This window comes from Micropterus dolomieu, linkage group LG21 (assembly GCF_021292245.1).
Source record: "Micropterus dolomieu isolate WLL.071019.BEF.003 ecotype Adirondacks linkage group LG21, ASM2129224v1, whole genome shotgun sequence".
NCBI lineage: Eukaryota > Metazoa > Chordata > Actinopteri > Centrarchiformes > Centrarchidae > Micropterus > Micropterus dolomieu.
This window is the reverse complement of record NC_060170.1, coordinates 12,422,085-12,494,173: the sequence shown is the minus strand read 5'-3', so window position 1 is coordinate 12,494,173 and position 72,089 is coordinate 12,422,085. Positions and strand designations below refer to the sequence as shown.

Genomic DNA, 72,089 nt, shown 5'->3' with positions numbered 1-72,089 from the left:
CCTGTAAATCTCTGGAGAGAAAGTTGAAAATAAATCAGTGGCCTTATCCCTTCTCAGAGTCTACTTTATGCCTCAGTAGGTCTACTTCCAATACTTGACTCTTCTAAAGTCAGCTTCAGTGTGCAGCACAGTGACTTTAATGTGAAATAAATTGTACTAAAAATTACACCCTTTTTACATTAAATCAGCGAGTATATGTGGACTTAAAACTATATATAGCTGCATCTTACTCCTTATCTTAAAGCAACAACAACGTGTTAATTTCCTCTATCAAGGGTCTAATGAGGGTCATCAGCTTTTTGTCTGTCCTGGTTGGTCAATAGTGTAGACTCACTGTAACAATTCAGGTAAAAAGGGCCAAAAAAGTGATTTAACTGAGGAAAAGAATCTGCCTAATAATTATGCACACCTTGATAAAGGATGTTGATCACCTTAGCCCACACCCTCCCTCACAAGTCAAGAGGAAAGGCATGTACATGACATTGTATATATATTATATATATATGCCTGTAACAGCGAGGTTGTCAGTAACATTAGCTGGGGCAACTTTCCAGGTTGTCTTAGTAGCATCCTTTGGACTTCTCCACTAGTAGATTTACAAGTTATGCGGAGATTGTTTATACTCTTCCTCAGGAAAGTATCAAAAAACAGGCAGGTATGTAATAATTTTCTTACACTTGATCCTATGAACCATTAACAACTCATATATAAATGGTTTAAATTAATACTTAATTTATTAATAGTGAACCGATCATGTATAAAGTATGAAAATACAATTATTAAGCACATCATAGATTAGCTTATTAATAAAGAATACAACATGCATAACTTTGTTTATAAATGACTTACTAACATAAGAACAATGTTATAAATAATGAATTAAAAATGTACAAATCCTTAACAACTGCTTTGTCGTGTGTAGATATTACAGAATAAAACATTTATATCTGTGTTTATGAATGACTTACTAATGTGTATTAATGTTTGAACAATGCTTTATAAATGAAGAGTTCTGTATTTACTAATACTTAACTAATGCTTCATAGTGTGTAGTTATTATAAAGTGCTGCCGAAAATGTTTTATTCATCATTTTGTGAGTCCATTTTAACTTTTGCAATGATCTGCTGGTTTGGCCATGTTTATCAAGTTGGAGCCACTCAGAGGGCAAAGGCCATTCTGGCGGACCTTCATGCTGAGTTTCGGCTTCTGCCATCAGGGAGGAGATACACTTTCCCTAGGAGGGCCAAATCAAATAGTTATCTGAGATCATTTGTTCCATGTTGGGTTTTTAAACAAACTGCAGGCCTAGTTGCTGTTGTACAGATACTTTAATACAGGAATGACACAGTACTCTATATCTCATGGTAACAATACTAAATGTTGACAACATCTATTGTATATGTATTTATGTCTTCTATTTATTTGTTTGTATTATGATGTGTATTACTGTTTGCAAACCAAATTGCCACTTGGGGACAATAAAGGCTATCAAATCAAATCAAATTTAAAAAAGGAATATATACACTTGCATGTTGAATTTAATCTCATGAGACAGCATGCTGATTTGATGAATAAGGTAACATTGATACTTTCAGTCAAATACCACTGAAACAATATCTAAATTGACCAGTTTCATTTCTGGTTGAACAGAAATAAACAACCCCACATCCAAAATGTTTAGTCAACAAAGTGTCAAAGTTTTTACCAGAGCTGCCATAATGCCTTTGTTGTTTCTAATGCTTTTAAGGACCCACATACAGAGATTTGAAAAACAACAGTCAATTGCCCGTGTAAGTCATAAAAATACAAAATGCAGGACTGTTATGCTTGATGCTACACAATCTAAAGTCTAACTCGTACCACAAATTATTATTTAAAGGAAATATATAAATTCTTTTCCCACCCATAGGGACACAATCACAGATAATCTCCCAACGAATCCTCTCTCTGGTACTAATAGTGTGGCATATCGACTTTTCATTCCCCGTCCTGCTGTCTCTGGCTCCAGGCAGATGAGTCACAACAAATCAAACTCCATCAAACGTCAAGCTCATAAATGAATGGAGGTGTCATGAGTCAGATTCTTTAGTAGCAGGAAAGCATTTCCTTTTTCCACCTTTCACACATCTGCACACTCTCTTTTCCACTGGCTCCCTAACTGGCATTCAACAGTTTACTTCAGATCAACAGAGAAACACCGACAGGGGTCATTCAATCATAAGGTGCAAAAAAGTCTGCTCTTCTTTTCTTTGCGAGTACAGATTTGATGGTTTTGGGCAATCCAAAGTGATAGGAGTTTGAACCATGCTGTTGATCAAGTGTAACTGAGTGCCTACAATTGCTTAAATAAATGTCTTCCATGACTTTAGGCATTGTTGACTCTCATTAAGTGTGTTCTTCACTTTCCAGTAAATTTCTCCCTCCTCTCAAACCACTGTCCTTCATTATAAGAAGTTGTTACAATGTCCAAAAGATGTGGCAATTGAGTGTCCACCATCTGAAGGGAGTCACTTTATGCTACCATTTACAGGTCACTTAGCTTGGAACACTGATAACATTATGACCATTGAAACTGAATAAGAAATTAAGAAAAAAAGTCTTTCTCTGGGATGCTGCATCACATAGAGAGACATTTTATAGAGGAGACAGGCCACTCAATTACATCTTCAATACAACTCTATGGGGAAAACCCGTAACGGCAAAGACGGCGGTTATCCCGCTAGAAAGTTATCCCTCCTGCTAGAAAGCCAATCGTTTGCTTTTAACAGCCACAGTGGGAAACATATTTCAGCCAATCATGTGGTTCCACTGACGTCAGGGTCGGTTATACTTCTACTGCGCATGGGTGGTAGTAATGATGCATGCGTCGTAGAAATATAACCTGGAGTCTTCAAGATTTTTCAGTGATTTTTATTACATTTTACTGGTGATTCTATTTATGTAGTTTTTTGTCCAGTAAACCAGTAAAAATGCAGTCATGGCAATCTCTCCATTCATTCAGATAGAAGCCTGGTTTTGTTAGTCTGATATGACTACCCGGAGGCGTTGCCAAGATGGCTGCCGAGTGGCATGACTTGGCTATATGGACTTTGGTAATAGTAATCATGCCATCACCCACACTTATGATGCACCCTGTACACCAATCAGAACTAAGATACATCATCCCTCAAAGTTTCATCTTGATCACTTTGTACAGTAACCAACAAATCATCATACTGATAACAAAATAATTCAATGAGATCAGTTGTCTGCCCATATAGTTAGAGGCAATGCAGTGTCTATTTTCAGGTTTATACTTTGTGTTTCTATCAATTCTTAATTAAAAAAAGCCACTCATATTGTACATTGCTGCAGCACCTCTATTTACCTACTGTCTGAAACCATAGACTTTATAAACAGAAGTGGACATATAGTCACCGTTACGTCGCCCACTGGTTTGTGGCATTGTGCCATTCTGTAGCCTTGAGTTTGGTATTTTGGTCGTCGCCATCTTGATTTTGCAACCAGGCACTGGCAGTGAAGATTTTTGGGAAAAGACGGTGATGCTAGCTAGCTTGGTTAGCAAGTTGCATGTTTAAATCATGTTAAGTGTGTTAATTTTAACCAGGATGTTAATTTTGGCTAGCTAAAAACAGTCAGTTAAAACAAAATGTACTTACTGGAAAAAATGAACAGCTGACTCCTAATAAGCTTTTTCAACTGTGTTGGTTAAATTTAGACTGCCTGTAGCCTTATTGACAGGTCGCCATGGTAGCGACATGTCAATCACAAGCTAGTCCCGCCCTAAAGCATACCCTACTTTATTGTCTATTTTCCTCTAAATGGGGCCATAATTTACTAGATGAACATCATGCTGTGTTGAAGAAGTAACAATTGAGATCATAAACTCATTATGAAAGTGTTTACTGAGGTAATAAACAAAATGAGAAGTAGGGTCATTTTGCCACTTCTTTTTGCAAACAGTGGAGTCACCCCCTGCTGGCTGTTAGAAAGAATGCGGGTTCAAGGCACTTCCGCACAGGGTTGGGAGGGTAAAAAATGTAATCAGTAACGTAATCCATGTACCACAAATTAAAAGTAATGTTACCTGATTACTTTAAGTTACTTTTGGATTACTGTGATACCAAATATGCAAATAAAGACAAGAGAGTTTCAAAGATGCATTATCTGCTCAGTGTATTTTTAGAGAAACATAATAATAAAACATCCCATTCCCATGAAATGAAAATCGATATTTAAATGTTTTTATATGACATGGGGAGCTGCACCCGGCGAGTGAGCAACGAAACTGCGATCAGCAGCCTCCAAGTGAACACAACATGAACAGGACTGAACACAGCCTCATTAGCTGACTCAGCCCTGGGGTGACAAGAGACAAACCGGCAAGAAAACCCGCTTCGTACTGTATTCCCAGTGGTGAGACTGGCCTCCGTCGGTCTCGGAGGCTGTGTGCGGTCCTGGATCCGGCTGCCGTTTTCACTCACAGGGGGCTGGAATCAGTCTGCACAGAGTCGGCATGACAGGGTGGGGCCGTAACCACATTCAACTACTGGCTACAAGCCAATCAGTATCTGCAACAAATCCCTCCCTAGCTTTGTGTTTTTACAGGAAACATACACTTAAATAGCAAATAGCACTCCATTTTCTGTTTCATGGAAACTTTTCGCTTAAAGTAATCCCCATTTTTACAAAATGTACCTATAATCTGATTACATCTTTATTTTCTGTACTGTAACAGAATACAGTTACTTTATTTTTGTATCCTTATTACATAACGCCGTTACATGTAATCCGTTACATGTAATCCGTTACTCCCCAACCCTGCTTCCGCATTAGCTTAACTGTTCAGACTCGGGAGGCTCCTGCATGTCTGAAACGCTCCTTTTCAGCTCCTTTCTCTTTAAAGTGGTCATATTATGCTCATTTTCAGGTCCATAATTTTATTCAGGGGTTGTACCAGAATCTGGATGGACTGGCGACCTGTCTAGGGTGTACCCCGCCCTTCGCTGGATGTAAACTGGGATTGGCTCCAGCCCTCCGCGACCCTGTACGCAGGATAAGCGGTTGACGGTGGATGGATGGATGGTTGTACCAGAATAGCTTAACATGGTTTAATTTTTGTTGAACACTCCATTTTAGCCACCAAGTGAGGCATCTCACTTCTTTAAGCTCTTTGGGAGATGCACATGCGCAGTACCTAGTTAAGGACTACTAGCCAATCAGAAGCAGAGTAGAGAGGTCTTTACAAGCAAGTTGTTTGATCCAAAAAAGATCCCTTTCAGCTGTACACTTTGCAACCTAGACTGGAGACATTTCAAAGTGGTAGGTATTTCATTTGTAACAAATTTATCTTTCATACATAAGGTTTTAACTGGGCACTGTCTCTACATTACAGTGACCAACTTTATGTCCATTGACTGCCTGAAGGGTATGTTCTGTTGCCCAATGTGCAAGACAATGTGATGAAGTGCCCCCTATGGTGTCCTTTCGGTGGAGAAAATATGACAAAGTGCCCTAGGGTTCCCTTCCAGTGAAAATGCCATACAATGCCATTCAGGCTGCTCTATATGCAGGAAAATTAGTTGGCCTCCAGACGCTCCTACGTGCGAGACAAGGTGCACTCATGATGCCTCTATAATTGAATTTGTTTGTTTTTTTCTCCGCTGCACCTCAAACAGCATGGTTCCGCCACTGCTTTGACGACATGTCTATCAGGTAAATTTAGTTATTTATTTAGATGGCTTCAAATGAGGCTTGAGGAGAAACATAGATGCCAGTCATGTTAGCCACAACAGTTTTTTTGTGCTGGTTCTTGCAGCCAACAACAGGGAAATTGACACTCCTTTGTAGGGCAGACAGTGAGCTAGACTATAGGTTTCAGTGGGCAGGATGGTCAGCTAGCTGGAGGACTTTCACTTAGCTGGAGGTGGGTCTGTGTTACATTGTGACATAGATAAGTAACGGGAGGAAAGGCTGGGCTATAAGGTTCTGCAGGAGGTAATTCCAGTTGGGCTTTTTAACTTGATCACTTTTCCACTTTTACATACACAAAAAAATAATATAACACATTAAAGGAAAGGGGAAGGGGGGCACAAGCACAATATTTATCTTTAGGTTTTGGTGATTAAAAGTACTTTAAAGAGGTTAAAGAGAGGATCACCTTCAGGGTTAAACCTTTCTAATACTGACTGTTGGTGGGAGACCAGGATCTCCAGTGTCAAATTGACAAGCTTTTACATACAACCATTAACCACAGTCACCTCCATAAAAGTTTCTGTGGAACAACATTCTACATTCTTCTTTGCTAATGTATCAGGAAAAGACTGAAATATTTAAAAACGAAAATGTAGCTAAATTTTCACACATTTAGGACACATATTGCCGTATTGCACATGTGACACTCTAAATACAGTACTACTGTTGTTCTAAATACAGAGGCCATACTGACCAGTAAGCAAAAACATCAGGCCTGAGATCTGTTATCACAACAGTAAATCAGCTAAATATAGATCAGACGTGTTTGTCTACCTGATAATTTATTAACTGGCTTACAAGCATTTCAAGCATTGAAATCATAATAGAAATTGGGGCATTGAGATTGTGCTCCTTTAAACAGATCCTTCTCTGTGAGTTATTAAACCACAGAGCATTGATCTCTCCTTAGAATATGTGCAGTACTTAGTGCCTAGAGAAAGAAGGGATTGAGTTCTTGACATTATTAACAAATGTGCATTGTGCTCAGAAACTTACTGATAAATTGTTACCTGACAGGTCAGTTCGATCTATTTAAAAAGAAGTGGGCGGCACAGGAAATGTTGTCAGGAAAGCTTGACCCAAATAATAACTGCTTAGAATCAGAGCCAAATAATTCACTCAGTGAAATTAATGTGAAGGGATTTCTCTCAATGACTCTCAGGCAAGTCATAACAACTCACGAAGGTACAAGAAACACATGTCGGCACAGGGACACCAGGATTTATTCAGAGAAATTCTGCAGCTTACAAATGTAACTATGGCTACGTTCACACTGTTGGCCTTAATGCTTAGTTCTGATTTATTGCTAAGATCCGATTTTGGCCCATTTCAGACTTCACTGTGAACTGGCCAACACCTGCATGCGCAAAAGAATAATACGACGTCACACACAGCACACTATCGTACAGAAGTAAGCATGGAGGTTATAGAGGTTAGATCATACTTGCCAACTCTCCAGATCTTCACAGAAGACTCCTGTTTTTCATTTCCCTCTCTCAGTTTCCTCCCGGGGGCACAATTCTTCCGATTTATAAACGTTTAGGTAGGTAGGTTTATTTTGTCACAATATAACAGGTTATATAGTGAAATTGAGTAACTCCCTTCTGCTACAGCAGCAGCAGGGTGAACAGGCTGTGGCTGGGTGGGTACTGTCCTTTAGTATCCCTTGGGCTCTGCGTAGGCACCTCACCTCACCGATATCTCTGATTCTCGGGAGATGGGTACCAATGATTTTCTGAGCCGTTAAAAAAAAAAAAACAGTTTCTGGAACTGTGCAGTGTTTATAAGCTTTACCGCTCTCTTTACTGTTTCTGCCCGGACAAGTAGCATGCACTTGGCGTAGAATTGTGACAACGGCCGCTCTACATTGATGTCAGAGTCACATGAATTGTGACTGTATGGGCTGAGGTCGCATTTCAATAAATCTGACCTGTATCTGGTTTGGACCCCATATGAAAAGCTGTGTTCAGACTGCAGGCCAAAGTGACCCAAATCTGATTCTTTTGCTCATATGTGACTCAACAGTGTGAACAGCCAACGCGGAACCTGATCTTTTCCATTTCGATTTGAGCCACTTTCATATATGCCATTTGAATGTTGTTTTTAATGGTCCAGTCCTGTATTGCCTCAACCATTTTTTTTGATGACAATGTTATTAAAGAGAAATATTAACAAAATTTTTGCCTTCTTGGCACAGTGTTTTGTATTTTCCAGAATTTACAGTGTTTGAAACCACCCTTTCATCTGGCACTGATGTCTCAATTTAAATGTAAATTAACTGCTACCTTAAGCCTTTTAAAGGAAATTTCAAAAATAGTGTTACTGTTTACAACAGCAACAGAATACCATGATCTTGGGACATGTAAGTACAACAGCTAATTGAAACCATGTATCAAAGTGTGACTGAAAGACATTTGTGTTTTACCACACCGTAGCAGAAGAGGATAAATCCCTGGCACAAAGTCAGGGTAATTTGATATAGTTAATAATTACCTCATTATTATTCAACTTTTCTATAATTACTAGCAAAGGGACTGTGCAAGAAAAGAGTCAAAGGTTTTTGGCTATATTTAAGTATTATAGTTGAAGTGATACAGCAGCAATAGAAAAAGCATATTACTATATTTTGCATGTCAGAATGGAAATGACTGGTTCCTTAGCCAAGTAATTCCACTCTCTTAGTGTTCATACTTTATAGTGAGTCACGCTCCCGGTATGCTAATGCTGTACTAAATTTCTTCCACAAACTGCTGGGGGGTTGTGATAAAGAAGCTTGGCTGTAAGAGGGGTGCTTGGGTTTTTCTGGTCTGTTGACTAACCAGAATGTTGTTCTGTTAACTAACCTGAAGTAAATGGCAAGCGTTCTCTCGTTTGCCCTCTTTTGTTGTGCTCTCTCGCTGAGAACAATCCGTTATTATACATGTGTAAAAAAAAAAAAATGCATGCCATGTGCCAAGCTGGAGACTTTCAGAAGCTGGTGTCGTTATATCCCACTTGACCCAACAGGGTCACCTAAATTTGCTGATTGGCATTTAGAAACATTACGATTAAGTATTTTAAAGTCCCATTTGGTCAACAATTAATGATATGGAATATATTTATTTTATATTGGATTTTTTAAGTATATTTTGCTTTTAAAATATGGGCTGAGTATTAGTCCTAATGGGTTACTAAATTACATAGTCAAGAGTTCAAGTAACTCAAATGCTGCTTGGTCAGATTTGTGAAGTTTAAATTCAGGCTTTAGACAGCCCAAGTTTCTTACAGTTGCACGTTGCACTCATCAATATCTTCATATTAACAATGGATAGTGAGTTTTCAAGCATCCTTAGACCCGAAAACAACAGCTTCCTGTGTCATGGCGTTCATGTGTGTGAAAGGGGTAAAGGTAATTAAGAGCTTTAAAACTGCTAATAGCCATACAACAGACATCTGTTTCAAGCGAATAAGCTTGGATAAACCGACCCTGAACACCCTGGCCAGTAGCAGAAAGAAAAAGTCAGGGTTGTTTTTTTTTCACTTGCCCGATCATTTAAATTGTTTTATTTATTAAAACAAATCAACAAGACTAAAGTTCATTGTCTTGTTTAAACTTTATAAATAATAAAGCAAATCAATCAGAACAAGAACAAAGTTAGGCCATTTACACCTGGCATTAAAATGTGATGATTTTAACCTTATTACATTTACATCTGGTATTAATATGCATCTCTGCGTCCACATTAAAATCCAAACGAGATCCAATCTCTGTCCAGCTCAAACACACAAACATCACATTCTCCTCTTGTTTGCTTAGGTCCAAAAACTGACTAACTGTAAACGGTATAATAACTTTCTGAACCATCTCTTCCCACCGTGATTTGTTTTCCTCCATGGATTATACACCCATGCTTTTGTATCTCTTCAGCAGAGCGCCAATGTAAAAGCTCAACCGGCGGAAATGAAATTGAATCCTTTCTGTTTTAGTGGTTTAAACTGAGTTTAACTTAACAGGGCGTGAGTTCACATTGACAAATAAACACCTTCAGTTCACCATTCACTAAAAACACGCTCTTTAAGTGTGTTTGTGCACAACATTGTACTGCCTGTCTGCGCTGTCAAACTTTTGGATTGTATTTGTGGAAGACTGAGACCGGATGAATTGCTGGCTAGCTAAAGTAGCAAAATACTGTCTTGAGTGAGAGATAACTTCAGCTAGGGCTATGCGATGTGACTAAAATCTCATATATAGGTCATTTCATATACCGATAGCAATATGTATCCCAATATAGAACATTTAAATGTACGAATGTACCAAGGCTGTTTCAAGTTGGATATTAGTCTTAAACTCTAGTTAATCTCCATCTTAAAACTGAACAGCCTAAAGTGCTGAATTTGCAACAGAATAAACGATAGAGCATGATTTTAAAAGCTAGATTATCTGTTGTCAAACAATATATATCATCATATCGTACAGCCCTAACCTCAGTTAATTCAACCAGGCTTCTGGGGGGCATGCTGTTTGCAGGTTGCATTGTCTGCTGGCATTACAGGCTCCCACTGCCAGATCCATGCATCGTAAGTTACAACACCTGTGTGGATTCAGTATGGGTGTACAGAGGCTTTCAGCTTTATTATTTATCTATTTTAGAGTGCATGTTGTTTGTACTAGAATGTTTCCAATAGAAGGTATTTCTCTTCCTTTAAACCACACTTTAAACCACCGCAAATTGAGACAGGGAATAAAGAAATTCCAATTTGAAAGTAGGCTATTGATAAATTGCACACTACCTCTTATTTTTATGTTATAAGGTTATCGGTGCATTCCTGCATAAAAAGAAAGTGTTTCTTTTTTCTCCTGACCCTGTCAACAACTCTGATACCAACAGACTTTAAAATATTGCACCTTTTGTATGTAATATTGCTTTTATTTTGAAAAGCACAAATTGAGAAGGAAGCAATAACCTTTGGTTTCTTTTGAGAGGAACGGAAACATGATGGAATGTTGTTGGTTTCTTTGCCCATTCACAAATCAACATGTGACATTTTAGTACATGAAATGAAGAGCTCAGTTTGTTATATATTTAACAGGTCCAACAAAAATAAACACAAATCATAGTGTGACAAATCTCTATGTGGTAAATTCAAAAAATAAAGCACACAATGAAACTACTGTGTCATTATGAATGTGAAGAGAGGGAGCTCACCTCTGCAAGATCTCAACATATCTTGGTACATCAAGTGCTTTCTACCCAGTATTATGACAGATCTTTAATTCAGTCTAAGTAAACTCCTCAGGGCACGTAATGTCAGCATGTTCTGCTGCTATTTTGAGACAAACCCATTTTGACCTTTTTGTTTGCTAACCTCCGACTTTTGTTCTCTCTTCCACTTCACCCCATGGCTCAGTGACAGTTTTGCAGATGTGGGTAGACAGCTCTTTTTGCATTGTAGTTTTCATTCCCCGGAGTTGCAGAAGAAAATACAGCTTCCAACAACAGTCATGAGCAAGATTTGGTGTCCTTTCAAATGTCCTCGGTGACACAATAAAGTACTCTGTGTAGCGGAAGTCACGTTGCTAAATGGCAAACATTTTAGGCTGTGGGATCCACTGTGCTTTAAACTGAAATAACTTTCAAAGCATAAACTTTCTGAAGAGAAAATAAAATCCTAGCCAGTTTTGCCACTGTCAGGACTTTTTAGTGGCAAGCTAAAGGGGCATTATGTAATGTATTACCTTAATGGGCCTCTGTTGGTTACTCACGACAGCACTGACAGGACTGATCGCCTCCCGAGTTATAGTTTCCTGTAATGACACAAACATTAAAGTCACATTTCCTCAACAGATATGCCTAAGCAACTGTGACAAATAAGCAAGCTAATTAGAGGGGAAACCCAACAAAAATGCCTAATCAAGGGATTGTTGTGTATCTCAAAAACACTGCATAATGAAACCGCTTTGCTCTTTGTTGTTTCAGCTTTAAATATGTTGTGACACACCATTAAGTTCTTGGAAATTTTTGTTGAAATGTGTAGGAAGGTTTGGGGTTAGTGAAAAGCCAACAGTGTCAACAAAGTATACATTAAGTAATGGTCAATGATCAACCACCCCATCAAAATCCTGCAGATATAATATAAAGAATCACTAAAAGAATCTATTTTTGGATGACAAACAGGACTTTTCATTGTATTTTGGTCATGGAGAGATAAGCAAGCGGTCAACACAGGACGTTTTATTGCCCCGCATATACCTCAGTGACGTGCAAATGTCACCCTCCATGCTTGGGGGATTGTTTACAAGGCTCATCGTTCAAATATTAAACTGAAAGCTGTTCCTGTACCCTCAACTCTTTTACCTCTGTTCCCCTGCTGAGAGTAGCAGTAGTTTCAGAGAATAGTTCAATGACAAGTAAAAGCTCACAACTTCATGGCACTGCTGTGCTTTAACACTAACTCAGCCTCTGTGGAATCTGAAAGGTTTAGGCAGAGAATAAAATGCTGCACCTGAGCTGCTCTGAAAACAGACAATGATGCAATTTATCCTAACTATTTCAGATCTGCAAAGAGATTAGTATACATTTCCGGGGTGAATATTTATCAAGTACAAACAATGTCTGTTTGTCTTCCTGACCAAGAATATAAGATAGAAGAAGAAAAAAGAAATGTTTGAACACACAGTAATGCCAAAGAAAGACATGATATGTGTGTAATCTGTAATAGAATTTCCCTCTAAGCAGGGAAAGAAGGTATTTGCATTAGGTTTTCATTTTAATTTTGCCTTAAAAAAGAACAAACTAGCGTTACCCAGACCAGAATCTTTTCCTGTGTAAAGGTAAAGTCTGGAAAGCCTCTCTGATGTCGCTGACAACTTAGGAGTAATGAGGAGATTGCTTTTCTCAGCGAAGCACCGCAAATCAAGTAATCAGGGGTCAGTTTCTATCCTTAATCAGCAGTCACTTCTGAGTGCTTGTAATGGACAGCAGCTGGCACTGGCTGAATTCAAATGGTTTGCAGGCCAATTAATCATTCTTCAAGGGGACAATGAAAAGCAAAACAAATTATCACAACCCTCAACAGCTTATACTTGGTTCTAAGGTACATTTCTCTTGCATGACAGAGAAAACACATTTTTTTTTTGTGTTTAGTAGAATACGTATTGCATGAAATGATTATTTATTACTTATATATAGCAAAATTGCAATTCCATGAATGCAACAATAAAGTGAAAGGTTCTGTGTGTAACTTTCAGAAAACCCTAGTTATTATTGACACCACTGGCCATTAACTGAATGCTGGAAAATAAATTACAATGATATTTAGAATAACATTACCATCTACAAAGTTAAATTGTATATAATACTATATTGTATATGTCACCCCTCAGCCAAAGCCATGAAGCAACCAACCCAGCCACGATGCATGTATCTGGCAGTGGGAGCCTGTAATGCCAGCAGACAATGCAACCTGCAAACAGCATGCCCCCCAGAAGCCTGGTTGAATTAACTGAGGTTAGGGCTGTACGATATGATGATATATATTGTTTGACAACAGAAAATCTAGCGTTTAAAATGATGCTCTATCGTTAATTCTGTTGCAAATTCAGCACTTTAGGCTGAGACGATGCAGTTTTAAGTTGGAGATTAACTAGAACTTTAGACTAATATCCAACTTGAAACAGCCTTGGTACGTTCTTACACTTACTAAAATGTTCTATATTGGGATACGTATTGCTATCGGTATATGAAATGACCTATATATGAGATTTTAGTCACATCGCATAGCCCTAGCTGAAGTTATCCACTCAAGACAGTATTTTGCTACTTTAGCTAGCCAGCAATTCATCCGGTCTCAGTCTTCCACAAATACAATCCAAAAGTTTGACAGTGCAGACAGGCAGTACAATGTTGTGCACGAACACGCTTAAAGAGCTCAGTTTAAAGCAAACCAAGCAAATTGGAAACATGCATTCACCCCTCCACAAGTATGGGTCGCAACACTCCAGCAGCATTGTGGCTGTTAGTGCAGACTTCTAGTGTCCACTTGATTGCCTCAAGTGTCGTCAATGAAAGTTACTGTTCAGAAAAAAACATTCTTTGCTAGGACTTAAAAACTCAAAGGTTGTGTACATGTTGAATAAATTTTGACAGTACCTGCAACAGAAGCACACTGCCCCCAAACTGTTGTTGTGTTTTGATTCAAATGTTATAATAAAGTATTTGTTAATGTAGGTCCCCACTGCTCATAGTAAGAAAATAGGTTTTTGGGGCATTTAAGGCAAGGCAACAAAGAAGGCACCTCTGGTTCACCCTGCTAATGAAAGATTGAAAGAAGGGTGTCAACTGGGGATAGCACCGCTACTAAACACACTCCACCAGTCATCCTGTGACACTCCCCTCAGTTGTTTAAGTTGTTTAAGTCCCCAGAATAGTTCACTCTCCATACCTGAATGGAGGCATGTGCCTATTTCCCCTTTGGGATTAGCTCAAGACAGGGGGCTAAAGCTTCCCCAGTTGGATAGTGTTCCCAAACACACACAATCACACAGCACCTGTCACCCCGGACAATGAAACGCCTGCTCCTAACCTTCTTTCTCTTTGGTTTTCTTGGTGGTGAGATGCTCGAATTGTGAAATTGCCTCTTCCTCGGGGAGCTATTCAATCACTCCAGGCTCCAGCCCATAACAAAACCAGCAGTTCACCCAGAGAGAAAACGAATGTGCGATTCCACCTATTTGCCATGGAGGCCAAGGAAAGAAAAATCTCCCTTTCGGAGAGAATGAATGTGCTGCTTCCCGGGTTATGGGTCCTCCAATGAGTTGATTAACTTCACAAGGACAAAATGAAACTTTTTGCTGACCAATTTATGTGATTGGTGGCGAGCCAAATGATGTGTTAGAGGAGTGATGGGTTTGGGGGCACTACTCATCTCTTCAAATGAGACTTGTGAATTAAATCAAATTGAGGACATGCATAGGAATAACTGATTGCCACTTTGGGAGACCATGTACACACACAATTTGACTTAGTGTCTTCATTAGATGGGCTGTCTGAAAAACACAGCTGATTGGCACTGTGTGCTCTTGCATTGTGGCCCTGTCATTAATTATGGATACACTTGCTGGTGATGCCACACCATGTCCAACTGACCAGAGCTTAGATAATGACAACTGAGGTCAAAATATCAAGCCCTACCTGCCCACATTTGTATTCTGGTCACTAACTTGAGGCCAGGCTAATGGACGTATAGAGCTCTGTAATATGTATCCAGCAAGTGGTGTTTGTGTGATAGAGTAATGAACATTTGGAACATTTGAACATGTATGTTATTTACTTTTGTAATTGAACAACTTTTAGATTACAGTTGTTTACATTGGTAGGAAAGAAGGAATTAATTTTATTGAAAATAAAAACAGAATATGTAACCAAAAAGAAATCTTTAGCCTGTCATATGAAAGGCATTCAGAAGGCCTCAATTCAACCAATCCTTCCAGCTATTTCAGAGTGCTAAGCTGAGGCAGATCTCCACCTCTGCTGCCTTATAATTTTACAATCCAATGTGGTCTTTGATTTGGCCTTTGATTAAACATTTGAAAAGTATCACAAGCAATGGTGCTCACAAGAATCACACCTGCTTTTACTTTACTTGACAGAACCCCCCCCTCATGACATTAAAACAGTCAGACACATCACAAAATTAGATTCAAAGGTAAACCATTCTAAATTCCACTTCAATGTTGAATGTTGATTAATCTGGCTTGACCAATGAGCAGCTGTGATCTAAAAAACAAAGTGGATGATGACTCAGAGTCTGGCTGTATCTCGCTGTGCCAGTTAATGGAGAAAGTGCAATTAGTGTGACCCTACATGCAAACTGTGTTGAAGCATTTAGCTCACTGTAGATTGTTTTCTAACTAGTTCTTAGAATTGACACTTAGACAAGCCAATGGTAAAAGATTTCTGGCAAAGAAAATGTATTAAATAGTTTTTTCCCAGTCCTTTGCTGTGTTGTTTTATTTCACACAGGCTTTGTTTAGGCTGGATCATTTACCTTCAGTTTGTGCACTGACATTTACATTATGCACACACTCAACCAATTAATTAACCCTCTTCCTCTTTTTTAAGCATAACCGATACAGTTAGAGAAGTCTTCATCCACCAACACTCTCACCTAGGCTTGATGGCCTCTGCCATTGTCATTGAAACCTGCTCAAACTAAGGGTGATGATAAGACATGCCGCATGGTGGTGATTAGGAGGCTTTGTCATCTATTCAGCTTTCACAGTCCCACCCTTCTTGTCAGTGAGCCACGACCCAGAGGTAGTAAAGAGCATTAAGTCTGCTGCTGGCTGTCTGCCCATGTCTCCTGAGACAGCAGGGAAGTGATGGTTCTCCTGCTTCTCTGGGACTAAAGAGCAAAGTTCCTCCAAAGGCCAGCCCCCTGCCCTGGTCCACTGGGACAATGGGATGACAGTGGCAGCCTGTCACCAGAGAGCAAAATGTCTACCTGAAATGGCAAAATCACTGTCTTCCTGACTGTGTCTTCCATGACTATGGCTACCTCAAAAATAGCTATATTCACTAGCACTGTTTCTGTTCTGCCTGCAGTCCAACATTGGCTCCCATGATGAAGAAGCAGGTCTCTGCTTCTAAAAAGTCCAATATTAAGGAGGGCCCTGTCTTTTTAGTTTCAGCCAGTCCAGTGCGTTAGATATGGCCACATTTGGTGACTTGCCTTACTGCTCATACTAGAAGGTAGATCCAGGAAACTGCCTGAAATTCTGGCTACGTAAAAGCCTTTTGTTATTGATCACCTGCTCCAAGAAGGGTGTTGAAGATACCACCTGGCATTACTTCGTCTATCTCAGGGTCTGTCTTTTTGCACTAGGGAGAGATGTGAAGGGGAAAGAGATGGATGCTTGTGTTTTAAGTGTTCACTACCTGCCTTGTGTGACTTAAACTACACTCCACCTTTGCTCTGCATCAAGAGTGAGTAGGGAGTTTCACATGTCTTTGAGTTCGATATATTCAGGTTACTCTACAAGTTCATAAGTAATTACTGGTTTCAGCTGTGGGTGTATAAGTTCCAAATGTGTTTCCCATGTTTTCATAGTTATATCTTACAATGCGATGGAATGAGAGCAACCTTGTCTCAGTCAGTCAACACCACCTTCAGTTTGTCAGATATGATGGATAAGGTGTGCCCATCAGTCAATCATGCATGTGTTTGGAGTAGGGTATTGCTGACCTATGGCTTAAAGGATGAAGCCTTGCATGTTGTCACCAAAGGTCTATGAACACAGACAGGGCCCTCTCACCTGCTCCCCTGCCATTTTTATAGTTACTGAGGACATGAGAAATACAATACAGTGAAGCTCTTCCAGTATATGGAGCCCAGCCACAATCTCACTTTTTTTAGATGAAGACATATTGTAACATCTTCTTCGTAATGATTTCATAGCTATGGGTCCCTGAAGACAAATATAGCTTTCATTATTACTTATGGCAAAATGATAATAAAAAGTCTTTAAAGGCTAGATGAGCTACAAATGGTATCTGTGATTGTATTTTGACCAGCACTGCTTATCCCCCACCTTTCATTCCTGCCCAGGAGACTGAACAAACACTGATTCTGGCCTCGTGTGACAATGCCAATGACGGGCATTCACACTTGGCCTCAGATGACTCTAATGACCACAACAACTGTCATTATAGCAGCCAGGGGCACTGTGGTATCAGGGGAATCCATCACCCTGATGACGACCCCACAGGTTAAACGTCTTCAAGTATCTTTAATCAAGTCCAGTTGCCTTTGATTTAACCTTCCTTGGAGAATTCACACTACATTAATTCTTTGAGAATATTGTTTGGATGTGATGTCTGTATTTGTGGATTCTTACAGGCCAGCAATCACAGCCAATTAGAGTTTCATTCAGATAAATTAACAACAGTTTCTTCTTAGTACATTACCAGAAAATACCAGTCCAAACCTATACACATATTTCAAATGCCTTGAGTCACCTTAACACATGCATAAACTTTTGGCAACCCTATAAGCTTGCTGTTGTTTCACAGCCCTAGCCTCTCCAAAATGTTTAAATAGGGAGAGGGGAGGGAGAGAGAGAGAAAGGGAGAGAGGACAAACTAATCCGCCTCAGCGACTTTGGGGCAGGCTTGTTTCTCCTTCAGGGGTGGTGAACATGGCTGAGAGCTGCCAGCCTGCATGCACAAAGACAGACTGATCCCACATGAGCAGAAGAGACAAAAATGAGAGGAATAGCAGAGCAGTGATAGTGACAGTGTAGTACAGCACCATGTCAGAAATGAAAGGTCAAATCAGCAGTGTAGGTCTAGTTGTGCAGGCCTAACAGATCTGGCATCAAAATAGGACACTTCATAAAGAATTGTAACAGCTACATGCTAATCTTTTTTTTTTCTCGACAAACTGCATCAAAAGCTGACATAAATACATCATTTTTGAAGTTATTTGAAGTGTAATCACCACAAAACTTAGTATATAAGCTTAATTAGTGTTGACTCCTCGCATCTCATCCATATAAAAGACTGTACACTTTGAGCACAGGGACAAAACTTTTAAAAATCTTCAGTCACTGTTGCTGCTTTGACTTTAATTTGTGCTTATTAGTCTTTTTCTTCACAGTTTTGGTAGATTCTCTTTTGGTTGAGCCTCAAGAGTTTTTCCAGAAAAAAAGACATTTTCCTTGGTGTCCCATGAGTTGTTACTTAGCCACGGGCTGTTAATGAGAATACAGACATCACCGCAACACACTGGCTTTTTCTCAGTTAGACACTGAGACACGACTATTTGATGCAGACCTTATAAGCAGTCTCAAGTGCAACTCACAGAACAGGAGCATTTAACTTGTAAGCAGGAGGTTATGAGAATTTTAGTCTTGAATTTTTTAGGGAAGTTGAAGGACACTGCAGCTAATTAATAAATGGAAACTGTCAATTAGGTGTTTTGCAACTCTTCAGATTTTTAACTTTGTAAACACTAACAAGACCTTCAGTCATGGTTTTGCATAGCTAGAGTCTTTGCGTTTTAGTAACCAATACAATCCTTTTCTTACATCTGTTAATTGTTAATAAATAAATTAAAATTTATCAATGTGCTATTCAAGATTTTAATTTAAGGGCAATCATAATTGGCATCATTGTGATCTAGATGGAACTGGCTTCACCTCTTTCGTCATACTAGATAAAATGGAGCAAATGGGCATGTTTTTTGAGCTCAGCCGTGAAACAAGATCAAAAAACAGGTGCAATCAGATTAGCAACCATCCATACATCCACTCATCATTCAGAACTATCAGGAAATAATTCAACAATTAGCCCTGCCAGAATTTCCAATTAGAGGTGGACTGCAGCAATGATTTTGTTCACAGCTGAACACTCTCTTTATGACCGTCATTATTTTTCACTAGTTATATTATGTTTATTAATCCCAGTGTAATATCTTTTGACATCCTGCTAGGTTCATTCAGTTTGTCCTTACACTAAATTCCATGCAAACATTGTAGGAGATTACATTTATTCCAAATGATTTGCCTAAAACTGATTTGTGTCTTTCTCTTATCTTTCTGTTCACATTTGGCTGCGTTTAGTCTTAGATTGGTTTTGGATACTACACCTTGTTTATCTCCTCATACTGTCTCTGCTTGTGTATGTGTTTTGTGGATAGCTGCATGTGCTTGTGTGTGTTCATTCATGCAGGCACACACATGCCATCTGTTTGGGATAGATATGCCACCTTTTACCGATCCTGTGTATGAACAACCCTCAGTGCTAAATCCAGCTAAGTGCTGTCTGATGTGGACGACTGTGGCTATCTTACCAAACAAAATCCCAATTATCTCATTTCAAAAAGTCAAGCAGATGATAAATCCTTATTTACCATTATGGAATTATAAACTGTGAATCATGAGTATTCACCCTGTCACCAGGGGGAGACAAATAAAAATAACTTGCATCATTGCCCAGATTGGCCAAAATATGAAGTGAAAATATAATGGTTTGCCTTTTCTCTCTCATAAATACTACTGTAGCTTCTTATCAACAGGAAATGTACCTGCTGTGCCATTTGATATACATGTGCTCTGCAAGTTTTTAATTGACTCTGGTTAAGATATCTTTGCAACTCAGCCTCTCCAAACTGCTGCTCATTCTTTGAATTAATATAATCTCAGGTAAAATGAGTTTATGCTTCAGCCCATGGTGTAATCTTCACCTTTGGATGCAATTAAAAAAGGCACCTAATAATATTACAGTGCACCATACATGTCTTTTGTGTGTGTGTGTGTGTGTGTGTGTGTGTGTGTGTGTGTGTGTGTGTGTGTATGTGTATACCACTGTGAATAAGATTAAAGTAATACAAACAGACTTCTCTCTTCAGACAAAGAACTGAGGATTCCTCTGCTCCCCTACTCCCCTCCCTCTCCTCTTTTTCAGCTGCCAGTGTCAACGTTCTGGATCAGTGAACTGGCCAGATGGCTGCAGAACACAGTCCCCTCTCTCTCCGTTCTTTCCTGCCTCCTTCCCTCCACTATCGTTCTTTTTAGGCTCCCCTACCAACACTTTTCCATCTCTTCTCACTCCTCTAGCTGTACTTACATTCTTCTGTCTCTCTAATGGTGCTGTAGCAGAGGATACACTCCTCTCAGTTGCCCAGGGCTCTGCTGTCAAGCACTTCCCAAGCTTAACTTCCCAAGCCTGACGGCTGTATGTCTCCTGCGTCGTCTCCTTGAAAAATGACAGGAGTCTATACCGACAAATTCCTCACTCCCCTGCTCCTCAACCGCCGCCTCATCATGCTTGTCTTGATCTTCCATACACCCAGACACAGATGCCTTAGCATTGTTTAAGACCTTAAATAATGAACCATTATGTTTATATTACCTTAGAAAGAGCCATATTTATCTAGATACACTGCGGGTCCTCTTACATGGACGTCGCCATGTTGCACCGCCTTGATTCTACAGTAGCCAAAATGGACAAAAGTCTCTACAGTCTCTATCGCCTTTCGAATACGTACAAAGAAGAAGAACAAGAACAAGTAACGGTGGTAGTAGTAGTAGTCGTCTGTTTTTTCAGAAGCAAGAAAAGAAGAGAAATTTGGACCAATTGAAGGACCACACGTATTATTTAGCACAAGAGCTGACAGAGCGTGTCGTTCACCTTAGCTTCTCCTGTGTGTTTTGAAGGGGAGAAGTGAGCGATGCATTCATGTGGTTTTGGAATTATCCAAATCTTTCTTTCTCCTTAAATCTTTCTTGCAACAAGAGAAATAGAGTGTACATGTGACATAAAGAAGTATACAGAACTTTGATTTGTGCAAAATCCTGTATTGCATATGCATATTTTGCAGCAAACATGTAATTTGTAATATGGTTATAATGGGTAATTTGCAGTCCATGTAGAGTGAACTAGATGTCTGTGTGTTGTTTATGCACTCTGATAATGCTGATCCAACACATCTTTTTAGCAGCGTCCATGTTGATTCCACATTCACTGAAGTCGGAAGAACGACTTCACAACTCGGGGGAATGGGACCATCCGAGGAGCACATGAATGCACCACCACCCTCACCATTAGATGCCACTAACACTTACACACTGAACCTTTAAGGCTGTTTAGTTCAAGTCGTTTGAGTAGCTGAAAATAAGTTTATTTCAACCTGGGTTTGCATCAAGTATCCACAGGGACCCCGCAGGCCTCTGTCAAGCCTGCTACAGTACTTTGTGGTTTGTTTGAAGAACCATCTAAATAATAAATAATAAATATACCAAGTTTACGTGACCCTGAATTCACTCTGAAAGTCCACTGATACGTCTGTGGCGTGGCTGCTCATCGCGGCCATTCTAGTCAGTGCTTGTGCTCACACCAGAAGCACTGCAGCTCTCCGCTCTGCTCCGTGGAAAATAGGCAGCCAGTCTATTTTTGATGGAAGCCTCGTCAAGCAGCACAGAGCAGATGAATCAGGCAGGAAGTCAAACATAGAAATGGCATAGAGAATCCGGTCGATTTTGAAAATAAAACTCCCTGTGCAGACTCCCAGTCGTGTATCAACAATAAACACAGTTAAAACAGACATAAAAGAAACAGTTTAACAAGACAGCAAAATCAGGTAGACAAAACGCTCTTATTCTGAAATGCTCCCTATTTAGGATACGAAGCCGGTGCAAAGAGTGGAACAAAACCAGGTCGGAGAGGGCTGTGATCGGTAGAAGCACAAGAAAATATAAAGAAACAGGAAGTCACTAACGTGTGGCAGATTAAATGCTCTGCTACTGAAACGCTTCCAGTGTGAGTTGACGCTGGGCACAGGATGGAACAAAAACGCGGTGCACATGCCGCCTGTGTGTCCATAGTAGTCTACGTCCGTCCCTCAGAATTCCAATGATGCATGACAGTGAAGGAAGTTTTGTCAAAATTTGCTATTAAGTTTGCCATTTGTGTGAAATACAAATGTTACTTTATGATTTATGTTTTTTTTTTAAACATGTCTGCTTATGTTAAGAGCTCTAGATCTATGTATGGCACCAATCCGATGGTTAAGGTTAGGTAAAGATCCATGTATTAATTGCGGGTCTGTAATGGGATGCAAACTCTAATTTCCTTGTTACATGTCTATCCACAATGCCAACATCCACACCCTTCCTTTTTTTATTACTGGTTTTATCTCATTTCAAAAAGTCCAGTGGAGGATAAATCCTTATTTACCATTATTGAATAAAAAAACTGTGAATCATGAATATTCAACCAGACACCAGGCAGGAAGAACTAACAATTACTCGTGTCATTGCTCAGATTGACCAAAATATGAAGTGAAGACTTTCTCACAAAGGCTCTCTTAATACTACTGTAGCTCCTTTTCAACAGGAAATCTTTAGAGTTTGGTATCAAGACACGATTCTGAATTTAAACCTTTCAAATCTGGAAGAACCAAATTGCTGCACATTGTTTTCTGAAAATCAGGGCATGGACAAACAGCACATTATATCATTTCATTTGGAGGACTTGTTGGCTCACTCACATGCATATTGTTTACAGTGGTTTGGAAGGGAGCAAGCCTCGGTTTGACTTAAAGAAACAGTAATGAAATGTACTTACTGTGCAAAAATAACATTACAGGGCATATTAATATGATTTAGTTCAGCATTGTATATGAAGGAAGCATTTATGTAGTTATACCACCTCAGCAGCAGTAAAAGCTATATCCTAAAACTCAAGTTATAACAAGTGTAAAATTGCAAATGTTCAACTTGAGCATGACAGAATGGAGATAATTTTAATTAGCCATTTAACTAAAATTAACATAAAAAATAAGTTATTGGAAAATCAAGTGTTTTTGTTTTAAATGTGTAGTTCTTTTTTCCTACTAAAATCATATAATGTCACACTATTCAAATATAAAAAGATTCAACATTAACTTCAATCAGCATTCAATAAAATCCAAACAATAGTTTCTTCTTTCTGTCTGAGAGACATTTTTCTTTGTGCTTTATCTCACAGCACTTTCCCAAACCTTTTCACGTGTCACGTCGTGGTGACTGTCAGGATGTTTTATTAGCCTCGGTCTATGTAAAGCAATAAAAAGCAATTGCATTACGCATTACAAGGGGGGCAATCAATAAATCATAACTGATCATGTGGCGCAAACTGCAGCACAATGAATTCTCACAATCACTCCACACCTAAGCAGCATGATGCAGGTGTTATTTGCTTTTGCCTGCATTTTGGTGTAATTATCTAAATTATTACCCGTGCTCGTTGAAATCCGACCCCTACGTGAGGTCACGGACGAATATGAGAGTAATATTGTGGCGATGGCCCTGAGGGAATTTATTATCATGGACACCAAGCGGGTGGGTGCTACCTAAACAGTCAAATCAATAGTCATCATTTAGTGGAACACATATGTGAAAGGTGAAAATGTAATTTTCTCCTCCATTTAGCTGCTGCGGTCCAAAACCCTTGAGAGTGGCTAGAACACATATAGTACACCCATTAAAGTCATCTGTTCTCATAAACAGTCACAGTTCTTTGAGAATGGTACAAATATGATACTTGTTTGCTTTCTTTTGATCTCCATCTCCTTTCTGCAGTAGAATGGTGACTGAAGGTGATTTTGTGTGCCTCGGTGTGTGTGTGTGTGCCTCGGTGTGTGTGTGTGTGTGTGTGTGTGTGTGTGTGTGTGTGTGTGTGTGTGTGTGTGTGTGTGTGCGCGCACAGTGTATACAGACATTCTCATGTCTTAAAAGGATGTGGGTGTATATGAGAGCCAATTACAGTGTTACAGCTCTGACAATATGACAGCTTTCCCACCATGACATTGCAAGAAAGCCGCTGTTTTCTGAAAACATTTTTATCCAGATCAATACCATTCGAGGTGTAATAGTATATGCCCAGAATAAATGATGGAACATGTGTGTGTAACAATCCAGAGAAGTGTATCCCTGAGGCCTATCTCTCTGGAGCTAATTACTACATAACCATTAGGCACAAGGCATGCTGGCCTTAGCTGGAATTGGACCGCCTTAATTGGTTTATTGCACTTGCAGGTAGAATTGAATGTGGCGGCAAAATCTTGCTGTCAGGTGGAAAAACGGGATCTGAAATGTAAAAGCTAGTGAACAGTTTTGGAGATTTTCAGTCCACCTCAGCCTGACAGATATTCTGTATTATTAATGACTTAAGTTTGGTTGCATAATGTCTTGTGGTACTTGGTGGCTGGCTGGCTTTTTAACAAACACTTACGTTTCAAACAAATCCCTGCCTCGGCACTGAGACTCAGATTAATATAGTGGTACAAAGAGCCAAAGCTGTAATTTATTAAATGGAAGCTAATGGTAGGGGTGTGTTCCCTCCTGACTGGGTCCACACTTAAGTTAAGTGGATAATTTAAACAATTTTCGTAGATAGTTAACACAGTATTGGAAATCCAGGCACTTTTCCTCCAATGACTTTTTACCTTTTCATTATCTATCACAAAATGGTTCCTGACAAAATGACCTTCAGTGCATCCTCTTTCTGGCACCCTGTTTTCCCTGCTCCTGTCTTTTTACTTCTCGGTTGTTCATATCATTCAAAGAACAAACTGGTCTACAATAATATTAAAATATTCTCACCATTCATTCATTTTTCCCCCCAATGTGTACAACTGAAGAGGGCATAGTCACTCTTTTCACAATTGTCAATGTTGTGTCATCAACATCATCACATAAACTCCATAAGAAATAGCTCTACTTCCTCGTATGCACTAGGTTTGTAAGACAGTTCTGCTCTTTCACACCTGAACCAGTTAAGGACTTGATGATGATTGGTTTGGATCAGGTGTGCAACAATTTTAAAATGACAAGATGAGATCCATCCTCTGTGTCTGAATAGAAGTTTGTAACAGTTGATTTATTATTGATAGCAGCTGAAGCAATGACATTCTACACAAAACCAGTTTTAAAAAAATATCCTAAGGAAAGGACCACTGTTTCCAACAACAAATGGAGTGATTTAAGGTTATGTAAATAATATGTAAATGTTCTATTTTTATTACAGTATAAGCTGTTAAATAATCAATCCCTGAGCCTTAACTTCAATTGGCTATTAAGGTATGTACTGCTTCTAACTGAGTAATATCTGGCAAGTTTTTTTAGGTGTGGTTGTCACTGTCACAATGAAATAAACAATGAAAATGAAGGACACACTTATAGCTGAAACATTCACGACGCAGAGCAGTTCAGTGATAAATCAAGTTGAACTTTTTTGGTCCCTATTTTTGTTGCAACTTCTAAGTTGTCAGCTGTTTACTTTTTATTTATTGGTTCATTTATTTTATTCTACACTCCAGTGACTTGGCAGGCCAAAACTGGCAGTGCAGTTCTCAATGTGATAGACTGAAATGTAATGAGGTTGGATATGTGTCTGTAAGAAATGTTGAAAATAACATCAACAGTTCAGCAACTCATTTTACTAATTTTGACAACTAAAATGTATGTATGGTGCTGCAAATTGTCACCAGAAACCAACAGCTCATTTTCAACTGCTTTTACAATGTTTTCTAAAGTGCTACAAATTCATTTCACGTGAATAGCTAAAACCTCTAATATTGGGATATAATCTAATCTCTGCTTTTTTTTACTGAAGTGAAACTTGGACTTAAGACATTTAAATGCCTCTAAGACATATTTTGACATTACTTTGTTGTTTTGTGGTGTTCTTTTCTTATAACTGTGGATTGCTAGACAAATGTATACGACATTATGTTTGTGTAACTGTAGTGCAGAAACATTTTCAAAAGGCTGGAAAGGCTGGCAGGCTATTTTTCTAAATTCACTGTAGTTGGACTGATAATCCTTTGTATAAGACTCAGAGATACTCATTTCGCCCCTCACAGAGGCCACAGTAGACTAGAATACAATGCAGCCACTGAGCATGTTGTGTTAAAGACACAACTCACTTTATCCAACAAGAAAACTACTGACTTGCTTTTTTTCTTGTTCATCTCACTTAAAGAGGTGGTATTATGCTCATTTTCAGGTTCAAAATCTTATTTAGGGGTTGTACCAGAACAGGTTTACATGGTTTAGTTTTCAAAAAATACCATATTTTTTGTCATACTGCACATTGCTGCAGCTCCTCTTTTCACGTGTGTTGAAGGCTTTAGTTATGGAGTGATACATCTCGCCTCTAAATGATCTTTGTTGGGAGTTGCACATGCGCAGTTCCTAGTTCTATCTCACACAGGCTCCGCCCTCTACTAGACTCTATGGGTACTACCTCCTCCATTCACACACACACACGCACTCACCCACTGAAATTTTATCGTGCAATAGGACGTCGCTACTGATACATGCGTGACGTATAAATAGCAGTAGCCCTACTGCCGCAGCATCCTTTTTTCTTCAGCAAAGGGCGAACCGCTCACTGAATTCACCACCTCCACGGATGGAGATGAGACTTTATGCTGCCACAATCCCCTGTCTGGTGTTCAAGACGCCATTGTTTTACATGTGCTTTTTGTGTACACTATGGTAAGGCTTTTGAGAATGTGGAAACCATTTAAGTTTAGTAAAACATGTAAATTACATTCCTCAAAGAGCTAACGTTAACTCCTGGGGTGAGGCTAAGGGTTCGCCCTGCGGCCTTGTGTTCACGAAGCCACTGTTCTAACATTGTGTGTACACTGTGGTGATGCTTGTTAATGTTAAACTGTTTATTAGAAACACATTACATTCTTAAAAGTGCTAATTCCCCACCACCAACCCCATCCTATTGAGCTAGCCGTGTTGACAGCATTCACCGACACTAGGCTAACGGCTTGCCCGGGCGTCCACTTCGCTAGCCTGACCGCCAAGTCCGCTTTCCACGACGTGACAGCCGAGAAACGAGCTGTTCTTACCGTGGAAACTGGGCAATGCAGCAGTCTACTGTAACTCTACATTCCCAGCACACCCACGAGGACTCGCACGGGTACGTTGCTTGCTCACCGCCGGTGAAAGCGTGTTACATAAACAGACACGCCGCCCTGCCGACATCTCTTTCGCTGAGCGGTCACACCGCAGCTAGGCCAGTCCGCTATAGCCGGAGAAAGACAGCCAAAGTCAGGTCTCTCTCGGTATAGCGGGACGAAAGCGATCACTCGCTGCTTCGGTTGGTTTCGTTTCCTCCACGAGCGTCTCGTAGCACCTGTTGCAGCAGGCAAGGCTGTCTACACTGCCGCTGCTTCACATGGAAGCTGTGAGCTTGAGGCTGACGTCAACACTGATGTTTGCTGACAGAGGCTGATGCACACCACACCTCCTCCCTCTGTTATGTGTCCAGCATGCATTTATCTGTGTTTCATGCTTGTGTACACACTGAAAATGCTGTGAATGTTCAACTGATTAAATACAGTACATTCCTAAAGAGCATTCTCCTCCCCACCGAACCCCCTCCATCTTCGGCTCGGTGCGTAACGCTCCGTTACACTCAGTTACGTAACGCTTCAGTCTCCACAAAATGTTCACCGATGCTAAGCTAATGATCCGACCTACGGCCCACACTGCTCTCCTTGCTAAGCTTGAGAGAGACAGTGGGAGGGCCCGGGTCTTTGCTGCGCTAGTAAAATCACTGGGACAGAAGCCCATGTACCATGTCGCTCTCCTGGTGGCATCCGAGCAAGACGTTAGTAGGACCTGGGCTTCCTCCTTACTAGCCGGCTGTCTGGTCCGCGCAACGGGTCGCCTACATCGCCTGGCAGCCGAATGAAGGGCTGCTGCCATGACGGTGACACAATGTAGCAATACGAGCTAACTCTGCGTTCCCCGTGCGCGTGTCCACGGGAACACTGCTAGCTCACTTACAGTGTGTGTGTTCCTAAAACACAAAACCACATATCCCAAACCAAAATCAACATATGCTCAACCGAACCAGCACAGTGTTCAGCTGACTAACTGTGACGTCATGAGTCGAGCTAACGCCAATCTAGGTCAGATATAGCCGGAGAGAGGCAACCAGACAACACATCTCTTCCAGCGGTGCGTCCCGTGGCACTTTATCAGAGTGAACAGCGGCTCCTTCTCCCAGCAGCAGCTTGCTGCAGTGGAGTTGGAGCAGCAAGCTGTGGTGCGTTCAAGGACACCACAGATCAACAGACCGTGGAGTATTCAAGGACACCACAGAGCAGCAAGCTGTGGTGCGTTCAAAGACACCAGGGAGCAATCGGCCTTGGTGTGGTCAGGGACACTATAGCCTGTTCGACGTCGGCCCCCCCTTGGGCTAAACTTCCATTTATGGAAAGTTTGGCGGTGGAGAGTGCCGAAGATGCGTTGTTCACATGTACACATTTTCATGCAGAATGGCGACGCTGCTGCATGCTGACAAGCTGGGTGGACAGCATTCTGAGACGAGGCTACTCTATTCAGTTCTGCTGCATACCACCAGTTTTCCTGGACATAATGGAAGCCAGTCTATCCTCTCAAGAGGAAGTGGACTTCCTGGCCGCTGAGATCCAGCAACTTCTGCTGAAGCAGGCTGTCTTAGGGCATCTCAGCACATGACATTGGGAAGAGGTCTTGCACCATGTACTTTTTAGTCCCCAAAAAAGACGAGAGGCTTCTGAGCCATTCTGGATCTCCGCCACCTGAACCAGCATAATGGACAATAGGGCGTTTCCACAATCTGATGATCAAGAAAATGCTGGAGCCAGTGCAGCCCGGCAACTGGTTCACTGCCATTGACCTGAAAGACTCCTATTTCATGTTGAGGTGACACAGTAACAGGGAATTTCTAGGCTTTTCCTCTCAGGGGGTAGCCTACAAATACATTAGGCTCCCTGTCAACTACTCGCTAGCCCCCCACACACTCAGCAGATGCATCGCACTACAATCGTTGCGCGAGAAGGGCATGAGGGTTCCTTTCTACTTACGACCTCATGGTCATGGAGAGATTGAAGCCTTGAGTGATCTCCACACAGCCCAGTTGATTTTGCACCTCAACAGCCTGGGGTTGCGATAAATTGGAAAGAGAGCTCCCCCCAGCTGCTGCAGCGAGCAGGGTATCTGGGGATTGTGCTCAACTGCACTCCAAGAGCATATCTGTGCGTGTCGCTTGGTGGTCCACAGGCTGCTGCAGTGGAAAAATACTGTAGGCGACAGCTGCGGCAGCGCTGTCAGTGATGCTGCTGTTGGGCCTCAGGGCAGTAGTCCATCAGGTGGTCCCTCTGGGCTTGCTGCACAGGTGACGGCTACAATGTTGGTTTGCCAGCCTGCATCTTCTGAACCTCAAGAGGCAAAGGTGATGCATGCTTGCTGTAAAGCTAAGTGGTTGGGCTTTCAGCGTTGGTGCATTGAAAGGGAGACGGCTCTGCCTACCTGTTCGGTGGGATCCGTTTTCTCTTTCCTGCAAGGTCTGATGGAGAAGGGGCTGTCGCGCTGCAGCTATCTCTCCTATCACCCACTCCCTCGTGATACGCTTTCTGCAGGGTGTGAGAAGACAGTGACCGGTGTTGGGTCTCTCGGCGCCTCAGTAGAAGTTGCTGCTTGTGTTGGTGGCTCTGATATCTGCACCTTATGAGCCCCTGGAGCAGTCCTCATTGAAAATGCTCTCTCTTGAACAGCCCTGCGCCTTGCTCTCACCTCTGCTATGAAGGTGAGTGAGCTGTGTGCCTGTCGGTTCACCCCAGCTGCATGCTGGTTCTTGGTGTCCACAGTGCAGCTGGATTGAGACAACACACCTCCTTTGTTCTTAACAACATAAGGAGCATGTTCAGGTCCAGGACAATAAATCTGGATGCTTTCTACCCCCCTACCCCACTTAGGGTGCAGGGAGGTGAGAGTGCATCTGTTGTGTCCATGTTTGCTAGGCTAACGTCCTATGTAGAGCACACAGCAGCATTCGATGCAGTGGTCAGCTGTTCGTCTGTTTCAGTGATCAGTAGGGACACGCGCGTATCGGTAGCGATGTCCTATTGGTCGGCTACGTGCACGATAAAATTTCAGTGGGTAAGTGCGTGTGTGTGATTGGAGGAGGTAGTACCCATAGAGTCCAGTAGAGGTCGCCGCCTGTGCTTATAGAACTAGGGTTACCATATTAAGGACTACTAGCCAATCAGAAGTAGAGAAGGTGGGTCAGTGAGAAGTGGATAAACACGGCTTCGGTTCAGCTGTATATCCCCTTACCAGCTCAGCAACATGGACAAGAGTTTCAGAGTGGTGAGTTATTAATCTGTAACAAAAGTATCTTTCATCCATAACTTTATGTCCATCAACTGCATGGAGGGTAACTAGTGTTTGGAAGGGAGAGGAGAGGTGCGTGTTGCAGCTCAGTGTTTTTCCACTAGTATTTTTGAGGGCGTGTCAGACTAGCCACTTGGCGAGTGTTATATGAGGCGCATTTAGCTTTCATCCCTATGTCGTCACAAGGATGAAACGGAAGCAGCTGGACTACAAATGAGCTGTTTTCAGGCAGTTCAGAGCAGAGTTTTCTGTGGGAGATGGAAACTCCCTTTGGGCTGGACTTGGCTTTTTCACTTTGCAAACCTATTACATGTACAAAAAAGGTATATAACTCAACAAAGGAGAGGGAAAAAGCCAAAAAGAATAATACCACCTCTTTAACTGTATTTGTACAACCCACAGCTTCATGCAACAAGTTAAAGTTAACTTTCTGGCTCTCTGGAGGTCGCGTGGGAATTATAGGAAATGAGGGAGAAGTGGTTGAGGAAGTTGACAAAGCAGAACGTGAGTGTACCAGAAAGTAAATTACTACACTTAATCACAATATATCTTCTGAAATGCACTGCACAACAGAGATTGATGAAGTGTAACACTCCTGAATCCGATAGCTTTTTCCTGTAATCCAGAAAGTATTCCAAGAAAAAGTTCCAATGTCCAGATACCTTTAACTTACATTGTTTCTATATTGTTTAATCCATTTCACATCACACACACAGGCCTGTCTTATACTCATACTTATAGAACATCTGCATCTCTTTCTCCAGGTAGCCTATGTTTGTACATTATAATGAAGCTAGCTAGAAAGCTGTTGTTACATTGTTACATAATTATTGATTGCTGGAGATAAAGGGAGGTGGGTTTATAGCATGTATAAATGTAGTTTTGTATAAAATCAAAGCAATGAGGAATCATTTTCTAAAATCAATCCATGAATCAAAATTAAACCGATGTGGCAGGGTTGCAATCAAAAAGCAGTGCCAGTGTGGAATAACAGTGACTCATACAGATATGTGGGAAGGGCTCAAAAAGTTTTTTTTAAAATCCACTTGTAACATTCATGAACACCTCTAGAAATACACTGTGTCCTTGTAGAGGATGTAACACAAAGGAGAAAGAAAAAATATAAAACCAGTGTCACTCTGCTTTTGATGGAAAAGCAATCCCTTTGGCTTTTAGGGGCAATTCCAGCTGTATCTGGAATTTCCAAGGACATAGAAGACATGGTCACGCATCATGCTTGTGAATAGACCATTAAGTTGTTGTGCTCAGGGATGATGTCCACAGCAGCACCTGCAGCTCCCCTCTCTTCTAGTGTTTCAAATGAATGTCAAGGCTAACTGGCCTCAATGAATACTCATTGAGGCCAGTTAGCCTTGACATTGAGAGACAGCATTCTGCGGCAAACAGTTTTCCATCAAAAATAGACTTTTCAGAATCAATAAATGTGCTGTAGCACTGTTTGAGTCTTTGATGTGTAAAGATCTTACTCTCTGGCCTTTGCATTCCCACTGTACCTGTGGCTAACAGTGGTAACTTTGTGATATTGTTGTTTTTGTTTTTTTACCTAAATAGGAAGTTAAAAATATGTAGCTAAGAGTTAGGCAGGTCTTGCAAAAGGTAAAATGTAGTTTTGGCTGATGATCCTTTGCTTGAGGTAATACTAGTGCTTGAAGTGGGCCAGCATGCACGGGTAAGCAGTAGCGGCACTTTTTTGTGTACCGGTACTCTTCGTTGCCTTCTCCAAATCATGTTCTCTGGGCACTAGCCTATGTGATGCTCACCTGTTCCCGCTCTGCTTGTCTGCCAATCTCTCATGGCGGAGACAGACAAGGGAGGAGGTCGGGTGCCTTTCATGCAGCTGTGTGCATAAAGTAGCTTGTCAGTGTCAATTTTCGTGAACAGAGCAATCACAGCCCGGCTGCGGCGGGAAATTAATAATAAATTTAAGTGTTTAATGCTCAAATGCTCATCTGGGGAAGGACCCCCAGAACCCCCGCTCATATATTTCTGTCAAAATTGTGTTAAAATATCTTCCGGTCATGCCCCTTATGTCCCCACCACTTTTCAACACAAAGTGACCCCTTTTGAAATGCTGAACTTGGTGTTATGCATGGGAACTACAAACTTCATCTCATTTACAATGTACAATAGTAAAATGACAAATGTACCTTGTATAAATATTAGTGTTGTTTCTGTTTATAGTGTGCATATATGTGTTCTCTACTGTAGCCTGTGTGTGATTTTATTATTGTATTATTATTGTATTGTCAGTAAGCACATTGTGAGCAATGTACAATCCTCGTATGTGTACTCATACCTGGCAAATAAAGCTGAATCTGCTTCTGACATTATATACGTATATAATATCCAAGATGCAGAGAAGTGAATGAATGGAACTGGGCCGGTCTGCGAACAGGCTGAAAAACAAATAAGATGCAAGTGAGGAGGGAGGGCAGATAATGCAAAGGCCTTTAAAATAGCCATCAGAAAATGTGTGACTGGATCCTCCTGAATCTCTTCATAACAACCTTGTTGAAGAGGATAATAAAAACACACAAAAGAAGAAAAAAAAGTCATTGAAAGCAGGAGTCAAACCCTCCATCCTGAATACAAGTCCTGTGCTCTACCAACTGAGCTAACCAGTTACACTGGAAGTATATCTGAACTTTTCCTAAAGAAACCTACCTGCCGACCACTGTATTCAGCTGTGGTTTGTTATCTTGAGATCACAAGAAAATTGTACCGTTATCAGTGAAAAAATATTTGAATGGATGGCCATTTGGGGCTTCCGTAGCCCTGACAAAATGTAGCAAAACATTTATTTCAATGAAAACGGTAGTGCTTTAAATACCCTGTTATGTATGCAAGCACACTGCACTTCATTGCCTTTTAAATATGGCTGTATTTACAAACACATCACTGCTGATAGGGTAACGCCTTTGACACACCCACCAAAAGTTATAGACATTTATTTTACATTAATAACATCATATTGTATTTAATTAAATAATGTCAGTCTGAGACGTGACTCCTGTGTGTCCCAAAAACCTGCATTCTATTGAACGGCCAGCAGGGGGCAGGATTCAGGGCAGGATTATCTGTGATTGACAAGTCGTTACCATGGCGACCTGTCAATCAGGCTAGAGTGACTTAAACCAGTAAATTTAACCAGCGCTGTTGAAAAAAAGTATTAGAAGTTGGCTGTTCACTTTCTCTGCTGAGTACATTTAATTTTTAGACTTTTGTTCGCTAGACAAAATTATCAGCCCTGTTAAAATGACAGTTAAGGCGAATTACAGATGCGCCTAGCTAAGCAAGCGAACTTTTTCAACAAACGGCCGTTAGCTCCACCATCTCATCCAAATATGGTCACTTCCGGGCACTTCCTGGTTGCAAAAACTCGGCCAAACTTGAGACTTCAAAACGGCAGTCCACAAACTAATGACACCAATGACAAAATGTTAGACAGCTGCTTCAGGCTCCGCAGGAGGGGAGGAATCAGAGAGAAATTTAGCGTTTGTTGAAGTAAACCTCCTTCCGAGGAGGTTTGGTTCACATAAGTTGCCGGGGTTACTGATCTAGGGTTTATCTGATCTTGGTTTCTGAAATAGAAAACCCAGAGTTTCCCTCAAAACCTGGCACTGAACATACTCAGAGTTTTCACTTGTCCCGCTTTCTGAAACGGGGCCCTTGTGGATTACTGGAGAATAACAACGATAGGGCCTGGAGAACCAGGAAATTGACTAAAGAGGAGGTGCAGAGAGACACACTGTGACAATTGCTGTATTTCTGCTTGGCAGGTTAGTGTTAATATGTTTCACAGAACCAATAGATCAGTATTGTTTTGTAACATTTGGTAATGTTGTGATGTTTGTAATTTGTGTTGAAGGTAACGTAAAATTGTTTGCCCATAGCTATAGTAGCAAGAGAATTTTCGCTGTCTAGAGTTGGTGTGCTGGCTCTGGGAAACATCTGGTCTTCACTGCATTTTAGCTTTGCAGCAGTAACTGTAATGACAGTTTGCTAACTCATGAGCCAACTAATGTTACATTTGTATCGTTATTCGCTCTATATCATGGTATTTGTCTGTACAATGTCTGCAAGGGGTTCTATAGCCACAAAGACCTAAAATGTTTTCTGGCGCAGTGGGGTTATTTGTATTGATGCATAATTTGGAATGCTATGCTGGGTAAGTAGGTAATCTATGTATGTACTTTTCTAAACAATTAAATCTTGCTAGTTTTTATTCCATTTAGTCTGTGTGCTTGCATGCAGTGAGAGAAACAAGCCATCAGGTCCAAGCCCAAAAGCCTGAGAACAATGAGAGAGTGAGGCCACTTGATGTTTATTGTGCTTTCATAAGCAACCATTTGAAAATTATTGCAACTTGTGACTCCATAGAAGTTACACAAAACCAACTGGCAAACACAAAATGAGAGATGACTAAAAGAATGAATGAAAATTCAAGTAAATAACTAACAAAATGGCTACAGTATAATATTAGTTGACATTTTACATGTTTGTTTTGCTTCAGTTACCCTCACGCTTTGGGTTCTGTCATATTGCTCAGTTGTTAGTGTTGTTGCCTTGGCAATACGTGTCCATGAATTTGGGGGAGAGAGTTTCTGAAGGAGCACTGCTGTTTGGCTATTGAGTTCAAATATCAACAATCTTTCTACAGAATCGCTTCCCCCATCTTTAACCATTGCCAGATCATGAAACTGATTTATTTTTCCAGTGGTTTTAGAAGACACAAACAAGCAATGTGTCGATAGTGGTGTCAGATCAGAAATGCTTATACTGTATGTGTCGTTCAGGAGGGCATGAACAAACTATGTATTTTGTCGTTTAACCTTTATGATTGTGTTTACTCTTCCTGAATTCAGGTCTTACAGATAAGAATTCTTAAGAACGCCTTCACTATTGTTACAATAGTAACAACAGACATACAATAGTATTGTGTGTCTTTTTAAAGTGTGGAAGTGAAGTACTACTGAGTATGTGCTGCTATTTCATAATGAGAAGTGTGACTGTGGGCTCCACTGAGAGATCATTAGAGACTTACTGCTCGGAAGGACACGATCCCTGCTGAATAAGAGAAAGCCCTGTTCAAACCGAAGGGATAACCAGAGGAATGACATCAGCTCTACATAAGAACAGCTGTCTCGCTACCAATCATGGCAGCTATCTTAATTTATCATTTAAGTATCAGATGAACAAGTGGGACAATTGGCTTCTTAAGACAAATCTTAAAACTGATAATCACTGGCGTTGTGCGAAAACCCTGTGTCTCCAGTGCCAGTGTATCAGGATCTGGGAAAAGACTCTTTATTTTTACACTTTGACTGTCTCACTTTTCTGTTTGAGTTCATCCATCATTTTGAAAGGTCTTCATATGACAGCAGCAATATGTTGTTAGGGGTGACAGCTGCCTTAAATGTCCTTTAAACGCCTTTGCGTTCCTTTGGTATATAATACTCATATTTTCTTTGCATTTGCAATTGCATATATTAGTCAAAAGCTCTAAATAGATTTTAGCATTCAGATTGAAGCTTCCTTCTCTATCCTAATGTCATTTATATGACATTTCAGTGGAGTGACAAAGGCCCTTACCTCTTATCAAACACGGTCACAATATGCAGAAGATTTAATGTTTCTCTTGAGGACCTATGGGATTTCAGGGTTAATTGTGAGGATGCATTTCTTTATGAGCATCAGAATGACTAATTTTGATGCTCTTTAAGAAGATTAACTGGCACCAGGACAAGCATTCAGTAAATAGCATGAAACTGCATGGCTACTGAAAGCCCTCACCTCTTTGTGGCAAAAAATTGCAGTATTGAAGGATAATGTCAGCAAAGAAATTAAACACACTTACTTGGAACACTTAAGGATTCATGACAGATGTTGCCCAGCTTCCTCTGTTGGCTGAGAGATTAGATTTATTTGACATGTTCTGCAAAGCTTAGTCACATAGACAGGAACATTAATTTACAAGCACAATCATGTGTAGCACTCCAGTGACAAAGCATTGCTTTTTATTCCTGAAACCTTTCAATTAAAATGTCTCTTTCTCTCCATGAATATTTTTGTTATGCTCTCAGATGAGTAAACCTTGAGAATGAGGCGTATTTTTAAACTCACAAATGTGATCATCAAAAATTCTCTAAACAAAATGTCTTTACTGTTGAAACTGGACATTCGATATGTTTTTCAAATGTGAGCTGTCAAATGTTACCTAAAAATAGAAGCCACTTCAAAGGGAATACAGCCCCCTTTTATGCGGCTTGTGAACCCTGTAAGTTTTGAGGATCAAAGTGCAGACGTGCTGGAAAATAAAAAACGCTCTACTTTCTCTCTTTTTGGTCTGGGAAAACTTTGCCGGGTGAATTTAGGACTCAGTGGCAAGGGGATTGCAATGTCAAGCTGTATTGGCCAAGCAATGCATTATACTGTCGCTTTCCCTCAAAGCCGTGAGTTTGAAATATATAAATGTCACACACTTTTCTCTGAAAGGATTACTGTGGAAGAAATGGATGTTTTCAGACACCAATGACACTTAATCGTTTCTCTGGACAAAAAAGACGCTATTAAAGAAAATATTGCTTCTTTTTTATGGTATTGTCAAACTTTCATTACTCTTTATGTACATTATATGTAGGTTATAAAAATTTGAAGACAGATTATCGCTGCCTATTTTGGCAGGCATGTGATATAAGTAAGAGGCAATGATAGAGAGTTCAAGGGAAGTGTAACCGGCTTTTTTTCCTCTGGATTCCTTGCAAAGCCAAATTGCAGACAGTTTAAACCACTTACTAAACATTTTATAAACCATTTTCCCAAGGCTCTTTCAGTATGTCCCACCATTAGCACAAAATGCTTTTGGTATAAGGGAATCAACTGTGGTGGATAAGTGCTTTACCCTGTCATGATTATCTTTTGTGGGAGCAAGGGAAAAAAGGAAAGGAAAGGCTCCTCTGAGTAATTTAAGGCCCGTGTCCTAGAAGTGTGAGATTGGATATATGATGTCGATTACACAAACTGAGACCCTTTTATGTGACCCTCGTATAGCCAGCGAGACGCCACTTTATCACTGTGCAGCATGCACAGGGCTGGTGGGCACTGCTGGCAAATTTACAGTCGGTGCCAGTTTATGCCTTGCTATTTCATTAAGCTAATATATTCCACCACACCTGTGAGATGAGATGTTGCGAGGAGCTGGCCCTGATGTGCCTCTACACAGACACCCTGACCTGAATCTCTGGTCCACCTCTGTCTGACACATACATTACCCTTCCCTCACTGGTTCAGCCATCATCTCTGCCAGCATATGGCGAGTATGCATCATGTACGAAAAGGTTGTTGGGTGATGCCGATGGTGTTACACTGCAGGGAGACGTTTGGAATCTGCCAGGATTAGCTGTTAATTTATGTTCAGCATTTTGCATTTTCACATGTAAGAATCTGTTGTCATCAACAAGCAGTTATTCCAAATGAGAGTCATTGGCTAGTATCATCTTGCTCAATAGAGTTTCTGAATATAATTTGAATTAGTTATATTCTTGAAAAGCTATTGTACTACAATATTTAGACTCCGGGTGAAATTTTGTCCATCTCAATCCGCCTGCGGATTGCCTCACGGAATTTTTTCACCAATTATTTATGAATCCCGATTCATAATGTATTCTAGGGTGACAGTTCTCAGGTGGATTCCCACAGAGAGATGGATGCACTGGTTTACAAGCTGGTCATTTTCACAAGCAAAGTCCCAGTGCTGGCTTGGACAACTGGAAAGGCAGACGAAACTGGAATTGAGGCTGTGGAAAAGCCTGTGCATGAATCTTGATCTGTTTTATCCTCTGTATTACTGCAGATTATGATATTTCTTGCATAATATCCTCAGAGGTGTAGCATAATATGCAGTAAAAATCTATACGAGCTGATTTAAGATGATACGATTTTGTGTAATTTATGTCAAAGATACTGGGCTCACAAAATAGTTGCTCTTTGGAGCCATTAACAAGCCAGTCCCACAAGTCATCAGCGTCATCTTTTCATATAGGGAGGATGGTCTGGATTTTCTACCGGCCTATTGTGTTTGTGTGTTTGTGTGAGAGATGGGGCTTACTGTAGCTGATATTATGCCTCTTGCAGTGCAACAGAGGCCCATTATACAAGGCGTGTTTGCTGTATGTCTTATGGATTTCTCTTTTCTCTTTATTGCAGGTTTACATGTAACAGAAATGATGCTTCTATGAGAAAAAAACATCTTTGATAACACTGAAATTCAAATCTCCATCTCCCAGCAAAGAGCCTGTATTACTTCAACAGCCTTGGTCTTGACAATACGGCTTTGACAGCTTAGTGCTGTGGGTGGAATTTATAAGATTAATTCCATACACTTACTAATGCAAAAATAGTATAATAACAATGCTTCTTTTTCAAAATAATGCACTTTTAAAAATATGGCTTGTGGACAGCAGATTTCTGAGTATTGACTGTTTGATTGGACTTAAACACAGACTATGTCTATGTGAACACTTGCAGAGTTAAAAGAGCATAGTGGTGTTTTAACCCATTTACTTTTCATTATTACCGACCATTTACCAAGGCATATCATATTTGTTATACTGACAGCCCTTAGTTTCAATTAATTTCATGCAATCATAGATTGCGCTAGGTCTACAGTGAAAGCAGTGTGCATCAGGATGGCTTGTTTTAGAGGAAATATTGGAGAGATTCAGCCATAGCCGACATATTTGAGCCTCAGTCAGATGCAGTCACAGATGAGGAGTCTTTTGCGCACCAAACTTGGTGGACGGCTAACACGATTAGCAGGTGTATCAGAATGGTAAGTGTAGTTGGTGTATTTATTATGTTTATGTTGTTTGTTAGCTTGTAAGTGGCTGACACAGCATTAGCTGTTGTTAAACATACATTAATGTCTGCTACGATGTCACAGTACGTTCACATTGTTACATTATTATTACGTAGTAGTCCAGTTTACATTCAAAAACTAGACATGTTTGCTGTCAAATTGTTCACTACACTAGTCCAAACTTTCGCTCTCTGCACTGTTCTCTGCCGGTAGGATTTGCCACCAGCATTTACCAACATTCTGTTCATGGAAATTCTGGTGACCGATCTCAGGAAAATCAAGATATCTTACACAGCATTTTTTGATGAAGTTTGGCCGAGGAGACAGTGTATCAGCAATACAGAGTTTTAACACAGGGCAGTGCAAAACAAAGTCTGAAGATTGCCTCTTGGTCCACAGTATTTATCCCTCTGCTATTCCAACGAGTCTACCGTGTATCCCCCACAAGACCATTCTTAACGGGAGACGGGAGAAACACTGGAGGCTGGAGGTCACATGCATAACATTCTAAGTGGATGCAGCCAGTCTGTAAACAAGATTCAAGAATTGCCGTTATCTGCTAGCCACGAGCCTGAATAACAGTGCTTCTCTATCCAGGCCAGCTGTCGTCATTCCCTTACTTATCCCTTATTACTGTTATTTATTTTCATGTCATAGGCCAAACTAAATGAACATGAAAACTAAAAGGCATGAAAAGAAATGTGCTAAGATGTTGATGCTGATACAGTAACACTTTAGGGAATCTTTGGCACCAGTTGACCCATTTACACACAGCCAAAGTGGCCCTGTTAAATAGAAATCTAAATGAATCTGATGAAATGGTACAGTAGTTAGCTCAAAGGAGCATGCCTATTTATATCCAGTGTTCGCTCGCTCCAGAAGTCAGCTTTTTGCAACAAGCTTCACTTCTGTACTTGTACTTCAGAGCAGCCTCATCACTTGCGCAGCAATAATTGAAATGCAAAGCCAGACATCCAACATAATCACATACTCCCTGATTTGTTTTTAGATTAAGTTCAAGAGTCATATGGTGTTTGTGCAATGGCATTTTTTTATGATTTCAACACAGTCAAGCTGGTGATTAAGTTTCCTCCGATATTGTGTTGCACAATATGTGTAATATTATGCTTATTGTTTTGACACATTATGTAAAGCCTGCTCTTCTTGTAATGCAGTAGCAAAAGTGGAGAAAAGTGAAAAACAGAACATATGTTTCAGCATGGGTTAATCATTCAAATCAGAGTATATTCATACGCACACTAGTATACACACCGATGGCCCAGTGTTCAGTATCTTGCCCAAGGATCTGGGGATCAAACTACCGATCTTCTGATTAGTGGACAAACACTCTAGTGGACTGACCGCTCTAACTCCTGAGCCACAGCTGCCCAAACCATGGTGTCATCTGGCAAAGTCATATTTCCCATTTCAGTGGAAAAGACCTTCATTCCTTTACATTGCTGGCACCTCATATGAAAACAAGACAAGACCAGAGAGCAAAGTCTTTACGAAATGTTTTGTATGCCCTGACATTTCCAGTGAATAGACTCGCACACAGGCCAGTTGTTTTGAATGCCAGCATATGCCAATTGTATTAGATGGTATAGATAAGTGAACCCAGTCAGCAGTGTTTTATTTGCACATTATTGCCTAGCCAGTGTGAGGTGTGACATATTGAGAAATCAATTGTGTGTACAACCCAAAACAGCTTTCAGGAGGCAGATTACTGGAAAATTGTTGCTGAGTAGTATTCCATTTCTGATCAGGCAGGCTGACAACCACTACCAGCTAAAAGCATAAAACACACTGCTTTCGCGCAAATACCAGTTGCTGTGCATGACCTTTCTTATTGTTAATTGGTTTGTTTCACAATCATTCCAAAGTGCTACAATTAGGGGCATCAAACATTAGTTACATATCGTAACCCCAGATTCTGTGAGTATAGGCGTAGCCCTCTAAGAGCTGTTGCTGTTTTACTGTTAATTTTGTAAGCTATTTTTTTTATTTTGTCCTTCTTTTGATCATATTAAGCCAACCTCATCCTGTTTTTTAGTCAAGTTTTAGTTAGCGAAAAGTCTGATCATTTTAGTACAGTGGTGTGAAAGAGTGTTTGCCCCCTTCCTGATTTCTTATTTTTTGCATGTTTGTCACACTGAAATGTTTCTCATCATCAAACAAATTGAAATATTAGACAAAGATAACGCAGTTTTTAAATGAAGGTTTTTCTTATTAAGGGGGAAAAAATCCAAACCTACATGTCCCTGTGTGAAAAAAGTGACTGCCCCCCTTTTAAAACATAAACCAACTGTGGTTTATCACATCTTTGGAAAGCTGAATTAAATTTCTGTAGCCACACCCAAGCCTGATTACTGCCACACCTGTTCTCAATCAAGAAATCACTTAAATAGGACCTGCCTGACAAAGTGAAGTAGACCAAAAGATCCTCAAAAGCTAGACATCATCCAAAGAAATTCAGGAACAAATGAGAAATTGAGATTTATCGTTCTGGAAAAGTTTATAAAGCCATTTCTAAAGCTTTGGGAGTCCAGTGAACCACAATGAGAGCCATTATTCACAAATGGCGAAAACATGGAACAGTGGTGAACCAAAGAACAGAAGGCTTCACTTGCCTCAGTTTAGGTCAGTGTTCATGAGAGTCCATAAGAAGGAGACTGGGCAAAAATGGCCTGCATAGTGTAGATTTCCAAGATGAAAACCACTGCTGATCAAAAAGAATATAAAGGTTTATCTCAGTTTTGCCAGAAAACATCTTGATGATCCCCAAGACTTTTGGGAAAATACTCTGTGGACTGACAAGACAAAAGTTGAACTTTTTGGAAGTTGTGTGACCCATTACATTTGGCGTAAAAGGAACACATTATTTCTGAAAAGGTGGTAGTGTGATGGTCTGTGGCTGGTTTGCTGCTAAAGACCTGGAAGAGAAGACTTGCTGTGGTAAATGGAACTACGAATTCTGTTGTCTACAATAAAATCCTGAAGGAGAATGTCCGGCCATCTGTTTGTGACCTCAAGCTGAAGCTTACTTGGGTTCTGCAGCAGGACAATGATCCAAAACACACCAGCAAGTCCACCTCTGAATGGCTTGAGAAAAACAAAATGAAGACTTTGGAGTGGCCAAGTCAAAGTCCTGACCTGAATCCGATTGAGATGTTGTGGCATGACATTAAAAAAGCGCTTAAGGCTCGAAAACCCTCCAATGTGGCTAAATCACAACAATTCTGCAAAGATGAGTGGGCAAAAATTCCTCCACAGCGCTGTAAAAGACTCATTGCCAGTTATGGCAAATGCTTGATTACAGTTGTTGCTGCTAAGGGTGGCCCAACCAGTTATTAGGTTTAGGGGGCAATCACTTTTTCACACAGGGACACGTAGGTTTGGATATTTTCCCCCTTAAAAAAACCTTCATTTAAAAATTGCATTTTGTGTTTGCTTGAGTTATATTTGTCTAATATTTCAATTTGTTTGATCTGAACACTTTTTCACACCACTATATCTCAATCAAAGAAAACTGTTTCAGTGTAATTTTAGTCAATGAAAATAGGTTAGTTTCTTTAAGTCATCAGATTATATTGAATGAATTTTAAAGCCACACTCCTTTCCTTCTGAAAAAACAATGCATAACATTTTTTCTCTGCCTCATTGAAATGAAAATGCACCCCAATACACCTAATTTTTCCTCCTGTCTTTGTTAACTTTAACTTGCTTTATGTAAAATGCAACAGATACATGAAGTCACAGTATGTGACATTGATGCTGTCTTGCCATTGTCTCATCATAGTCATGGAAAAAAGGTTGTTGACAGACATATTTATTCAGTTTTTGCCCGTGCGCAGGTGCAGTCATTAATATTTTCTTTCACGCCACTGCACACTATAGGTCAAGATTTGCCTCTTTCAGGTCCCCATCTATGGTATATATCACCATCAGGACCTCACTTCTAGGGGGAGACCGGGTCTTAGAGGGCTACGCCTATACTCACAGAATTTGGAGCTACGAGACGTAACTAACGTTCTATTTTGCATAGGCTTCAAAGAACTGTCGTTGAGTTATAGGTGAAGATGTCAAGGTGATGTAGTCAATGCCCCACTGTGACACCACGGTTTACAAACAGGTAACATTCACCAGTTCACAGCACCATAAGTGTAAAGCACACTAAGGCAGGGAGGTACAGCCTTTTTCCTGGTCATGTATCATGTCAGGCTTTGTGTGGAAAACAGAGTGAAAATTACACAACACACCTGCCGCTGCAGGAGAGTGGGACATTAGTTACACACCAAACATTTCTTGGCACGTGCCAGATCTGATGGCTGCCTAACACACTAAAAGCTGTGTGAGTCAGAGAGGACTCAGATATGGATGAAGGGTCATGGAGAGGCCCAAGATGCTGCTGCACAGATGTCCACCACCATCCCTCTGAGAAGGGCTGTGGACAAGGATAAGGTTCTCGTGGAGTGAGCATGGATGCCCCCGCAGAGGCTCTACTCCTGCCAGAATCTCCCCCTGAATGTGCGCTAAGGTTTGAGAAATCATGGGAACTGGGGAAACGTGTGAAAGTGAGCTTTGGTCCACGGCCAGTGAGAGAAGGCATCCACTCCCAGTGGAGGGTTGTCTTGTGTGTTCACAGGGAACCACGCTGCGCACTGAGCATTCTCGCATGAGGTGAATAGATCCACCTCCGCTTTCCGTAATCTGTGCCACAAGTGAGGGACTCAACTTCCTATTGTGGGAGAGACCCCCGCAAGACATCAAGTCGGCTGAACAGACAGAAACAGACAGAAAGAAAGATGGAAGCTTCTACCTTCCTCAACATCTTGTGACATGATCATCCCCTGCTAGAGAGAGATGTGTGCGTGTACACCGATATGTGTAACGTAGCTCTCCTGTGGGGAATCCCCATTGACAGAACTGGGGGGGGGGGGCAGTGAGAGAGTGGGAGGAGGAATCTTCAGCATGTGTCTTTTATCCCGTATTGGGTTGAGACGCACATTGCCTGTACCATCTCCGAATTTTTCACAAGGGGAAAACTACATGACTTGCAAATATAATGCCTAGCACATGCATCACAGATATCGCTTTCACCACTCCGTGGGGCATGATGTGTGACAGCAGAGAACTTAACATTTCAGCCTTTGTGCCCACTCTCCTAATTATCAACTGGGTAGGAACTGGAAAGCTTTTCTGCCAATTTTTAGCGAAACCCAGTCCAGCAGCTCTCTCCTGGGAGGGGGCCATAATAATAAGGGGGGCAGAGAATAACAGAAGGATAAGTGGTTGTACTGATACTGTATGCCTTGAAAGGAGAAGTGCAGGAATTTTATGTGTGTGGGAATGATTGGCATGTGAAAATAAGCATCTCTCAGGTCGATGGATGTGAACCAATTGTCAGTACTCAAGCACCATCTAAAATGGCTTTTCATTATGTACCTGTTGAATAGAGACAGGTCCAAAATTTGCCACCTGTCTTCTTTGGTACAAGAAAATGGTGGGAATACAACTCTTCGTTCTCCTTGTTCTGGCACACTGAAGCATGTAGCCCCTTGCGATTGGCTTTGACATCCATGCGTGTATGGAAAACAGGCTTTGCCACACTGAGCAGCGCTCTGAAAGCGGGTGCAGGCACGTCTGTAGGGCATCAGTTGACATAGTTACTAGCCGTTGAAATGCCCTGTCCGCCACTGTGTGAAGCAAGTGCTTGTTATCCACAGCCCAAGGAAAGGCAGAATGAAAAGGGCTGACTCTGGCTGTGGTGCTGAAATCACACTACAGAGTCAGCATTCAGCTCCATGTGTTCAGACCTTGATTCTGAATCAGGCTATAATGCGAGATCCCCACTAACTCGCTGCGATGGGTGGGAGCTGGGTGATAATTGTTCATGGGCAGCAATGTACATTTGAGGTGGGTTTTATCCCCGCTTGTGAAAATGTGAGGAAGTGACCATGTGACTGGATTAAGACATGTTTTGCCCGCATTGACACTGATGCCCGTGTTTGTGAGGCACCTCGGAGGGTGGGTAGGCCCAATAGGTTGTTGGCTGATGGCTCTTGCCATGATGGTGCAAACTTGTTGAGCTGCAGCCGCTGCAGGAGGGTATAACAGCAGGAAAGGAGGAGGAGGTGGCGGCAGCAGCAGCTCAAGGTCACTTCCTCTTGGAGCTGGCATCATGGCTTCTTTTATGCCGTGATTGAAGGCACGGCGTTGCTCCCATATGTCTTATTCCCCTTTCAGCTTCATCGCTGCTTTATTCAGATGAGCGGCGGTCTGGAGGAGTGGTCCAAACAACCCATTGCGGGAAAAGGGATCCAGCAGCTCCTGTCCGATTTGAGGGGAAAGCTGAGACACGAGGAGCTGTTTCACTGCATTATTATATATGGCTAGCAGAATGAATCAGGGAAGTGAAGCAGCTTCTACGAGGCTTCTGATAATGGTGGGGATATAGAGAGCCGCAACTACACAGGCAGACAATGCTAGACTTCATCTTCTTTAGTGTTCCTCACTTGTTGACTGACTGACTCTGAAGAAAAAATGGGAGCAGAACTTGGGTCCTGACAGTGTTATATACTGTAGATGGGGACCTGAGGGAGGCAATCTTAACAACTGCATGCCAGGGTTGGATATTGTTTGAATTTTAACGGTTCTGATTCAGATTCTGCTTATCAATTCCGGTTCATAGCAATTCTCAATTCTGACTCTTTGAGCAGGTCACATGCTTATTTCACAGAACAGACTTCTAGGAATGCATCGAAATGAAAATTCTTGGCGGAAGCTGAAACCAAATATAATTAAAAGATTGGCAGAATATCGAACACCGAACAAGTACATTCACTTTTTTCCATTTATTTTGCCTTTTTTTTTTTTTTCTTTACCATTGCATAAATTAAATAGTTTCCCACAGGATTTGGAGAGACCATGGTGGGTGGGTCTGAGGCCCGAGAGGGTCCAATAAGGTAAATTACATGTGTCCATTTACTTTTAATGTACACCTGTAATATGTTTTATACTTTCTGTGAATATAATCCAATTAATGTTATTTTCATACTGTATAGACACCTTATTTTGAAAACCGGACATTGTCACATGCATGTGTATCCTAAATTCATCAAGTCCGACCCAATTTGATAAATAATATTGTATGTGGTTTTTGTATTGCACAACATGAAGAATTCATATCTCTTCAGGCAGGACTTTCATACTGCAACACTTGTCTTTGTAAAGAGAGTAAATGACAGGATAAAGTCCTGTTGAACAGTTGAACTTGGTTGCTGTTATTAATAATATGACAATAATAATCCGTTCACGCTTTTTTAAGTCACTATTCTGTAAATGAAACACAGAAACTACAACACGACAACAGTCTAAAAACCAAATAATTTACAGTTTACAGGTGCATTATGCTAGAGAATGTAGTAATAATAAAGCAAAAAATGTACATTTACATTTACTCATTTGGCAGACGCTTTTATCCAAAGCGACTTACATTTGAGGAACAACATACAAGCATCAACAGAGCATCAATTACAGATCTACAACTGACAAAACATACTAGTAAGAGCAGCAATAAATACTAGTAAGAGCTAACATATCACATCAATGGGGAAGGAAGTAAGAGTTAACAAAAACTGCAATCAAAGCAAAAAGTGCAATCTATACATGATCATTGTGGGGGATAGAAGAAGAAGAGCACAGGAAGTGCATGTTAGGGGTTAGGAGTTAGAGGTTGTGGTATCCAATATTTGTGCATTTGACTCATAACAGTTCAAAATAGCACGGAAGCAGCAGGACAGGGGGTCAGTGACCTTCTATGGGGAGAGTAGTGATTGGTGGTTATGTAGGGACTGAACCCTCCTATCTAACCCTTTGTGTGAAGGGATGGCAGAGCCAGGCGGCGTTCGTTGGAGGAGCGTAGCGGTCTAGAAGGAACGTAAGTTTGTATTATGGAGTTTAGGTAGATGGGTGCAGACCCAGTAGTCACTCTGTATGAAAGCATTAGTGACTTGAATTTGATTCTGGAGGCCACGGGGAGCCAGTGGAGGTCACTGAGTAATGGAGTGACATGAGTTCTTTTGGGCTGATCAAAAACCAGACGCGCTGCTGCGTTCTGAACCATTTGTAAGGGTTTCACCGCACAAGCTGGAAGACCTGCTAGGAGGGCATTGCAATAGTCGATGCGAGAGATAACCATGGCCTGTACTAGAAGATGGGTGGCGTACTGAGTTGTATAGAGCAAAGCGGCATGAACGAGAGACAGAAGCAATATGGTCTGAAAAAGACAGCTGGTCATCAATCATGACACCCAGGTTTCTCACCACCTTGGCTGGAGTGATGGTTGCAGAGTCAGAGGGTTAGTTGAAGGTGGCAAGCCTTCATCCATGCAGATATGTCCGATAGACAGTCATAGACAGTGATCTGCGCCGAAACAGTGGGATCGCCTGGCGGGAAGGATAGGTAGAGTTGCGTGTCGTCTGCGTAGCAGTGGTAAGAGAAGCCGTGCGAGCGAATGATCGGCCCCAGTAAGGTGGTGTAAATTGAGAAGAGAAGGGGCCCAAGCACTGAGCCTTGAGGCACCCCTGTGGAGAGGCAGTGGGAGCCGGATAATTGTCCTTGCCACAAAACATTGTAGGAACGCCCCAAGAGGTAGGATTCGAACCACAGGAGTGCTTTACTCGAGATAACTATTGCTGAGAGAGCGGATAGCAGGATCCTGTGGTTGACTGTGTCAAAGGCAGCTGATAGGTCAAGCAGGATTAGAACCGAGGATTGGGCTGCAGCTTTAGCTGACCTTAGGGCTTCTGTTACAGACAGAAGAGCTGTTTCAGTAGAGTGGGCACTCTTAAAACCAGACTGGTATGGATCTAGGAGGTCATTCCGTGAGAGGAATTCTGAGACCTGTTTGAATACTGCCCGTTCAATACTTTTGGATAAAAAAGGTAGAAGAGACACTGGTCGATAGTTCTCAACTTGAGTTGGGTCAAGTGAGGGCTTTTTGAGCAAGGGTGTAACCCGAGCCCTTTTGAAAGTGGTCGGGAAGGTTCCTGAAACCAGAGAAGTATTTATCACATGAGTAATTGTCGGGACCATGGTAGGAGATATGGCTTGGAGAAGATTCGTAGGAATCGGGTCCAGTGGGCATGTAGTTGGACGGCTACGGGTCAAGAGTTCAGATACTTTGCTCTCTGTGAGAGGAGTAAACGAGGAGAGTGAACAACCACTGACCTGGGAGGGCAGAGGAAAGATGTAGTAGGACTGCTACAATGGTTGAGTTTGAGTGTTTTAGAGAATTGGCTAGTTATGGCCTCTACTGTAGCTTTTACCAATATGCCATTGAACGTATAGAACTATATATGCTTTGGTAGATTCTGTAGTCATCTTTCATCACCTCAGTTGAAGTTATGAGTTGTCAAATATGCTAAATGAAAGTATCAGTTTGTTGGATATTTGCCACTCAGACCACAGCCTGTAAGCACGCTGTCTCCTCCAGGTGAAGGTTATATTCTTCTCAGAGGAGATCAGCAGGCTGGGGCACAGCAGGTAACAGTGGCAAGCCAGTTTATACCATTCTGAGCCATGCTCCCTAATTAGTCCACAGCTGTGAAGCTCCTGGGAAACCACACATCCATTTCCTGGTTCTCTCCCACAGACTTCCACTGAGAGACCATTAGGACACACTACAGTGTTATAGCTGATCAGCTTTCTCTGAAGCTGTTACCATAAAAGTCAGAATAATATGATTAGCTGCTTTTGTTAAATATCTAATTTTTTAAAAATTATTTTTAACAGTTTTTCATGGGGTTGTTAAGAATTTTGAAATGTTCCTATAGTTCCCATTATGTGTGAGGCAAATATAAAGTTTGATCACACCGGCATGCAAATAGTATGAGCATGCAGCTGTGACCATGGACTAGAGATGCATCAGATGGATGTCCCAGAGGTAGCCTTTTGAAGAGAATAGTAAATCCCCGTAGCTTGGCAAATTTAGCAAAATAGGGAGAGAATTAACTTCAAGCATGAATGGTGGGGCTTAATGATTTTCAGGCACTGAGGACATCTTGCTTGGTGTGATAAGTGAGAGCTGTTGTTTGACTTTGTCAAAGCTAAACTAAAGCCCCACATCTACACAGCTTCCCTTATCCTCCTGTGTTCACAAGACAATTCAATCAGCTAAGTCTTTGAAGGAAAGAAAAGCATCATCAACATAAAAGTCTCATTTCTAGGGTTGAAAGAATATAGTAAAATATGAAAATAAAAGCAAAAAAGTACAATTTAAAGAGTAACTTAAAGGTTCCCTGTGGAGTTGACCTTGAGAAGATCTATGGAGCTGTGCACGAGGACACACTTGCATTTGGAAGTTACACGATACACAGTCCTATGAAGTGTGAAACAATTCAGCTAACTAATGTCAAATGCCTCACTAGTGCCTACATAAGATGTCTAAGATCTGACCAAACCTCTGAATGCACGCCAACAATTTACAAATACTCATAATGGAGACACAGGCATCAATTCAATTCAATGTTATTCATATACGTGTGACTAATTGTTATGCTGGCTGTGGTCGTTTCGTTTCATATAAATGTGGCGTTCACACAAATTGACAGGGTGCGTGAACGCAATGTGCGCTACACGTGATTTAGTGCAACCTAACACCACACCTACCTGTGCATGTTATCTCATGTGCACACATACAGTTAGATAGAAAACTAGGTGTTGTAAGCAGAGCCTATGTTTACTTTTGGTATGCTGCAGTAAAAGTGTATATATATGTATACGTACACTTTAGCTGTAGCAGGTATGCGGTGAAGGTACGTACGCATGTGCATTAATTGGCTGAATCATTTGACTCCTTATACAGTGCTACCAATGTTGTCACACTATTTCTCTGATCTACAGGTGGCTGTAATACGCCAAAATAAGCTGCAATGTGCCAACGAATAGAGGGAAGCAGAAGACTGCCTGCTGCATTGTTTCTGAGGGTTTTCAGTAAGTTACTGTAACTCAGATTTAGTATTAAGTATTGTAACTATATTTCAAATTACAGTACAAAAGTGTTACTGGACACTTACATTTGTATACTACATTTACATTAGGAATTATTATATATTTAATATAATTTTTATATTGAAAAAAAATTCTATTCCAATATCATGAAGACAGATGCAATTATTATAATATTAATTAAAAAATATTTATGTTCTTTAGTACTGTAACTGTTGTGGAAAATTGCCGATAGAACAAAGTAATTTAACAAGATGACTACAACTAAATAGAGAACAAGAAGGAAATCCCTCTCAGACAGACATGAATGCTTTTGGTGAATATCCATTACAGGCTGTAAATATTAGGACGGTGACACTAATTGGCTCTGCATTGCAGCACATATCACTTGATAATTTGTGTCATTGGTGTTTTTTGTCCGGCCACGCCTCCTCTCTGCCCCATCACACTCAATGATTTTAGATTTACTAATCTAAATGGGAAAGACAACGGAAGGGCTGAGTAGGTGCTTTGGATCTGATGACATTCACTGACCTTCTCTAACCTATTCATCATTTCCCTCACTCACTCCATCTTTCCCTTACCCATCTTTACTAACCTATTAATTCTCCCTCTCGCATCACCCCTCCTGCAGTCTTTCACTTAATCATCCCAAAAAGGTTGCTGCAGGCACAATGTAACTGTCTGCTGTTCACACTTACATTGTGAAAATAGTGTGTGAAAGTGGCAGTTATGTTCTGTACAATGAAAACTGTAGTCATTTGAGGCATATAGTACCTTCTGCTGACATGTTATCAACTGCTTACATGTTGTTTCATTTTTATTGATGGCTATTTTGTCATATCAGGCTGTCTTGGGATATTATAGCGTGTGAAAAACAAAATGTTTGTTATAAACACTGACAATCATTATGTTTGTTAACCTCATTTAATGTGAAATGTAATGCAGATGCTTTTTCTAATGCAATCTACAAATTCAGACTAATGGATTCAATTAAAATATGGGATGTACAACAATTGAGTCAAAACATTAGTAAAATGACTCAAAAACAATTATAATTAAAAGTATCAGAAAACAATAGGTCACTAATTCACTGTAATTCTTCTGCCCATGCACTTATTAACTGCTGCAATCCGCCCACTCTATGATATTGGTTTTAGACCATTATATATATATATATAACTCTTTATTTTATTTTTCATTGAAACAGAGTAAGTATTTATTTGCAATACATGTTGCTACTCCTGTCTAATGACCTTCTACTTAAAATAAAATGACCTAAATTTGTCCCCTTCACTGCATACCTTTAGGTCAGGGTGTAACTTGGCCACAGAATCCCCAAGTGTCAATAAAAAGGTATCTTTCATGGTTGTAAAATCCAATATATGTGTGTCAGAGTCCAGCAAGAAATAAGTCCTGACACCAGGAGAAAGTGGAGAATAAGCCTAGCTGTCAGTATCTCTTTTAAGGATAGTTGGTTGGTGCTGTCGGAACCCTGTTGTGCAGAAGCCTCCTGGATGCTCTTCAGGGATATGCATTTGACATATGCTAGTAAAGGGTGAAAATGCTGGATGAATGCCGTTGTAGGAGGTCCAGAGGCTATGCTTTAAAATAGCCCTATTTGTTCTTTCCTCACCTACCTTTAAAGCACTATCGACCCCAATTGTTTTCATGGATACTGCATGCGTTTTTCTATGTTTAGAGTACATGAGTGAGTACATGATAGTCCACCATACAAGCATTCTGTATACACACACCTTCTCCCATGAGTGATCATTGTCAATGACTTTTTTTGTAGGCATGCTGTACATGTTATTCCCACTCTATAGAGACCACATTATGAAACAGGCTTCAGAGACTGTACTTATCGTCAACCTTTTCACGCTCTTATAAAAGATTCATGGCACTGCTTGTTTTGCTGTGGCAACGCAAGCTGCAGGTGAACTGCCACTGAGAGGCAAATGGTGGCCTGAATAATACAAATACCCTGGTTGCTTTCCATTGCTAAATAATGAAGTGGAATTACACTGGATGCAAGAAACCTGTGCATTAATATAGATCTACAATTGAGTAGATAAAAGTCAGTTTACTCTCCCCACGTATACATAACAATCATACATCAACAATTGGTTTAAAGAATGGCCCTTGCTAATCTGAAGCTTCAAATCAGCATATTGTTCACATGAATTGGCTAGACAGTGATTTATCAATTGTTACAGTCAGCATTGATTCGCTATTGACTTAGAATTTAATAGGAAGTGGCTGCGGGTTGACAATATTACATTGTCATGTTAATTTAATGATAATATGACAGACTTCAAATTGAGCATAATGGAGGTGCTGAAGCTGAGCTAAAGAAAATATTACCAGCCAATTCTGTGAGAGATTCCATGCACTGAATGCTAAACAAATTTACCTGACACTGGTAAAATGATGTTAAAATGGTTGATAGAGTGTCACTGCTGCTAAGCTACTAAGGAGGGATCGTTTGCAGTGAGCTGCTGCTCTGTTCAATGTTGTGCATGAAAACAAACAAAGCACATGTGGGGAAAAATACATACCATCTGAGATGATTCCAATCATCTATTTTACCTCATATGAATTATTGATTAGACTGAGACGAGAATACAGACAATAGCAAGTCAATATTTAATCAAGGACCCAGCCTTTCTCTACTGATGAGGGAAACATATGTCTTCATTATTATTGCACTGGAGCCAGCCTCTTCGTTTGGGCTGCGTTTCATCGCACTTAAAGCAAATTACAAAAGGGAACTTATTTTATTATACCTTTTCTGAATTATAGATGGGGTTCCCTGGACACCTGTTTCCTTCCTGTCTCCTCCAGACTGCCATGCTCTTTTGTCATTTCCTGTTTCCTCCTGGGAAGATTGTGAGTTAATTCTCGGAGAAGCCCTCTCTACCAGAAATCTGAAATCTTAGACATGGATATCCGCTCATGAGGGTGTGGGTGACTATTCAAAAAACATTTTGATTGTGGCAGTTAGAGATGAAACTGACAGTTTGTGAATTGCCCGTTCAGTTACTTTTAGCAGCATGGCAGAGCACTGAAAGAGACATTTTCATGATTCCAAGCAGGCAGTTGAAAAACATGACAAATGTTGAGACCAGCGCTCTCATCCACTGCCATGCCACTCATTTAATGGTACATGCACAAGTTGGCCTGTGGCTTTTGTTGAGCAATTCACCATTCACATGTTTAATAGGAAGTGCATGCAGGAGGACAATTACAGGAACAGCCAAAAGGAACAAGAAGTGTGCCAAGATGTGTCTCACTGCCATACTACAGTAGCAGCAATTCAGACATGACCTCCCCTGATCTGCCTGCAGATGTATTACCAGTTCACAAGCTGAGAGGGAAGCCATAATACTAGAGTCCATGGTACATTGGGTAACCTTTAGCATCCAAGAAAAAAAAAAAACCAAGAACAAAGAGATGAACAGCAAAGTGTGCTTTCTTGCTTAGATAGTCACTATTGATTTGACATTTTCCCCATTTTGCAAATAACTTTGTCTCCTTATAAAATGGTTATGCAGTATCACACATTGAATTGATTAACAGTAATAAGTATTTAGCGCAAAAGTGCTCAAGCATTTGGAGAAAATCAAACATTTATTTGTCTGAAGTGTTAACTCATTTGATGTAGATGGAAGACAACAATTACATTTCTTTCCTGCTATCATTAAAATATGAGATATATTTGCCTCTGGTCAACTTTTTTAAAATTAAAAAATGTAGATTTTCCCCTTGCTGAAAGAGTGGATAGATACATAAAACAAACGCAGTCCAAAGTCTACTTAGGAACCAGCTGATAACTCACAGTTTTGAAAGAGTGTGCCTTCACATGCTGTACATTTTCATGCTGGGTGATACAGTGACCTTGCATTCCTGTAGTCACTATAGCACACAAATCTCCCGGCTAACACCATTTTTGAGGCTGATTAATGTTGCACTCTACAACTTACATTCAACTCACTGCTCCCAGTTTCTTTATTCTGGCAAGGCTCATGAAAATGAGCCTGGCTGCACAGATAGATTTGCACCATTCTCTAAATACTATTTCATGTGTATCCTTGGTTTAACATTCACTGAGGACTGGATTTTGAAGATTTAGGGGGAGGTGTTTTCCCTGTAATGGTACAAACAACTCTGCAGCATAAAGTCAGGCGGACTCAAAAATACCACACTTTTTGTAGTTTGAAAATATGATTCTTTTTCTGTCCTGCAATAGCATTGTGACACAGGGCGTAGTGGTTTTGTTGACAATGCAGACACCGTAGGGTATTTGTCCCAGAAGCAGTTTCCTGTGGCTGGCACAGTCAAGGCAGGCATTACAGCCGAGGTTTGCAGTGTGCTCATTTTCTGGTCTTGTATTTGGTCCACATGAATAATAAAGCTCCTGGCTAGGCTGACTGGGGTTACATTTGTGGTTGTGAGCAGGAGGGGTTTAAGCCAGCACTGAGCGACAGCCAGGCAGACAGGAGACAGTACTGAATACAATCAAGACAGACCCTGTGTTCATTCTTCCCCCCTTTCTCAGTATACCTCCCCCTCTCTTTTAGTTTCCCTCTTCTATTCCAGGTCTTTACTCTCTTTTAATTTTCTACTTCACACAAATTTCTCTGTAAAACACACACACGCACACACACTTTCCATTTGTCTCTTGCTTCTCACCTGTCTCCATCTGTCTCCCCTCCTCTCTTCATCTTCTCTCTCCTGCACAATCTTTTTTTTTTTCATCCAAGTTTCACTCCCCTATTTTACCACCTTGATTGAATCACAGATGATTCAAAATCCACACCTACGTTGCACGCCATCGCACACAAACATCTGTACAGACTATATTTAAACCCCGTTTTATAACATCTGCGCCACCAGGGGGATGAGGAAAAGGTAAAAGTAGGCCATATATTGGCCTGCAGCAGCTTCTCAAATGAAACAAGAAAGAAACCCTGTCTTCATATAACATGCTGTCTTGACATCAATGTTGAAAGAAGAACGTACAGAGACTGGCCTTCTTATCTTTGCCCGTTCAGTCGTGAATTGCCTCAAAATCACCAAACATGTTTAGTTTAACAAACAAAAGGTGGTATTGATTAAATGAGATCTACAGAGTTTGCTGATGTTCTGCCAATTGCAAAATGTTCCCTCTTCAGGCAGCTCAACGAGCTGACACACTATTCTGATTTGAGTTGAAGTCTTAGGTTTTATTAGTTGCTGTGAAGCGTCAAGGAGAACGTGTAAACAACATTTCATGCATATTAAACAATTAATGATGCACACATAACTTGCTTTCATACATTATGTAGATTAATAATTTTATTTAAAGGCCTTATGTTCCACGAACACAACCTCCACCCCCATATGGGACTGTCATAATTAAAACAAAAAATACATTCATGGAAGCCCCATTTTCAAAAACATATTTCAAATTACCTTGGAAATTTTGGGCTCAAGGCATAACTCTTGACATTGCAGGGGTTTTTGTATCTGATTTGTATGCAGCTGCACTCCCACTCCCCTAATGTCATACTAGAACTATGGAATTAAAGTATTTTGTAGCTAGAAATTCCCTGAGGCTGGTCTCTCGGAACAGCTTTCAGGCAACGCCGCTGCTCTCTTTTGTGTGTCTCAGTCTATTGATGCTAATGAGATGGTAATCTGAATGAGGGTCAGCTGTGCTAAATGCCACTCACAGACATCAATCACGTCCCTTGAGAAACTGGCAGGCACAGTGCCACATTTTCAAAACTCTATTCCTTTCCAAATTGAATTCCCTCAACCGTTTAGGAGTCCATCAAATGACATAGGGCAGTGTTCATAAATTTGGAGTTTGCTCTGTTTTCTTTGCAATCTGAGTGTTTGAAGTAATGACTATAATCCAGAGAAGCTGTTGTGTTACAAATGGACAAGGCAAGCAGCAGTACGGCCTGTAGTCATGGAGAAAGCTCTCTATCCATGATGATAAACTTTCCCTGACACAGAGAACCAATACCCAAGGATACAAGAGGAGGTATCCACCACTGATGTCACCCAAGATTGATCCTTTCTCCCAGTTGAGTTGACAGTGGTAGGTAATTACACTGCAAGCAGCAACATGGCATCCATTCCCTACAAGCAACCAGGAACAATGCAACTGGCAGTTCAATTAGGGGGAGCTCTGTTTATTAGCTACAAGTTTGGGCTGTTAATTATCAGTGGCAGAGCAATGCCACTGATGCTGCCCATGTCCTCTTGTGTTTTATGAATTATGAACAGTGAATAGTGAAAATATGTGGGGTGCTTAAAGGGCCATGTTGGCACAAAGAGATGCAAAAAATAACAGTTTGTCCTAACAGGAAAAACAACAGCTGTGATCATTTGCTCAAATGGTTAAAATGTTGCTTGTGTGTTACTGGCGAGTGATCTGTGGCGGTCACGCAATTAATCACCTGTCTCAGAAGCAAAGGCAGAAAGTAGTGTGACACTGTTATCCTGCTGCAGAAACGCTTCTCTCCACAATGTTGACACCAGAGATTGCGAATTAGGTCCCAATGTTGATATATTTTAGCCACAAAAGCAGTGTTACCAAAGACCTAACTTACCCAGGCCTTAACCACAGAAGCAGCAGTGTAGAGAAACCTATATGAATAATTTTTGGATCAGATATGTGTTTCATTTTGGTTGGCATTGACAATAAAATTCTTTCTTGCACTTTTGAATTAAAGTTATTTTTGTGGTCAAGATTAAGACTGGGAGCATTAAAAAATTCATTTGAAAGTACTACATGCAGTTATCATTTTTCCATGTGAGACATTATTTTTTTTTCCTCTCTGAGCCTTTTACTCACTTCAGTCTTAATCTGTAATCAGGATGTTTTGGTGAACAACTTTCCTGTTGCCTCTCAAAATACTGACTGGCTTTTGGAGGGGATTAGAGTTCAGTGTGCAAGATGTGCCAACTGACAATGTCCATGGATTTGGCAAAGATGTGCATTACATGATGTTCTTTGTCAGTGCTGCATACACAGAGCCATGATTTAAACCATGGCTGTGTTTGTAGAGAGCAGCTTGTGAAAGCCTGATAAATCCTATAAGTATCTGATCACATCTAAATCCAGAGCAATCTATTGCTAGTCCTAGCAAGGATCAAAGCAAAATACGTGGGCATCCTGGAACCCCCTTGAAACAGCAAAGAGTATGCAGTAACATACACCACACATTGTCTGGATACCATTTTAAATGTGGACAGTGATGCATTTAAATGTATTTTGGCTGGATATTTGAATGGACATGAGCGGGAGATTAAGTGGCAGGCTTACGGAGTGTTGAGTTTTGAGATGGTGACACAGCTGGGTGTTTCTTGCTACAGTGAGTTCCTGAACTACTGTGTCTGAGCCGCTATTTCATAGCTGAAATGTCCCAAAGCAAAAGAGCATCAAGCAACTGCCTCAGCCAGAGAACTGAGAGTTGCTGCAAAGACTTAAACATCAAGGCTTCAGATCCTTTTCTCCCCGCCTTTAAGAGAATTTCAAATAAGAGAATTGGTTTGTCAAAGTTACGAGAGAAAGAAAAAGACTCCAAAGGAATCCGCATAAGTCTTTGTATGTGGACTCCAGTGCAAAGAACAAACATACACAAAAGAATCCACCAACAGCAGACACTGTTTTTATGGTATACTTTGGACAATGCCTAATTCTCAAGAGGCAACAGAGAAAGAGAGATAAAATGTGAGGCATGATCCTGAAAACATGCCAAGAAGCAGGGCCCATTAAGCACAACTCAACCAGTGTCCTGTCTTAGCTTAGCTCTTAGCACTTAGCACTTGATTTTGTGTTACCATTTCTCCACTGCTAATGTCCTCCACAGATCAAGTGATCAAGGCATATTTGTTTTTTTTTTTGCACACATAAGCACTAAAATCTGTCTTCCCCATAGGAGGTCAGACACTTTTTATCTGGTGCCCTTTAAAGTACATATACTCAGTGTCCATTAATCTCAACCTACAGCAGTGCGATGTCAAACGTTATGCAACTGCTGCCTTGTCACAACCATGAGGCCTGAGGAGGACTGGTATCCTTCACATTGGCTGTGACTTTGCACATGATTGATTGCATGTCTGTTTCTTGACAGCCAATATTCTGCAGGAGTGCAAGGGTGGATTGGTGTCCCCCCTCATGGATGTTCACCATTGACTGCTGAAGCATAGGTAGGAGGCAGAGGGGTTTGTATTTTAACCTTCAGAAAGCTGAATTATTGTTAAATCGCCCCATGTAGATTAGCACAGCGCTGCTCTATAGTTATAATTTGCAAACATGTATTCCACAGTGACTTCCTTTGACTGCATACATTATCTATGCATAGCTAGAATAAGAGTGAAAATACAACACAAATATGGACAGTAAATTAAGATATTAAAATAAATTATTTTATCGCTGCAATTAGGAGACAAATGGGAGTTTGATTTTCAGAACATGGGGCCCAGGAGACAACAGCTGTTGAAGCATATGTCAGAAAAGAATACCTTTTGAAGTGGTATTTTGAGGACAGCATGTGTATTGAGTTCTTAGTATTGTCAACACACTTGTTAATCCCTGAATCAAACCAGCCCCTTTTGCAACTTATCAACCCTTTGTTAGCAAATACTCCTGATCTTATTTACCTTTATTAGTTTTCTCAACTGTGGAAGCTGGAGTCGGATTCTTTTAGCACAAGCGCTGAATGAAAAGTAACTCCTTCTGTACAGTTAGTACAGTTAGTTTGTGAAAATCTACCTAATACATGCGTATTAACACCAGTACAGTGAAAGAGCAACTATTTGTTTTGACTGCTTGCAAATACATTGTGTATTATGTACTTACTATTATATTCTAAAAATGTCACAAGGGGAGTGTATATTCTATTATGGTACCTGTAAAAAGCACTTCACTCTTTATTCTTAAACAAATCTCTGCCATCCAGACTAGAGTCATAGAGTGTACTGTAGGTTGTCTGCTTTATTTATAGGATTTTGAAATGGAGCCATAGAATTAATTAATGCACACAGAAGGATTCACAAATGTATCTCGGGATTTATAAAATGTATTATAAAATATATTATGGGATATATATATATATATATATACACACACACACACAGATATATATATATATATATATATATATATATATATATACACACACACACACACACATCTACTCACAAGTCAACCTCAGCATGGAGTCTGGTAGCTGCTCTCCACAGGTAAGTAATTATTCTCCTGTCGTACATGTTTGAGTTATTAAGTTGCTAAGGTAGTGATGTGGCATTTGACACTAGTGTTAGCTAACACAACAACCAGGATCATCCACTAGCTAGCTAGCTAACTAACTTAGCTCGAATTCAGCCACTTGCAGCCACGGCCACTAGTGGTGCGTTTTTTAGATTGCAAGCAGGTGTGTGCTTGTGCGCGTGCTTGAACTCATGAGCAAGCAGAATCCGACACACAGACAGACTCACTGGGAGACAGCTTCACACAACATGCTGGAAACTCAGGTAAACTCCCACTGCAACATTACAGTAACATGTTTGTCAGCTTTAGGTTGAACATTTAGTTAGTTGAACATTTAGTCGACATGATACGTCGGCGTTAGCTCGTCTTCCAGCTTTTCAATAACTAGACCTATTTTTGTAACTTTCACAGGAGGCCCAGCAATGTCAGCATAGCTGAATTTATTGGATGATAACGAAACTGTTAGTGAGCTGGACTGAATATTATAAATGAGACTGTTGCACACTTTTCAGTTAGACTGCAGTAAGTAACATTACTGTAGTGAATGAATCTTCCACTGTGTTGTTGTCCTGCTCTGTTATGTTGCATTACTGTATATTATGTGGGTCACGTAAGTTACTGAGACGGGTGAGGAAGCTGTGTACCTGAGTATCGGTAAAGCAACAAAAAATCTATATTGTCAAAGCAAAGAGCGGCAGATCCATGCAAATGCAGCTGGCTGCGCCTGCCTTGCATCCTGTTATATAACTCGCAGTGTTGTGCAAGTTACTTCCAAAATGTAATACATTATAAATTACTAGTTACTGTCTTTTGAGAGCACTCATGGAGTACTCTCAAATGGCAAGGATTACTCATGGATTTGTTTTTCTGGTGCCAAAATGTTTCTTGGTATTGGTGAATTATAAAAAAAAAAAAAAAAACACCAATCAATTTTGGGTTGAAATGCGTTGTAACATGCGTTACTGAGATTGTAACAGGTATAATATTACCGCTTTTTTTTTTAGTAATGCATTATATTACCGCCTTACAGCTGCGGACAACAAGAAGCTAATAATTTTGGAACAACAACACCAAAGCTCAGATCAATTATGTATGATCAGATCTTGAAATCCTTGAGATTTTTAAAAAAAAGCTGATATATGGCAGGCAATCAGCACAGAGCTGGGTGAAATACCTGGTAGCTAATATGGAAAGTGTTTTACGCTATATGTGCTTAACGAGCTATCTGGCTAGCGATTCACCTTGTGTAACCAACATCACCATAGCAACCTATTGTTATATTTTGTTTGGCCATCCTGCCACTCCTTTGGACTGTTGGCTGATTAAAAAAAGGTTTCAGGGCCACAACGCTTTACAATACAGTGAATAGATATAATTAAAGGGGCAAAAGAAAGAAGCAGACAGGAACAATGAAGTTACAATTCACTGAAGAGAAGAATAAAGCATTGAATTAGCTCACAGATCCAACACAAATCTTATTAAAATGTGTCAAATACTGTAATATTAATACCAGATTGCTATTGATTTTTTGGGGGCTTGACAAAAGCCTTTGCAATAAACCAACAAAACAATAAAACAACATATTGGACCCTTTCTTTTCATCAAAAGATTTTTGACAATCTACAAAGAAAATTCTCAAATCTCGCAGTGTAATCACTGAGTCATTGGTATTGATTAACCACCTAACAAGATATATTATTTGTCAACCTATGCTATGGAGCAGAAAAATTCCCATTTTACTTCACTGATTAATACACTTTAATATAGCAATTGTAAAGTGTGAAGTACTTTTATTACATCAAAGAAACGGATGAGAAGTTTACATCCACACCACTTCCCCTTCTCTTTGAAATATTTTTCTATCAACACTTCCTCTGCAGTAGGGGGCAGAAGAGACGAAGTTGTTAGCACTCCTCACAACACAACAACTCTTTCCCTGATATCTAGCCCTTCCCCAAGAGATTACAGACACAAGCGGTGGGTGGGAAGCTTTGGCATGCTGGATTCCCACTTTCTCCCTCTCCCCCCTCTTCATCTACTGACTCTCTCCTCCTGCATTCTTATTTTCTTTCCATCTCTCTCCTACATCAACTCCCCAGGGTACCAGCTTTGCTGGGGGGACATGTCTCTAAGTTCCTGCACAGGCCCTGCAGCAGTTAATTGCATCGAGAAGATATATTATGTGCAGAGCTGCCAAAGGGACAGTGATCGCACTAACAAGCAGGAGGGTGGTGGAGTTGAGGTTGAGGAAACAGTGGCAGTGGTGGGCATCCTCTTGTGACTACAGAGCCTTTTTTTAAAACACCTTTTCAAAAACAAAAACAGGCCTTTGATGGGTATTTCTGAACATTCAGACAGACAGTGAGACAGAGGTGGTCTAATACTGCTCTTAATTTTCCTTATAAAGTTTACAGAGTGCTGCATCGGAAGAAAAGCATCTGCTCCTGTAAAGACGCCTCTGCATAAAGGTGCACCGTTCCTCTTAAGAGCTTTCCATTGCAAACACTTTATTTATTTTTTTTTTTAAATCTATGCAACTTATCTCCCTGTCTGTCTCTCCATCTCCCTTTCTAGCTTCCTCCCTCCCTCACAGAGATACAGAGCTTTCTCTCGCACGTGTTCCCGGCTCATGTTGGGTGGTGGAATGAACGCAGCGGCTGCTAACTCTGGCCCGATGCCACTCTGCTGCCAGGCTCTTGATCTTGCTCTTGCTGCCCTGCCCAGACAGGTGGTAGCCTGGGGGTGAAAGAGGGGCTGGGTTCACTGAGCTGTGTAGAAGACCTTTGGTTTGTCCTTTTGTTGACTGTGCAGACCCCTGTGCACAGGAGTGTTATCAGCTGGCTGTCGAAAACTCCCACCTACCTGCCAGAACCCCTGCCACCTCTCCACAACACTTCCCGGTGTTAATTAAAGAGGGATATGGCACAGGCGCCACAGCAAATACCATCCTCTCTGAGAGGGGTCCTATTCCCTTTGCTCTGGATCTATGATGTTACCATCTTATCAGATGTTAATCTATACGTTGATTTAAAGGACTGGTCTGCATTTTAATTCACACGGGGAGGTCTGCTACATAGATGACTTAATGAATATTAGAATATGATCAAAACACAAGGAGCACATTTGGATTTATACCTTTTAATTTATGAAGCTAAACAAACTTTTAATTGTATTTTAATGCAGTGATGCTCGTGCCGTATTTTGGGGTGCTAGTAGTCATTACAGATCACTAACCTTGAGTTTTTATGGTATTGATTTTAAGTGTTAGGGTTTATCATAAGCATACAAACATTCATGTGCTCATGCATGCATGATATAGCACCCTTAGCCCACACACAAACATGCACACATTCACACAGATTGAGAGCTCTGTGAAACCACCTATCAACCCATTATGCACATGGCAGAGTAAAGCGATCCACTATAAGTGCATTGATCCTCCAGGCCTCACTCAGTGTGATGAAGACCCGGGCCTAGTGATAACATTTCACAGCCAGACAAGCCACTACTACGATACAGCACATGGCTGAATGGACAGTAAGGAGCTGACTCACAGTGTTGGTAGGAAAAACAGCAGATCATGGACTGATTGAGCCGAATATCTTAAGGCAATTGAAGAGAACTTGAATAGGTCTATAAAGAAATCATACTAGCAATTCCACTGTTTCTCTAGGAGATGATTACAGGCTTGGCTGCATTGTGAAGTGCATTAAGTCACACAAAATGGAAATCTCAGCATCTCTTGATATGTCTACCACTCACATTGAGGAACACACTCCGGATTCAAGGGGTGCAAAAGCGTGAGATTGAAAATGGTACAGATACTCATTGAAGGTGTCTAGAGGCAAGGCCCAAGTAAATCTGGATGATGTTTGCCTTTTATCAAAGTTGACTTTTTACTAATGCCACAGGGAGGCGGCTGCATCAAAATGCCTCTATTCTTAGGGGAAATGTGCAGTGAACTCGTCTGGCATCTCACCATAAGAAGCTATGCTGCCCTTTAAAGGAGCCACATTTATATAGTTTTTAAAAAACCCACGGCTAAGAAGATGTAAATAGCCAAGCACGACATAGTTGCTGTCACACTGCCCTTGGATGAAGAATATCTGTCTGGCAGACAGTGGCCCCTGGGTGAACCTGGCATTTGATGCAATTTGTCTGGTCCCAGGGCTGAATACACAGTAAAAGTTTTTTCTTGGTCAGTGCTCCATTAGAGCGTCAGATTTGTATTCTTTGTTGTGTTGGTTTTATCTGTATAATAATGTACCTTCGTATTGAATGGTTTAATTTGGGTTTTAAGGCTTCTCAAGATGAATAAGAGTCTAAAAAAGCTTTCAATAATGTACTTCAATGTAATGTCTGTGGAGTGACAAGCACCATATAAACTACTGTAAAATGCCATCAGGGGTTTTATACATCACAGTGCAGAATCCATCTGCAGGGTATGTTGAACTTTACAGGGTGTTTTCTCCCAAGCTGACAGCAACATGCAAAAGGAATCAGCTTGGACAGAATGAAGGCTTTCATACAAAAAAGGTTTCATTGAAAGATATTTTACATGATGTGACATGTGATATTTTATCACATCAATCCTTATGTCTGTTGATTTACAGAAAAAAAAAAATATATATATATATATATATAATATATTACAGCCAAACATAGCTGTGAGTGTAAATTTAACATCATAATCTTATTTGAATCATCTAATAATACTTTTTCCCTTTACCATTTTACTGTGACATTATTCCCCTGTGATCAAAGGTGCTTTGTCAGCAGTGTAGACAGCTGACACCAGGTCAGTGTGAATCAGAGTATGAAGGTAGCAATAATACATAACACATGTCTCAGTAGACATCACTCCTCCAAAGTTCCCGCACGCCAATTAGATTAAAGCTGTATATTACTTGTGGAAGGAGCACGGGGAGGAAATCAATACCACGTCTCCAAGCAGGAACCCTGAAACAACAGCCACTGTCAGTGTGAGACGTATGTCATGAGGGCCCAGTAAAGTGGGTTGCAGTGTCCATATGGGCTGTCCTGTCTCAGCCAATGTAGGTTTTTGAAGAAGCAATTACAGCAGGACTGTGGGGGAATATAATCATTTATGAGACCCTTTGCTTTTCAAGAGGACACTCAGAGTTACTGTATTGCAAGATTGGACACAATCTTCTGATATCTTTTTTTGAGCGACACCCTTTTACTAAAATTTATCAAAGGAAAATGTCTACATAAAGGGAATAATTAGACACTTTGGGAAATATGCTGATTAGCTGTCTTGCTGAGAGTTTGATAAGAAGATTGATACCACTCTCATATCTGTCCACTAAATGTGAAGCTACAGCTAGCAGCTGGTTAACTTAGCTTAGCATAAAGACTGCTAGCAAAAGCTGCCTGCCAGCACCTCTGAAGCTCACTAATGAACTTTTTATCCCTACAGAAATGGTCATTTGTGATTTCAGGGGGGATTATGTGCTGGAAACTCCTAGAAGTCACTGTGCCTGACCAAGAAATAACTAATTAAGCATATAAGATATAACATGTTAATTAGTGATCTTAAGAGGTGCCGGTATAGGTAGGATATTGTTATGTTAAGGCTTGCTATTTTTCCCCTGTTTACAGTCTTTATGCTAAGTTAAGTTAACCAGCTTCTGGATGTAGCTTTATATTTGGCAGACATGTATGAAAGTGGTATCTGATCATCTCAGCTAAATCTCAGGCAAGAAAGTGAATAAAGACATTTCCTAAATATTCCTTTAGTTTAGAAAAGAATTAAGTGAGTATATTCAGTATTGTGCAACACAAATGCAATGTAGCATAAAGGGGAAACTGGGGAGCAATGGAGACCATTAAGCTTGATAATGGGTTCTGAATACAACAACATCATAATTTAAACTGTATTTTTTGTGGATACATGGCTACATTCAGGATAAACTATGTAAATATCTGATTAATAAAGACCTAATGTTATGCAAGATTAATAACACTAACTAAATGCAATTATTCACCCTTCCTTTGCAGGCTTTGGAGCATGCAACACATAATCAACTACAAGGTCAATGGAGAGCTCAGGTCAGGATACAACGCAGGCATAATAGGTCTTTTATACACAAAGATTAATCAGAAACAAAGATGTGGTGACACTGCTTTATGAGTGTGTCTGCACTCAAGGAGCTCTGCTGAAACACATCTGTAATCCTAAAAGGTCGACCACAGTTTAAGGAATCTTTCACCGCTGCTCATAAATTATCCTGAGCACTGCGATGGTCTGAGCCAAAGGGGTGGCTCTAGGAACCTTTTTAAATGTATTATGCACAATGAAACAGGTAGGGGCCATCATTAAAAACAGAGCTAGCCAACATGATTAGGTCTTGGGGTAAAAAAAAAAGAGAGATCAACATCAGTTGCAAAAGCTGAGCCATGATGCGTTAAAGAAGGTGGTAGAATTAGATCAGCTCTAGATGAAGAGATGAACTGAGAAAAACACTAGAGCAATCATTCATCTAGGCACAGACAACCCTTTGTCATAGATGAGTTACAGGGGCCCTTTTTGACATGGAAAAGGTAAACGGTCTTTAAAGGAGGGTAGTAAAGTAAAATAAATTAGAAAAGCATACTTACTTGATAGACTTCACTTTGCCTGTGTCATGGGGCTGCCCCATGCCCTCATTTAAGCCAGTGGTAGCATTGGTCTTAGCATGCTAAGCTAACCTTAGCTGAGCATTAGCATAGGACTTTTAGCATTAGCATTACCTTTAGCATATGGGCTAGCATCAATGGACACATGGCTTGTCATTTCATGTCATTTCATTTCAGTTCATTTAAGTACTAGTCGGAAGAGTTGAAATCAGGGTTAGATAAATACAACACATACACAGTTCATTTCAAGTCATTTATTTTAGCTCATTGGATTTACCGAAGGTCATCCAAATGTTTGTATGTTTTATTCACCTGTTCTCATCCTCAAGCAGGGATCTGGGCCTAAGTGGCAAACAGGAAGTGATGGAGTGTGTAGTCATTTATAGGGGGGAAGACCCCCTATAAATGGTCCAAGTGTGAGCCAGTACGGCGGGGTGTACTGGAGTACCTTAAGTTGCTGTTTTGAGAAGCTTTTTTTTAGCATGTAACATTTCATTTTCTGTTTTATAGTTGATATATTGTGTATTGATGTAGTCAGAAATGTTTTGGACTGTTGAGGTAACATAATGGTGTTTAATTGATTTTCAATTAACTTTGGTTTGTCTTGTAGGAGGGGCTTCTGGTATAAAGGAAGGAGACAGAGGCTCCTCTTGGGAGAACAGCTTTGGCCTGGAAGGGCACATGTGCTACAGCCCAATAGTCAGGGCCTGATATAGGTTTTTTTTTTTTTTGTGCGTTGTTTAATATCAGTTTGTTATGATACAGCACACCTGCACTTTCCACGTATCTGGTGAAAAAATAAATTGAAGCACCAGGTGAAGAAGTCCATGTCCATGTCTCTTCCTTCCACCATGGGGCTAAACATTACAGCCTGTATAATGCATTATCAATAAGAGACAATTAGCATGCTAAAGATAAGAACAGGAAATTAGTGAGCAGACAAAGAAGTTGATAATAGAAGTATTTTATGGAGACAGTGGCGGTGAATATCAGATGTTGATGGATGTTTCAGAAGCTTTTGACAGTGAGACTACAGGATATTCCACCAATCATACAGATGCACCATACATGTGTATGATTGGTGGCATAAAATGGTCAAATTATCAATAAACATAGTTTAATAGGAGGAAATCAAACATTTCCCTCCCCAGTTTCCCAAAACTCATTACAAGTTAAGCCTTGTGGCATCCCTTACTTGAAAGTGAAAAACCTCAATTGTACAAGTGAAGAGACGTTTTAGCACTCAATTGGGTGAAATAAACTCCCTGGCGTTCATGATTGAATCCTCTTTTATTGGATTTTGCCTAAAGAACAAAAACAAATTCGAGCTAAAAAATGGGAGTCTGAGTCTTGTACTCTAGCTTAGTGTACCAGCTGTAGCTGCACCTAAACGACAGATTGAGGGTTATGCATGTGACAAACAAAGGAAAATACCAAAGGGAGAGACAGGTGGTTTGGTGCCTTATTCTTCAGGGTCTCCAGACAGCTTTGCAGGATCTGCCCTGGATAAACAAATGAGCACATTTACAGACTGATTCAGTTATGCCGCACCTCAAAACAACATGTCAGGTCATTCCTGCTTGTAAAAACAATCACCCTCTTCAGTTCCAAGCAGAATTGCACAGTATACTCAGTATACATTCAGAGTTTATATAGTATACTTACTTGTATACAACATCCATTGAGAATGTCAATACATACTGTATGTACCATCTGGCTGCTACAGTTTCCTTCAGGGAAAAGCTTTCATCTCTTAAATGCACTGCTCTCCATCATCTGTCTGGGAGGTTTGGTTCGACATTGACAGCCGGACCATTGCACCACGTCAACTTGCCAAAACCTTCACGTGGCTGCAGCTGTAGCAATGTTTTTTTATTCTGTCTGGGGCAGACACAAACTTGGATACAGCCTCCAGACATCAGACTTCTTTTCAGCACCATGTGCTGTAAAATCAGCTACTTTCTATGCAATGAATCAACAGCACACAAGGACACAAGTCTGGTTGTGAAACAAAAAGCTAGTCAGCCATCCCACACGACAATGAAATAGATCGAAGGCACGGAGAAGAATGGTGCTCATAAAATAGTTGGTTTAATGAAACTTTAAGGATTGGGGCCTATCAGCATACCCTGGCCTGATTATCTTGAATGCACTGCATCTGTTGGGTACATTTCAATGCTCAAAACTCCAGTGTTGTTGAAAATTTATATGCAGAGAGGAACGGTTATAGTATTCCCAGCAGCATGTCTAGAGTCTGAAATTTATTTCAGATCCACCAGAACTTTAATGTGCTTCAATGGGATTACAAGTGATTTGCAGCCATGAAATATTTTAGTGTGGCACACTCAAACAGTTGAGGCTGTGTTAAAACAAATGTTCACAATTCTCTTGCCAGAAGGAAGACAGGGGTTTTGCATTTCAAAAGCAACTTTTGACATTATATATTTACAGGACATGTTGAGGACATGTTTGAAAACACACAGATTGGATTTTGTATAGACAGATGAGAAGATATCCTTACTGGAGTCAGATCTTTAAATCTGGATATTTACTGTCATTTGAATGGAAACTGTCCATCCACTAAGGAAATCAAGAAATGTTGAGATTAAAATCAAACAAGTTAGTGATAATGGAGTATCGGTGATTGAATTAAGGAAACATTTGCTGACATGCTTACTTACTTTCATATCTTTAGAATGAATTTATTAGGTATAAAAAGAAAAAGGGTTTTGGCATCTTAAAGGGTTCCAAAAACACAATTTTGCATTTTTTATTGTCACAACAAGGTAACATTATTACTTAAACTCTTGAATAAAGATTAATGGTGCAATGACTATTAAACATACTGACAATCTATTTTAAGAGTTTTCACATCAGTTGTGTAGTGTGCGATTCTTTTGAATCAGCATATACTGGATTTATAAGCTATAAGCCGTGAAGCTTATTTTTTGTCCATTGAAAGGTTGTCAGTCAGTCAGTAGGCCCTTCAAATCATCACACAAGAGTCCATAGATTTATTTTGTCGTCCACATTTAGACACGTGGGGCTTCAGTAGGTTCTGGCTAAATCTAGGATTCACAAAAATCTTAATTTGGATTGAACACATTGTGTATATAAATGCCCAAGTGTGTAATTTTATTGAACTCCACTGTCAGTATAACATTAGATGTACTTTATTTATTTGTTCATCATTCTGACCTCTTGAAGTGCAGTGTCATTTTCTGGAAGAAACTGTACTAAAATATCCATGAGATGGATAGTCATGGTCAAACCTAGCCTTTCAAGACCAGCCAGAAGCATCAATAATATATTATCAGTCATCAGTGTTGCATATTAGATGGAGGATTGGAGACAGGCTACACTACTAAGGTGATTACCATCTGTAACCCTTCCCAGCTCTTTAAATGGACCTTGAATGGAAATATGATTTTTCTTGGCAGGGCACAACACTGACGGGAAGGTTTGGGAGTCTTAAGAGTCCTCTGTTCTCCATCACTAAGCTGAAATCTTTAAAAGGTTTCACTTTAGTGATTTGGTATCTCAGAGAGTGGAAGCAGCCTCCTGTAACAATTTGTTAACAAGTAGTGCAGTCGAAGTGATAGGAATCATTAGTTTGAACAACATATGACATTACATATTGAGGTATTCTGAGAGATTAAGAACATGTTCACGTTACTACAGAAATGTTTAGTTACCTTTATATTTTTTTCTGCTTAAAGTTTCAGTTTGTAAGATTTAGTGGCATCTAGTAGCGAGGGTTGTGAATTACAACCATCTATCCAGTCTATCACTTCCCCCTAACCTTTCAAAGAGGATAGTCTCTTCTGAGAGAGCAGAGGGTGGCCAGTCAAGAAATGACAAGAAATTAGGGTTCTTTAGGTATATTTATTAAGAAATTATATTTACTTAATTATTCAGTAATTGTAAGTGTTATTGTGACTTGGCCACTGACAAACAACATGGAAAATGTAAGCCAAGAGAGTGAAACACTGTCACTGTTTCTGCACCACATTCCATTATAAATCACACATTAGATAAAGTTTATACAAACATTGACAAGGGAAACACATTCTCTCTGTGATTATGGACCCTCGCCAAAACTGCCTGCCAGCAATAATATCTGGCCCGCGGCCAGATTACGGTGCTTTGGTAGCAGAAAATAAAAATATATAAATACTTTGATAGCGGTGCTGAAATAGATCTCAGTCAGCAACAGTTACTCACATAATCACTTCCTCTTTAATGGTTTTGCCTACACAATAAAAGCACGACAAGCTTGTTTACTGTAATGCAGTATTGGAGTTGAACTGAGCTTTTACTTTGAAAAACGACATTAAAAAAGTCTGTAGCCTGCTTGACACACCTCTGAAAGAGCCATCAGAGAACGTGATTCCCCTAAATGTCCTCTGCCTGGAGGTACTTGGGAATTGCAAAAGCAAACACTGAAACAAAAACAGTGCTGCACATACCGTGATCTGAGAAACATTCGCTGCAGAATACATCTGTTGAAGAGAGAAAAAAAAAAAATGTTTTCTTGAGGTGGGATTGTCTTGACAAATGAGCCCAGCACCTTACCAACTGAGCTAACTGAACAACAGGTTGCTGCAGGTCAATATTATGGCTTATATTCTCATCCATGAGCTAATGGTTGACAAGATATTGCTCCAATGCAAAACTTATTTCCAGACCCCAGCAGTATATTATTACTACTTCTTCTTCTTGTGACATATTCAAAATAGTGATGAGTGTCTGCACTGCCTGAATTCTACCAGAAGAACAAGAACATAGTGAGGAAACACGCTCTCATGTCCATGGAAAGGGGTGCCCGCGGTTATGTAGATATAAATGTCTCATTCTAAGGTAATAAAAACATTATGGTTTATTATGTAAGGTCTTTACACACCACTGAAAACATAGTTATGGATCTTATATTGCATTTCTCTTGATAGATCCTCAGAAATATTAAGATCTTCAGAGGTTTATTAAGACATCAGCAAGTGAAACAAATGTATGTGAAGCTAATAAACTTCTAGTAGAATACAAATTGTGTTGTGCAATAGAAAACCTTTCTTGGTTTCCTCATGGGTCAAGTGTTATGTCACTTCTGAGTATAAAAGCTATATTTGAACAAATCTCAATGTAAAATATGACTTAAAACCCCTATTTACACCATAACATATGATGTGAAATATTAAACCTCTATCTGCCACTCATAGCATTTAATTCCAAATGAAACAACTATTTATTTAATATTATATTTTTGGCAATTAAAATTTTTCATTGGAACGAAAATGTATGTTGCGTTGATCTCACACAAATCGGAAGTATTTTCACTTGACTTGTCTGGCGTTAGCATGAGATAGAAAAAAGACTGAAGTAGTGAAATGCTGCCCTAAACGAGGGTTTGATTAGTGATCGATAGGAAACAACATTTAAAGGTCCCAAAGCTTAAGGTGTCAGATTTACTGTTGAGGATGCAGGATCTGAACATCTATTCATGATATAAGAATCAGACATATGTGGGAGTTCTTGCAAAGCTTTGAATTCAGACATAAAAGAGAAAAGTTGATGTAAGAAATGCTGAAGACGAAGTTGTTTGATCTTATGATTTATTCACCCTGTTCGTGGATTGTTTGGGGAAATTAAAGTGAATTCCTCGTATCAAGGTTTTGTTCCTGGAGAAATGTACTTGCACGTGTGTCTTTAAGTTATATAAGTGGCTATCATTTAAGAAACATGTATGCAGAGTAGATGATAGTGCTGCACCACCGTGAACCCACTAACTCTGAAGGAATGAGTGGTCCAAGTAAAAATCCCCTTTATATGGACC

General features: G+C 40.3%; 1 long non-coding RNA gene across 2 annotated transcripts; it reads left to right on the top strand.

Annotated features, from left to right (window-relative positions):
* Window positions 1-46,249: 46,249 nt before the first annotated feature.
* LOC123959669 lies at window positions 46,250-62,609 on the top strand. 2 transcript variants are annotated; one of them, XR_006822371.1, is made up of 5 exons: window positions 46,250-46,304; window positions 50,245-50,334; window positions 58,482-58,557; window positions 62,028-62,088; window positions 62,195-62,609. It is a non-coding gene; the product is annotated as an uncharacterized LOC123959669 (long non-coding RNA). The 2 variants fall into 2 exon arrangements; XR_006822370.1 differs by lacking the exons at window positions 46,250-46,304; window positions 50,245-50,334 and adding an exon at window positions 56,107-56,440.
* Window positions 62,610-72,089: the final 9,480 nt, after the last annotated feature.